At 35.8% G+C, this 72,089-nt stretch overlaps 4 protein-coding genes and 1 long non-coding RNA gene across 6 annotated transcripts; 3 read left to right on the forward strand and 2 right to left on the reverse strand.

Annotated features, from left to right (window-relative positions):
• The first annotated feature begins 16,864 nt into the window (after positions 1–16,864).
• On the forward strand, positions 16,865–21,332 carry LOC127811913 (uncharacterized). Its single transcript, XM_052352110.1, has 7 exons — positions 16,865–19,440; positions 19,694–19,854; positions 19,932–20,040; positions 20,169–20,352; positions 20,732–20,758; positions 20,842–20,934; positions 21,017–21,332. The coding sequence occupies exons 3-7, from the start codon at positions 20,003–20,005 to the stop codon at positions 21,179–21,181; spliced, it is 507 nt and encodes a 168-aa protein (XP_052208070.1). The 5' UTR covers positions 16,865–19,440; positions 19,694–19,854; positions 19,932–20,002; the 3' UTR covers positions 21,182–21,332.
• A 1,934-nt stretch (positions 21,333–23,266) lies between these two features.
• On the reverse strand, positions 23,267–25,330 carry LOC127811884 (uncharacterized). Its single transcript, XM_052352081.1, has 4 exons — positions 25,066–25,330; positions 24,846–24,950; positions 23,434–23,573; positions 23,267–23,351 (listed from the first exon to the last, which is right to left on the reverse strand). Exons 1-4 carry the CDS (start codon positions 25,148–25,150, stop codon positions 23,322–23,324), a joined length of 360 nt encoding a protein of 119 aa, XP_052208041.1. The 5' UTR covers positions 25,151–25,330; the 3' UTR covers positions 23,267–23,321.
• A 38-nt stretch (positions 25,331–25,368) lies between these two features.
• On the forward strand, positions 25,369–26,767 carry LOC127811885 (uncharacterized). The gene is made up of 3 exons (XR_008025796.1): positions 25,369–25,454; positions 26,363–26,428; positions 26,527–26,767. It is a non-coding gene; the product is annotated as an uncharacterized LOC127811885 (long non-coding RNA).
• Positions 26,768–31,812: 5,045 nt separating this feature from the next.
• On the forward strand, positions 31,813–34,250 carry LOC127811852 (probable transcription factor At1g11510). Of its 2 annotated transcripts, none has more exons than XM_052352038.1 (2): positions 31,813–32,113; positions 33,157–34,250. In XM_052352038.1, the coding sequence occupies exons 1-2, from the start codon at positions 31,924–31,926 to the stop codon at positions 34,002–34,004; spliced, it is 1,038 nt and encodes a 345-aa protein (XP_052207998.1). In that variant the 5' UTR covers positions 31,813–31,923; the 3' UTR covers positions 34,005–34,250. The 2 variants fall into 2 exon arrangements, with proteins under 2 accessions (XP_052207998.1, XP_052207999.1); XM_052352039.1 differs by having other exon boundaries at positions 31,999–32,113; positions 33,128–34,250.
• Positions 34,251–46,907: 12,657 nt separating this feature from the next.
• LOC127811120 (uncharacterized mitochondrial protein AtMg00810-like) lies at positions 46,908–47,456 on the reverse strand. The gene has a single exon (XM_052350831.1). It carries the CDS (start codon positions 47,454–47,456, stop codon positions 46,908–46,910), a length of 549 nt encoding a protein of 182 aa, XP_052206791.1.
• Between the last annotated feature and the right edge of the window lie 24,633 nt (positions 47,457–72,089).

Here is a 72,089-nt window from a genome sequence, read left to right on the forward strand (position 1 = left end):
TGTCGTAAGTTCAAACGGGGGTCGAATCAAACCTAAAACGAGGAAGTTATGGCCGAAATACCAAAAGGTGGAGAAGCTGTGCGTTTTTTAAGGGAGGTGCGTCAGCCACCTTCAGGAGGCACGTGAGGGCACGTGCGACCTCCTCTTGGCCTGCAATTTTTCATCATTGACCCAATTTTAATTACCTATAACCCTATGTAATCACACTTGGTGTTTGGTTTACTGAAATGCATGATTTTTGCAGAGAACCCATCCCCGCCCATTGTGAACAGTGCTTCCTAGGGTAAACCTTCAAGGTGAGTGGTTTTCGCATGCTTCTTCCTTCCTGTTGATTATTCCTTGGTCTCATTTGTGTGGGGTTGGTGGCTTACATCTCATGTTTCCTTGCTTTTGAGCATTTCTTTCTTATTTTACCTGCATTACGGAGTTTGTTGTTGTGGTTCGTTGATGGAGTTAAACATGATTACTCTCGCGCTTGGTTTGTGGTTTACACATCATATTTTCCTTGGTTTGTGCACATTGCCTACAGGTGGGGTTGTGCCTACTTGATATTACTTAGTTTGTACATATTCCTTCTACTTTGTCTTTAACATATTATTTAGTGATAGTGGCTATTGGTGGATCGAGAATTTGTATATGATGATTGGTCACTTGTTGGTGAATCATCATGATGATCTGGGGGGCAATCCCGTGCCTATAGGTGGGGCTATGCCTACAGGTGGGGTTGAGGGGTTGGACTTCGATCACGTGCCTACAGGTGGGGCTAAGGCGTTTCACACGAGGGTTGATCGGAATGATGGTGACTCGGGGAGACTTCTTGATATATTACATTTTGGCTCTTGCATGCACTATTTCCTTTCTTTCTTACCACTCACTTAGATGTTATTATCTAACTTCGAGTGTTTTATACCCTTAGAACATTCAACTTCCAGGTACATCAGAAGTGTTAGGTGTTCCAGGTTCCAGTTCGAGTAAGGGCAAAGAGGTGGTGCTACACTAGCTTTGGGTTTTGCAGCTACCTTTGTCTTTATTTCATTATGTAACCTTGTAAACCACAACGATGTATTGTAATAGCAGTTAGGGTACTCAAGGTTGTAAGGGGTTTGTGTATGTGAGTGTCCTATAGCTGTACCTTCAGTGATGTGTTGAGTTATTTTTGGAGTATTGGAAGTCATGAGCATTTCTAATACTTGTAAATGAAATCTAGTGGAAAGCCCTTTATTTAGCTTTGGTTAAGCTCGTAGGTCGATCCAATGCTTCCGTTGGTAAGGGTTTCCATAATGCTATAGGTGATGTCTTCTTATATTTCACATTGTTGTGTATTTGGAAAAGCGGGGAGTTACAGAATATGTTGGCAATGTGTTGGTACAAACACATAAGATAAGATTGGCCGCTAGCAAGGCGTTATGTAACTCCCCACTTTTCCAAATACGCATTAACTTGAAATATAATTAAGACATCACCTACGGGCATTATGGAAACCCTTACCAACAGAAGCATTGGATCGAACCTGCAAGCTTAATCAAAGCTAAATAAAGGGGTTTCCACTAGATTCCTTTATATGTACAGGAAACGCATAGAACCTTTAATAAACCCAAAAGATAACTCACTACTTATAGTTATAACTGCAACACATGCCTAAGCTAGCGAATAAACCCTCATCATGGTAACTTCCCCATACAACATTTGAAGTGCACCAATTAAGATATTACACCAACACATCCCATGCATTTAATACAAGCTCTGGCATCCTAACTGCTATTACAACACATCATTCGGGTTATATAATAACATAATGAAATAATGGCTAAAGCTGGCTACGAGACCAAATCGGAAAGAACCCAAAGCTGGCAAAGCTCCACCTCTTTTGCCACGTTTTGAACTAAAATCTGTAACACCTGATATTTCTAATAAAGTTGGGACGTTGAATGTCCTAGGCGTATGAAACACCCGAGTTAGATAATAACATCTAAGTGAGTGACTTAGAAAAGGAAAGTATATGCGTACAAATGCAATAATACTATTATGAAATCCACCCCTGTGGTAGCAATGCCAAGCTGTTGCAATCACCCCCGCGGTCATCATAGTCACCCCTTGGCTCACTGCAAGAGCATGAGTTCTTCCATGATGGCCCAACAACTAGCCACAGTCACCAACACAAACATGATATATGACAAAGTAGAAAGAATATGCATAACCAAGGAAAAAAATGACATGTAAGCCACAAAGGCATGATATGCGAGCCAACATACACACACAAGTGAAGCAAAAAATTCTCAAAGTGTCACAAACATGCAGGAATCACTCACCTTGATCGTTTCCTTTCGATAGCACTGTTTATTGCCCGGTTTCGAGCATTAGGGCTGTTTTTGCAGAAATCACGGATTTTAGTAAACCAAACATTAAATATTTTACATAATATTGTAGGTAATTAAAATAGAGAGCAACGGTGAAAATTTCAGACCAAATGGAGGCTGGACGCGCTCTCACACGCCCCCGGAAGGTTGTCCACGCGCCACCTCCTTCCTTGTTACGGATTTTACAACCTAAAATTAAAAATGCTATAACTTGCTCATTTTTGCTCCGATTCGCTCTCCGTTTGAACCTACGGACTCCTATTTTCATGCTCTACGACCCCATGGAATGAAAATTGGCTTACCTTTTCGGTTTCCTTTCTGTTTTGGAAGTTTTCCGACCAGGTCTCTCTATCTTTTCTTCTTTGCTTTTTCTTTGGTTTTTCTTGCACTTGCTTGCTTTCTTTCTTCTTAGCTTCACATGGCCTTTCCTCCTTCCCTTTATATAGCCTTTAAATTCCCAAATCTTTAAGATTTCACTTGGCCTCCAAGTTGTTCATTTTCTACCCTAGTAATTATTACAACTTTGAAATTTTCCTATCTTCTAATGCAAGCCTCCATGCCTTCCAATCCTAGGCTTCCAAATACACCTTCAAGATAAGCTTTATCATCTTATTCCCTTTCAAGAAAATCCTATCTAATCCTAATCTTCCAAGTTTAGACTTTTAGGATAAAAATCAATCATTACAACCATTCTTCCTTTCCAAGCTAACCTTACAACTTCCAAGCTAAGTTATTCCAAGACTTTTAGGTAACATTTATTATTACAACTTCCAAGCTAAGCCTCCTTAAGACTTTTGGTGTAAGATTAATCATTCTTCCATAAGACTTTAAGGTGAAGTTCCAAATCTAATGCTATCTCTCTAAGTCATGTCTTCTAGGGTAAGGAATCATCATTGCAATCATTTCCTTTATTACGTTAATGCCCTGAATCAAAATACCATTTATTTTGCTACTATAATTTCCATTACAACATCCAAGTTTTATATCAAGTTCCGGGGTATTACAAGTCATGCCTACCCAATTATTCAGAAAGATTCATAATCTCCAAATAACCTTTCACGAGCATGGTTACCGTGTAATTCAATCATCTCGTCAATGTATCTTATCTAATCTCAAGTCTGGTGATGTGTTGCTTGATTACGATCACATGAGTTTTCTTTGGTCCACCGGATATCCTCACTCAATAGAAAATGAATCAATAACTCTTTATTAATCTCTTTCACCATTGCCATTGATTTAAAGTGAATATCCACCGAAGGAGCCTTAGATACATCATCCTCTATCAAGGGATAAAAGAGTCCCATCTTGATTATGCACTCATCTCCATAAGTCTGACGATATGCTCAACGATCGCCCACGTGCAGCCTTTGTCTAGGCCTATCGAAATGATGTCAAAGCATACCAGTCTTCTTATGAGATGACCGTGACAACCTCATGTCCAAGAATTAGTTACACCCATCTCGTATGAGAATTCCATCAACTTATAACCAAAATGGATTCTCATGGAAAGTCATGTCCAGTGACACGTTCTCCAACATTTGTCACCTATGTACTTGTCTAGGCATCCCCATGCCTATGGGTGTGAGACCCCCATTTCTATCACATGGCAAAAACATAGCACATATAAGTCTTACCATAATTATCAATGTCTATTCTTGACATTGCTATGACTTGGGACATTTAATGATGTTGAGAAACTGTGATACATCATCTCACATCTTTATAGGTTAATCATAGTATACATCATATGGATTTCTATCTAGTTTCATTTGGTCATTACAATAATAACAAGAAACTAATAGAACTACTTTTGTAAAATTAAATAACTCTTTATTCAATAATAAATATGATTACGTCAGTGTACAATTTTCCCAATTTGGTTAGATCTAGAGCACCTACGCTAACACCTTCAAGCGCAGCCACTTCCCAACGCGTGTATCTCACGCATCACCCCTCTGTTTCGGATAGTTTCGCCTACTTTTGATTTTTCGGCCATAACTACCTCATTTTAACTCTGATTTGACCCTCGTTTGAACCTACGGATCCCTTTTTTCCCCCTCTACACAATTAATAAAAAAAATGGACTTACCTCGTTGTTTTTATGACTGTTTAGGATGAACTTTGGCAAAGACCCGAAACTCCGACGAGTCTCGTTCTCCCCCACTTCTCTTTCGATTTCTTCCCTTCTTCTTACAAAATTTCCTCCCCTCTCTCAAGAGTATGATCCTTACCTTAGAAGCCCTCAAACCTTAAACTCACTTGGAATGTTTTGAGAACAACCCATGGGCTTTATTTATAGATTTCTTGGACCAATCATGTGTTGCCACTTGTCTCAAGATAAGCTTTGGACTCTAAAGACTCAAAGCTATAATTGAATGTTGCTTGAAATCCAAAGCAATATTGGATTGAGTTTTAAAATCCAAAGAGATCCAAAATTATATTGGAATAAATCTTGAAATCCAAAGTGATTTATTTATGCAAATACCCCAAACTTCTTCCAAATGCGATTTTGGCCTTGATTAGTTCTCAAGTTTTGATATTTTACCACATGAACCCCTAAGTCCCATAATTCTCAATTGGCCCAACAAAATTTGGAAAAATGTCATGTTCAACTGAAAACAAAATCACACTTAGGCCCTAAATCCATGTTTCAGCCGCAAACCTTTTGTTTCATGCCGAAACCAATTAAAGGGTTGTTTTATTCACAAAATTAGAGCATTTTTAGGGTTTTGTGGATTTCTCGAAAGTGTCTTACCATTGCTGCATCACTTACCCTGCATTTATCACTTTTTATATTCTTTTTGGATTAACTCAACTTATTTAGCAGCTATTTATGTTCACAAAAAGGGTGAGGCATTTAGACTCGCCAGTACACGAGTGTGATTGTAGCAGAAAATTTATGTATGTTTCCGGGCAAGACTGGGTCGATTCATAGGGAGATTACTCATGGAAGGAGATAACCACACTAGTTCTCTTGATTAATAAGACAATAAGATGAGATCAAACTAAGTGCAATATAACTGTAATGTGGATATAGAGAGGTCTTGGGTCAAGACAAATCTGGTGCCAAACCCAATTGATTCACCATATAGCTTTCTTTGATGTAACTAAAAGTTCAAATAGCTTGGATCTTAACCATAAAATATACTACTGAGATGATGATAACTCTTTATTTAAGCAACCTCCATACATGGCATGGAGACTCTATGTTAAGCAGTTATCATAAATCAGTGTATAAATAAGGTTTTAACAAAATAGTCACTTGGGGCTTGGGTATGAGAACGTTTCCAAGTCAAACAATTCCCATACGTGTCATGGAAACTCTAAGTTAGGCATATGAACCAATCCAAGCCTGAGATTTTCATTAAGAACATTTCTCAAACTATTTTTTGCTTCTGTTACTTGAACATCTGAGGTTCTGCTATCTTGATTCATTAGTGGCTTTAGGCATCGTCCTTGCCTTAACCCAAGGATTGAATTAGCCACACATCTTCATGGGAAGTGCACAACTAAAACTAATCTCAACGGATGATTACAGAGAGAATAAACGGGAACAAACAACAAGCACTAAATAAACTACTGTTGTATTGATTACTGAAACGAACTACAACTTGAAAAGAAAATAAATGGACTTGTAATATATCTGGAGTAAAAGCTCAGAACTAGGAACTAAGAACAATAACTGAAGTACCACAAGTTTAAAATACAGACAAGAACTAAAACAAGCAAAACAGAAAAGAATACTTTTTAACTTTCCACTGATCCTCTTCTTTTTGTATTTTTCTGAGTACTCTGCTCTCTACCCACACTTGATTCCAAAGAATGTTGGTTCCTTTTTAATCTTGTTGCGCATGGAAGAGGGGACCACTTGGTGAAAAGTTGTTCAAAAAGTTCGTTGAATTTACCTTAGAGCGACCGTGTTCATTTGCACATGTCAGAGCATTTTCGGATTTTCATTCGAATGTGCGAGCAGGGATATTCGAATGTATGCTTAATTTTCTTGGCCGCTTGGATCATTCGAATGAATGCAAAGCTCATTCGAATGAATTTCATGCTTTACTGTTCATTGCACGGTGATTTCTTCTGTCATTCGAATGCAACAGTACTCTCATTCAAATGAATTTCTAATTTTCCTCTTGACTTCCTCTTAATATTCGAATGACTTGAGAAGCATTCTAATGCTATCGTTTTCATCTGAATGCTATTGGGTAAATACGAATCCCCTTGATGTCTTGAGTTTCTTCTACCTATTTGAATTAGTCAGCCTTCATTCGAATATCTCTTATATCTTCTTCAACTACAATCGAATGACTTAATCCTTATTCGAATATGTCTTCATTTCTACCATACAATTTGTTCATCTGAATATCTTTTCATACTCAATTACATTCGAATGACTTAGAGAACATTTGAATGAATCCGAATTACCTTGACTTCCTGATTTGCTGCTTCTTATTCGAATTTTGCCAACCTTATCCAAATGCGTTCTCGATGGTCTTCATATTTGAATGTTATGAATAATTCATTCGAATGATCTTAACTGGCTTCCATTCGAATTGCTCTATCTTTGAATATCTTCTAAAGACTCATTCGAATTACTCAGCCTTTATTCGAATGTGTTAGACTTCGTCAGAACATCTTCATTTCTTGGCTTCTTTTTCCTCTTTTTATCATGCCTTTGAAGAATTAATTCATCCTTTGATCTCTTTTCCTTCCCTTGGACTGGAACAAACATTCTTTAATATCTTTAGCTCATTACATGGATTAAGAGGCAATAAAAATATAACAAATTTTGGCATTTTTTAGCATCAATCACACCCCCTAACTTAAACATTGCTAGTCCCTTAGCAATTAAATTAAATGCAAGAATACTTCATCATCCACAAACTCGTTGATAAATTAAATCTCGTATGTGAAGCAAAAATGTATGATCAATAGCATAGGGACTTTGGACATTCAAAGAAATGTTTATTATTTGAACTTTTGTCCAGGGCATACTTTTTAAGTTAAATCAATCAGCATATTACATTCAATTCTCTAAGCTTTGATTGCAAACCTCACTGGATATGTCTCTCTTCAATAAGCTGATCACTCAAAGTTGCTCTCAAAGGATGTACCTCAATTTGGAGTAGATGTAATGCAAGTTCAAAAAGGTATCATCAATTATTAAAAATGTAATTAAGGATGGAGGGGACCTGACATAGCTTCATGATCAGAATAGTGTCTCAATGAACAACATTTAAAATTGACCAAGTCTCCTTGTTCTTGAGATTATATCCTGAAATTGCATGAATCATAGAACCAAGAGGGATCTTACTGGGAAGTAATGGGGCTAAATGGTGATGTGGGATAGCAAAGGGAATGATGGAAATCAAAAGGGTGCTTAGGTCTTAGGAATTTTCAACCTCAACTAAGAACAAATAAATAACTTTGAACTTTATTTTTTTTTTTTTTGTTTGATACTAGAAATAAATATACACATGTGATGCATTCATGCATCAATAGTTGAAATCATATCAGGATATCTAAATTCAGTTGGTCGTATCCAAACCTGAATTTAACTGCTATTCCAACTGATAATGACCAAGCCTCCATTGCTTCACCCTCAATGGCTACGGGGGTGTTTTTAATGTCCTAGACCTAGAGACAACCATTTTCCTTAAATGGCAAAGTGGTCTTTTAATGTCAGATTCCAGACGATTTTTTTTTTCTGTCTTTGTCATGGAAAAACAGACTAAGCCTACAGAATAATTCCCGGGACCTAACTAATGGATGAATTTTTTTTTTCATGGCTATGGTTTGGACAGAGGCAATAATGCAAATGGTCATATAAGGCTCAAGTGGGCTATAAATGGGAACTGATCCAAAAGAAATAGGTCAATTGGCTCAAGTGATAAGAAAATGATCCCTCTATGATGTTCCATAAAACAGTGTTATCCATTCAACTGGTTCCAAGCTTAGAGTCAGTTAAGTTTAGCTGTTATCATTAAAGACACTCAAAGCAAAGTGTTGTTTTGAAGCTATTGAAAAATGAGAGAATCAACAAAGCATTTTATTTTATGAGTTGGTGTTATTTCACTCAGAATAAACAGTTATGAGGCTTTAACACTTACTTGGGTAACAAGTCTCCATTTAATTTGAGAATTTGGGTAATTTGCTGACCATTTCACCATTTTTATATGCCATCCAAACAAATGAACAAAAATAAAGCATCCTATGTAGTCCTGGTCTTGGTTCTAAATCTCATACAGTTCTGTTTTCAAACAAAAGATTGTCATACAAATAATCAATTGTGAATCTAAAGCATAGAGTGAGCAAAGTCACTTTCATTGAAAAAGGAAAATGTAATTAATCTTTGTAGTTCATAGGTACAGAAGTTAAGCATGAAGAATCAAATCCTATGACTACTCAGTGCCATCAGTGGCATCATCAGAAGTGGTGTTCTCCTTAGTGGAGTCACCAGAAAGAGTCTTTGATAAGGGTTCAGCAGGAGGAACAGAGGAAGAAGATGGAATGGCAGGTTGAGGAGGAGCTACATGCTTAGGCTGTGGATGTGTCCTGATGTAGAAGGTGCACCCCCTTCATCTCTCCATATGTCAATGGTCCTCTGTATGCAAGTCTCAGCCTCGGCCAACTTGGTCTTTGAGGACTTCTGTAGTGGCTCCTCTATAGATGTGCTCAGAAGCTGACCTGCCTTCTGGTTCAATGCAGTGTAATGGTCATTCATGGTCATCTCTCCTGAATAGATGACTCTCTGCCTCACCTGTAGCTCCTCAAAAATAGCCTCATGTCTCTCCTATATCTTCTTCAATGATTGCTCCACTAGGGTTTCATGTCTCTCTTGCCTTTCTTGCATTTCTTTGACTAACTCATACAAATCTCTAAGTGAATGATCTCTCTCTTGTCTCTTTGTCTGGTCCTCTTGCAGTGGCGGTTCCTGAGATGGTTCTTCTTGTCCTCCAACCTACCTAGCTGATGCCTCTCCTTTCTTGGGTGTTGTTGCCTCAAGCCTCTTCAACTGCCCACTGCTTCTTCAAGTAGATGCTGGGCTGATCCTATCCATTGGCTTGATGACTTCAAAAGTTGTCTTCTCTTTTACCCTGTTTCTCAATACAAAGTAGGTAATCAGCCCTCCAAATGGTAGTCCTCCACCTCCATGTGCATGCTTGACCACTAGGTCTATGGTATCAAAAATGTGCTTGGCCAAGTCTATGTGTACTCCTAGGATCATCTTCCCCATAAATGTGGCTTGCTTAACCAAGACACTGCTAGTGAATGCATAGGGCATGAAATGGGAGCAAATAAGCCTATGTAATGTGATGCATTTAGGGGATAAATTCTTCTTTGGGAGGGTAGGACCTAACCAGACAACATCTTCTTTTTCTGTCAAAATCCTAGCCAGGTTCTCTTTACCCAAGTCCACACTTGCCTCCTCAAGGTCCCTCGGTGATGCCTCTCTTGGGATTTGGAAGGTTTCAGCAATGTCGGAGGGCTTTAACTCTATTTTTACCTTTCTCACTTCAGTAACTAAGCACCTATTTCCCGAGTCATCTCTGTCACTGGTTACATTTGAGTAAAACTCTTTGACTAGGGGAACGATGGCCTTGTGCTGAAACTTAACCCAAGACTGCCATCCTTTGGCAGTAATCAATGATAACAAATCACACGGGGGCTCTTCAAAATGTTCCAACATGATTCCCCTCTCACAAAGCACTGGTATTTTCGCATATCCCTCACTATAATTCTTTTCAGCAGTGGGGCTAATCAACCTAACATTGGAATGTGGAGGATTCAAATCAATGGTTGGGGTGGAAGCGGGTTCTTTTCCTTTCTGCCTCTTTGAGGCCCTAGAGTTTTCTCCTACAACCTTAGGGCGTTTTTGCTTCGGAGACATGGCTAATTGAGGGATGTTTGGGCTAGGGGGTTGACTTGGGAATTTTGCCGAACAGTTGGTAGGCACAATATGGGCTTTCCCTTCTCTTCTTCTTTCAATCGCCCAACCAATCCCCTTTTTCTCACACTAATCTCCTTTACTCCCTCTTGTCAACAACTCCTTTATCCAACAGAATGCCCTTTAAATTCAATCAATTTAAACAATCCTTACCTCTCGACTATTCTCCTTCTGGAGCATTCGAATGCAGCAACCCCCTATTCGAATGAAGGCGCACTTTTCTTCCCCGTGTTGTAATCGGCTCGATCTTTGGATGGATGAAATGGATGATGAATGAGGGTTTTTAGAAATGGGCATCAAGATATATAGGGAGAGTTCGGGTGGATGGATGAATGATCGCACCGATTGAGGAAAGGATTTGAATGAGGGAGAAGAGTGTGTCGATTCGTATTGATGGAAGGTTATGAAACTGACAGAAGCATCATTCGAATGATTTTAGGGTCATTCGAATGAAAGAGGCAGATTCGAATGATAATTGGGAGATTCGAATGAGAGATCGAGTGGATGAATAATGGGTAACAGGAGATTCGAATGAGAGAGAGAGAATATGAATGTTCGCTGAAAGCTTTTAAAAGACTAGACCCCTCATTCGAATGAGGAAAAATTCATTCGAATGAATTTTAAACAGTAATTTGATTATCGAAGGATTTGAGCTACTCATTCGAATGCAACAGTACTTTCATTCGAATGAATTTCTCGGTCATTCGAATGATTATGAGGGTCATTCGAATGAATCTGGAAATATGCTCGCAAAGGACTATTTGAATACAACAATCATTCGAATGCAAAAAGCTTCATTCAAATAATTTATCCGATCGACAAGATAAAATTTTTTTTTGATTTTTGATTTTTTATTTTTATAGATAAATCAAAGCCATATTCGAATGTTAGAGATGGATTCAGATGAAGGTAAGGTTATCCGAATGACCTTGCGGTTATTCGAATAGCCGCTGTAGCTTTTAAAGAAATAACAGACTCATTCAAATGAATTTTAAACAGTAATCTCATTTGTGAAGGAATTTGGCCGGCTATTCGAATGCAACAGTGCCCTCATTCGAATGAATTTTGGGCATATTCGAATACAACAGAGACTATTCAAATGCTTTCTCGATTTATACTTCAACAGGTCATGGGTCATTCGAATGGTTTACAACACATTCAAATGACTGAGTTCATTTGAATACGATATTCGAATAACAACAAAAGAATTTTTTTTTTATTTTTATTTTTTTTTACACACATACTTCTAAAGACCCAAACACCTATCACAAAATTTAAATTCTCATAGCAGATCATCAAGAGATATATATATACACAAATAAGCATGAATCATCCCAATAGTTCAAGCATACCTTTACCCCCCAACTTTTTCTACACAATACTAAAGAAAGAGAATGCAAGGATTACCTGGATGCCTTCAATTTTTTGTTTTTTTTTGTTTTTAGCACAGAGATCTAGTTACTTACTCGTATATTGCTGGTAGTCTTCATTGCACATGTGGATCCATGAGCTTGCTACAAGACTTAAATCAAAATGAAGAGTGAAAACAATTCATGAAAGAAAAACATTAAATTTATATTTTATTTTGTTTTTTTGTTTTTTTTATATAAGCAACCCCTACCCAGTGGGTGGATCTGTAAGATCCATGTTCTCTTCCTGTTCATTCAAATATTCATAGTAGGGTTTCAGACGCTGTCCATTTACCTTGAGAACATGACCAAATTGAGGATTTTCTATATCAAATACACCATGAGCTGAGATGGAATGAATTCTATAGGGCCCAGTCCACCTTGACTTGAGTTTTCTAGGAAACAAATGGAGTCTTGAATCGTAAAGAAGTACATGTTGACCTATACAAAAATTCTTCCTGTTAATGTGTTGGTCATGCAATTTCTTCATGTGCATCTTAGAGAACTTGGCATTCTCAAATGCCTCATTTCTAAGTTCCTCAAGCTCATTCAGTTGCAACTTCCTGTTGAGGCCCACTTCTTCTAAACTTTCATTCATCTTCCTGATGACCCAGTAAGCCTTGTGTTCAGCCTCTACTGGTAGATGACATGGTTTTCCATAAACCAATCGATAGGGAGACATGCCTAATATGGTTTTATGTGCAGTCCTATAAGCCCAAAGAGCATCAATTAACCTTAAGGACCAATCCTTTTGGTTGGAATTGACAGTTTTCTCTAAAATGCGCTTGATCTCCCTATTTGCCAATTTTGCCTAGCTATTGGTTTGAGGGTGGTATGGCATTGAGATTTTATGAACTACCCCATACTTTTTCATTAGATCTTCCATAGGTTTGTTACAAAAATGAGACCCCCCATCACTTATGATGGCTCGAGGCATACCAAACCTACTGAAAATGTTTTCCTTCAAGAATTTCACTACAATCCTGTGATCGTTTGTCCTTGTTAGGATTGCCTCAACCCACTTGGAGACATAGTCTACAGCCAGCAAGATAAATTCATGTCCAAATGAGTTAGCAAAAGGGCCCATAAAATCCATTCCCCAGCAATCAAAAATTTCAAGAATCAGAATGGGTTGCAAAGGCATCATGCTCTTTCTGGTCAGACTTCCTAACCTCTGACATCTATCACATGACAAACAAAATTGGTGTACATCCCTAAACATAGTAGGCCAGTAAAATCCACTTTGTAGGATTTTTGCTATAGTTTTCCAGGTGGAGAAATGACCTCCACAGGCAAGGGTGTGACAGAAGTTTATTACACTATGTTACTCATGTTCTGGAATGCACCTTCGCAAGATCTGATCAACACACACTACAAGAAATTTGATGTTTAGTTACAAAATTTGTTGTCACCTAATATCAGATTTTTATCACTAAAAATGTTTAGGGACGAAAAATATTTCGTCGATCTTTCGTCACTAAAGATATTGAGTGACGAATAATGATTTCGTCACCAAATATTAAGAAAAGGCAACGAAAATTATTTTCGTCATCAAATGTGAACCAATAGCGACAAAATATTTTGTCATAAAATAGTTGATATATCGTCAGTAAAAATCATATTTTGTCACTAAAGAACCAAATAAGAGACTTCAAGTGAGGCTATTTGGTGACGAAATTCTAATTAGCTACAATTTATTTTGTAACTATATGTATTTTACTTTTGTCACTAAAGTGAGGATTTTGTTTACTTTGGTGACAAATTTTTGTCACAAAATACTTTATATTTAATGACAAAATTAATTCGTTACTATTAATTTTTATGTTAAAGACGAAATCCTTTTGTCACTAACTACTTTTATTTTGTTACAAAAATTTTTGTCATAAAATTACCGTATATTTTACAACGAAATCCATCGTCACTATTTACATGATGTTTTTTGACAAAAAATTTTGTCCCTAATTACTTTATTTACTATGACACATCATTTTGTCACAATTTACATTATATCTTATTATAAAATTTATTTATTTTAAATATTTATGGCTATTTTCGTCACTATTATATTTTTTATTTTTATGATAATAATCTTTTTTATAATTATTATAATTATGATAATTTTGTAACTAATTCTTATAAATTAAAATAAAAATTTTATAACCACATAACTAAATCTATTTTTGAAAATATAATATTACTATCACTAAATTAAATTATAATTTTTCTTTTAAAAAACACTATAAGATAAAACAATAAAATTAACATCTTTTGCAATAATATAACTGAATTACAAAATTATCAATTAAACATAAAATATTATTACTACTTTGGTTCACATAAAAAGTTAAAAAAATATACCATTCATTAAATATAAAATTTAATACCAATCAAATACTCAAATGAATCCTCCTTAAAGTTACAAAAATACTAAAAACCCTAAAAAAAATAAACAAGTCAATTTCCACAAAAACTAATGCTTATCCATCCCTCTACCATCTTGATGCTTGTCGATCCCCCTACCATCTTGATGCTTGTCGATCCCTCTATCTCTTAGTGTCAATCATCTAATTAATCTGTAATAAAATATAAATGAATTAAATTATTTAAAATTAATAACTCAAGTATAGACACATAAAAAAATATATTAAATAGTAAAGGTAGAAATATATACCTACTAAAATCAAATTAACTCTTATTATTGCTACATCAAACAAAGTAATCACAAAATCAAGTTATATTTTAACTATTTTTTTCTTGTAATAACAATAAATTGAATTAAAGAAACAAAGTAAATCAAAATACCTTAAATCATTAGTAATTGATATAAATCCTAAAGCAGTTAAACTTTCAATCAATTGTTGCTGTGTCGCTAAAACAGATGCCAATTGAGAATTTAAATCTCCAATTTGTGCTTGTTGAGTATCCACTAATGTTTCAGCAATATTTAGTCGATCCAATAACTCACGTTGAGAATTAGCTACCTCATCACGTGTCCTTTTAAGAGCTTCTTCAAGCTCTATTGCTCTTCTATGTGCAGACTTTGAAGCATTTGCAATAGGTTTTGGACCATAACCTAAGCCTTTCACATAACCAGATTTTTTCCCCAGCATCTCATCCACAATCTCATCAATTGTCAATTGTCTTTCACCTTCTAAAATAACTTTATATTGTAACTCTTTCATTTTATCCTATAAACAAAAGAACACATATATTTAAGAAATAAATAATTTCTAAAAAAAATTACTACTAATAAAATAAAAACATTCTTACATAATTAGTCTCTGCATCCACTGATGATCATCCCTTTCCGTCACTGTAATGGGTGTGCTTATAGAATTCAATTCTATCAGGTTCCACACCATTATTCATTTTCTTAGCCTATCATATTTGCATGTCTTAACAATTAAACAAGATATAATATTCATACATAATAATAAAACAAAAAGTAACAAATTGAAATGACTTACAATTTCAGATCGAGCTACTACAAAAGCTTTTGAGCCCATTACATGGTTGTACTTCAACTTTGATCGATTGTTTTTGTTAATCTCACAACGTTCCTACAATACCAAAAAAAAAATCTTATGTATTATTATCAAGAGATACAAATATACTATTAAATTAATATAATATTATTAAACAAATTTTCAAATTTAATTATTCAACTCAACTTTTACCTAGCAAATTACACACCAATCATGAAATAATTGTATACAATAAAATAAATATAAATGTAATTAGACAAATTGAACAATGCATAAATTGATTTTACTTAATTTATACCTTATGCTTAGGATCCATCCACATTTCAGATAGGCGTTGATAATTTTGTGCATTCAAACCAGATTCTTGTAGAAGCTTTAGCCTTGCCTCACTACAAGAAAAGTAATTTTTAGTGGCCACTTTTAGTGACGGCCAAATAATATTTGTCACAAATACAACTATTAGTGGCAACCATAAATTGTTTGTCACTAAAAATGGATCATGGGAAACCAAAAATACATTATTAGTGACGGGCACAGGTGGCGGCCACTAAAGGTGAAGTATTTGTGATGGTCGAACATGGTAGTCACTAAAAGCTTGGAGCTGAAACAAGCTTATTTGTGACGGCCGCCAATAGCGGCCATTAAAGCTTCATTATTTGTGACGGCCATATGTGGCGGTTACTAAAAGTGAATTATGTGTAGCTGGTCGTATGCAAGCGAGCTTATTGTGAGGGTTGGTACTGGCGGCCACCAAAAGTATATTATTAGTGACGGCCACAGGTGGCTGCCACTAAAGGTGAACTATTTGTGACAGTTGAACATGGCGGCCACTAAAAGTTTGGGGATGGAACCTACTCAAACAAGCTTATTTGTGACGGGCGCCAATGGCGGCCACTAAAGGTTCATTATTTGTGACGGCCACAATCGGCGGTCACTAAAAGTATATTATCTATGATGACTAGATGTGGCCGCCACTAAAAGTTTGGGAAAAGTGTTTTGAGTCATTATGCTTATTTGTGAGGGCCGGGGTTTGTGGCCACTAAAAGATGACTATTTGTGATGGCATAATGTGGTAGCCACTAAAGGTGAATTATTTATGATAACCGAACACGGCGGCCACTAAAAGCTTTTGACCTAAGCACAATCAATCTAATTAGGGAAATATGGGGACTTAATTAATACATCATACGTTTCATTAAATAATTAGCAGAATCTAATATATATATATATATATATGCGTAACAAATGTAATTATTTTCTGCTCTTTTGTTATTAAGCGACGAGACGATGGCCAATTAATTTAATGGCTGCCTAAAAACGTTATGGGCAGTGACATTAATTAATTAATGACAGCCAACTATCTTTAACTATCTTAATTAATTAATTTAATGACTGCCTAAAAAAGTGAGAGACTGAACATGCACTTAAGATTCCGTTTTGAGAGACTGAACAGCCAATTATTTAAGATTTCATTAAATAATAATTATTTTTTTTTTTAATTTCTCTATTGATATTTTTCATTTTCACCTATTTGATATGAATAATGACTTTTGGTCTGAATTGGTTGAATGGGAAAAAAACCCCTTGCGTACACTTTATATGATTTTTGGTACAATTGACTTTTTTGAGTAAAATATAAATCTCTCCCTTATCTCTCCCGCCTCCATTTCCCTCCATCTCCATCTGTCTCCTTCTCTCCCGCCTCCATTTCCCTCCATCTCCATCTGTCTCCCTCTCTCCCGCCTCCATTTCCCTCCATCTCCATATCCCTCTATCTCCTTCTCTTTCGCCTCATTCATTCTCGATCGCCTCCGTCTCCTTCGCCACAACATCTTGCCTCCATCTCCTTCTCCGTCTCCTCCTTGTTGCCTCAACATTGTCGCTGCTGCCGCCGCATCCGCTACCTCAACACCGCCGTCACATCAGCTACCTCAACACCGTCTCCGTCTCCATCTCCATTGCAGCCTCTAGCTCCAGCAAGTCTATCTCTGATTTTGTTACAGTAGAGAACAGATTCTGTATTTGGTGCTTAGAGAACCAACAACTTATTAAATTAATCTATTCTCTTATCTTCTTCTTTTTTTCCCAAGAAGTTTGTACAGATTTTGTTTTTTATTATAAGTGTGTTTGTTGAACAAATTTTGTTTTTTATTTGTCCAGCATTATTTTACCTAATAGTTATTTGTTAACATTATTGGTATCGGATTGTTATATGAAAATGATTTGTGAATTAGAATTTATTTAGTGGGAGCAGTGAAGTGGATGCAGGATGGAGACCGAGGTTCCCTTCCCTTGGCGTCTCCTTCGTCTTTTCACTCTGACTAATGAGTAATAGGGCTTTTGATTTTTGTGGTTTTCTAATTTCTAGTGGATTAGCAGGAGTGTTTGATATTTTTCTGAATCTGATATCCTCAACATCCCCAATTCATGATGTTGATGTCGTTGGTTATGTTCAGTTTAGTTTGTAATTTGTAAATGATACATTTCAAAAGCTATGAGAACCTTTTAGAAAGGGATTTGGATGTTTTAGTTTATATTGATAAGCACATCTATCTTAACACATTTTAGTTATATCCAATGGTGGTGATTTTGTTGTAAGTTTAAAATTTATTAGATTATAATTCATGGATACCCTCTGGCTAAAGATACTTGTTCTCTTGAGAATTTCTGAAATTTGGGGCATGGAATGTGTTTGTTCTTTTAGATTTGATTTTTGAAGTCTTGTTACGATTTTAAAATTTCTGAAATTGAAATCTGTCATATTATTTTAGATTTGATTTTTGAAGTCTTGTTACGATTATAAAATTTCTGAAATTGAAATCTGTCATATTATTTTAGATTTTATTTCTGAAATTTGAGGCATGGTAAATGTAACACGAAAAGGAAACCCAAAATCAACCTTAAATGTACTACTTTCTTTTTTCATCAACCATAAAATCAACAAAAGAAAAAAATCAACACTAACACTATTAAACCCCTAACAAACTTATGCGTTCAACAGAAAACAACTCAATTCATTTGCTAGACCATGATTTTTGCATAAAGGTCTGTTCAGTAGTTGTTGATCTGCAGAGCCTCTAGTCTAAATTAGGACACAAGGATGTAACATTACAAATGAGGGAGGGAGCAAGTGGATTAACATATGTCTACTTCTGTGTATAACACTATATAATTCATTGTATTCTACTTCTGTGTATGACATTACAAATGAGGGAGGGAGCAGGTGGATTAGTTATTGTTGGATGCTTGTACATAATTGTTGACCTTCCATCAATCGAAAAGGAAAATTTATAGGTGGATTATGCTTGTACATAATTGTTGTACATATTATTTAACATCAGTAGTAAGCAAAGAAATGCCATTTCCTTGTACATAATTGTTGTGCTGCCATATCTTCATGGTTTCAGAGAGTTGGGATTTGGGTGGTTGTATTATTATATTAATATTATATATTATATATTATATATATATGCTTCAACTTCAACATTCAGTGCAATTAATTGAGTTAGCAGCAAACTCTCTTGTAAATTCTATCTGTGTCTCAAGTATATATGTCGACTATGCCTGGCTATGGAATTCGGATTTGGGTTATATCCGATCTCCCTGACACTCAAATTCATTGCCATTTTCAAGTTTAAAATGCAAACAATTTGCATTGGTATTTAGACTAAAATTTCGAAGATGATAAAACAAATAAACAAATAGATGATGGCCTATTATTCAAATGAAGTACAGCCCTAGAAATTGAATGGAAAAGGAATTCATCTATCTATCCCTAATTATTAGGGATTAAACGGACTCATTGTTGTATGCAAAACATAATGTGCAATTCATGCCTCTTTTGCTAAGAGGTAGAGATAAAGGGATGGCTTACCAAGAAACAACCCACGGGTCTTTCAGTTTATGATAGTAAACACATTCTGGTTATGGATATCTCCTAATTTTACCAGCCTGAAAAGGAGAAGGATTCTCGTGTTTTTTATGGAAGTGATAACTTCTATGTGCTTTTTAGGCTTCATCAAGTAAGCTTAGTTTGACTTGAAATATATTTTACTATGTGGTTGATCTTTTTAGGTGTTCTACAGATTGTTCCTCAAACTACTCTTTTCTTTCTTTCCTTTTCTCTGAACTTCACAGCCACTATATAAGAGAATGCAGTTAGCAAAGGTTAATTCTTCATCTGTTGAGAGGAAGTGGAGGCGTTCAAATGAGACAAGTACAACTGATCTGTATGCTAGGTTTGTTTGTCAATTCTATTCTCAAACAACAATTGAATGAGTTAGGGATACTAAATTGCCCCAAGTTTTCAGATAACAACCTTACTATAGAAACAGATTAACCAACACATGGGGCTAAGGCTTTTCTCATCTGACCCCCCCCCTAGGCTCTCAAACTGCAGGAGCTGCAGGAGCCTTCTAAGTCCCATCCTTTTGTTTTCTTTTTAGTTTTTAATCTGCCCTAATATACAAGCGGGTTTGATTTTCCTTGCAGTCCTCTGCACCCGCACGTTTGTCCTTGCAGCTTATGGACCATGCTCATGATAAGCCTAAAGTAGCTGCAGTTTTAATGGACCCTAATTTTTTGGCTTATCTGCATAATGACTTCTTGTCAATTGCTCCCAAGGAAAAGGAGAAAGGGATTTTCTTGAAAAGGTACATGCGGAGAAAGGTGTTAAATCTCTTATCATACTTGCTTTCTTATGTTATTGAATGCCTACTTGTTTTGCTAGAAACAAGCACAAGTATGGAGGAGACGAGTTGTCCGCTACACTCCGAGCCATGAAGGGGCTGGAAATTGTAAATGGTCTTCAGTGCAAGATATCTTGCATGTCTTCCAAGGTATGCTTCTGAAGTTCAACATCTGTCAAGTAGCTATAATAATGGAATGTACTTTCATTTTGATTTCATTCTCTATACATGAATAATCTATTCTTATGCTGAATATGGCTGGCTTGGTATGTATTCAGGTCTCTTATGTCTTGGACACTGAAGATTTCCTGCTCCGCGCTAAGAGCCAAAGGAGAACTCTGCATCACAAAACTCCAAGCAATGACCCAGGGAAGGTCTCAAAGATTCGCCAAACCAGAGTGGAACGGTTCCGTAAGTTGCTTTCTGGTTCATAAGAGTGGTGTTCTGCAACAAGTAGATATGGTATGTCCTTGGTACTTTGAAACTGAAATTGCTTGTTTTTTGATATTTTGACCCCCAATTACTCTTTTTTAACATTGGTTCTTAATCTTTTCGCTAAAATTTTGGAAATGGAAAATGATGTTTTCTCCTAATGGTCCTGTTTTTATTCTGTAGCAAGTAGATATGGTATGTGTTTACTATTATAAAATAATAGTAAACACATTCTGGTTGTGGATAGACAATAAAACATTTTCTTTATTGTCTTGTTATTATGGATGACTACAAGAAATTAGACTGACTTTATTATTGATGTTTGTTAATTTAAATAGAGGTTCAATATGAAATGTGAAATAATTTCTTTGTTAATCTAATATTGTCACCTTTCTCATTTCCCTTGTAGTGTTGGTTGAGCTCACATGAGTTTCAGGTATTCTATACCCTTTACTTTTTTTATGCACAAGTCACTTTAATTATTTAAAACATGATTATTGTATTTGGTCTTACATATAGGTTTCTTGTGCTCGTAATAAGTCTAATCGGTCAAAGCAAACAATGATTAAAACTACATGCACTAGAAGTTTTGCTCGAGTTAGAGCTGAACAGGTATAATTTAAATCATTTATACATCTTTCTCATTAACAATTTTTTTTTTTTTTTAGTTGATTAACTTGTCTATTTAATATAGGCTGAAATATTAGGACACGAACCGTTTGCATGGGAAATGTTCAAGGTGACATACAAGAAAAAAGACAGGTCAATGGTTGATTCCACATCAAAAGAAATAGTGGTAAATTTTATTTTAAACAGTTTATATTGTTATTGTGATATATATTTTAGTATTATGTTGTAACATATCTATTTTATTTATTATCAAATTTCAAGACAAAATTCAATCTTTAGTAACCCAAAGAGCTGATGAAGAACCTTCTCAAGCTATTGATGAAAATGAAATTTTTTCTGAAGTAATGGGAAGAGATTGTAAATTGCTAGATATCTTTAGTGTTCAAGGCACTAGATTTCTTTTTTGATAACAATATGATTGTAAATTGCTAGATATCTTTTTTTTATGACAATGTAAATGTAAAGTGCTAATCAATTATTAATTGACTAGAGTTGTTTTCTGAAGTTTCTTGATGATTAGAATTGTGCTTATTTTGGATACAATGTATTACATTAATAGGGTTTAAAATATAGAAAAACAAGCAGTGGGTTGTGAGAAAATTTTATAAAAATCACTTTTTGTGACGGCCAACAAAAAGTGGCTACTAAAAATGTCTTTTTTTGTGGTAGCCATGACTCTCATTAAAAGTATCTATTAAACACTTTTTGTGACAACCAATATAATGTGGTCACTAAAAAACATTCATTTTGTGGCGGCCAACACTGTCACTAAAATCTTACCATTTGTGACAACCAATAAAGCCGTCACAAAAAATTCATTACTTGTGACAACGGTGGTCGTCACTGAATAGTCATTATTTGTGACGGCCATGACCGTCACAAAAAATGACATTAATGACGGAGGACAGTGGTTGTCACTAAAAAAAATTTTGTGACCGTCATATCCGGCCGCCACTAAATGGTATTTTTAGTGACAACCAGCCAATAATTGTCACTAATACTATTTATGACAGACTTTTTAATAACAGCTTGTGACGACCAACTTAGCAGCCACTAAAACTTTTAGTGACGGTCTTGGTCTCCACTAAAAATCTTGTTTCTTGTAGTGCCTCCTCATTTTGTGCTTCAAAATACTTTCATTTGAGGTGGTAATGCCATTGCCTACTCTTATTTTTCAATAAATCCTCACAGCTATCTTTAACATAATCATCTTCCAAATTGATTTCAAATCTCTCCTTTAATTAATTAATTCAACACAAACAACAACAAAACAAAAAATATTCAAGTTAAAAGTCAAGATAATCAAAGAATAAAAAAAATAAGAATTTTTTTTTTTAAAAAAAGTATAATCTTACCGCACATTTAGTAAAAGCATCATGTTTTTCTTCTTCTGTAACTTCCTTCCATTTGATCGGACATGTCATAAAGTTCCTAGCAATTACACCCAACTCATTTGATAATTTGCATGACTGTTCAACAACAATTGGCCTTCCTTTACCTGTGGCAATATTAATAACCATCTTCCCCGATGATTTTACAATTTTTTGAAGACCAATTCCTCTTGTTTTTCCACGAACTTGTTTTTTTGAAATAGAATCTACAGAAACAAGACAAAAATAATTTAAAACTTAATAATAATAATTAGACATCAATAATGATAGTGTTAGACACTCCTCTAAGACACTCATAAAGTATATATTTGAATAAGAAAATTTTCTTCTATCATAAAACAAACAAAACAATTATAAATGCAAAAATAATAATAATAATAATAGATCTTTATATAAGATACGTACTCCTAGTCTCTTAAAACTTATTAATTGTATGAAGTTGAAAACATAGAAGAAATTTATCCAATGTATAGTTGTAAGTTTTATTGGTCACTTTCCATAATTGAAATCATCCATAACTAAATTTTCAACCAACTAGAATCATACAATCATTTTAACTAGATTTTCAACAAACCTAAAGTTGTATGTTTACCATAAATCAATTAAGTACATAAAACTAAGATATTGAAGTTGTTATACAAAAGTGGAATTTACCATTCTCACAAGATTTCTTAGTAGAAATGATGGACTCGTGTGCATTGGATCCCTCTACTCCATTAGAATTGGATTGCATTGTTGTCCCATGTATAGTTTCTTGGCAAAGAACATGTCCATCTAGTGGCAATAATATATTATAACAATTAAGTATAACATATAAATAACTTAATCATAAAACAATTAAATACACAAAAATAAAATAAATAAACTCATGTATAAAAGTAGAGTTTACCATTTTCTAAACAATTAGTAGTAGGAAGAGTGAATTCTTGTTCATTGGATCATCTATTCTATCATAATTGGATTGTATTGATGTTCTATTTATAGTCTTTTGGCGAAGAACACGCCCACCTAATGACAATAGAATATTTTAACAATAACATATAACATATAATAAATTAAAATGAGTAATTTAAGAATAACAATTGTTTACCTTTCTCAATATTTTGTACATTTGAAATAGATTCTTGTTGGCAATTTTTACTAGTTGTGATAGTTGGTAATTGGATATTTGTGCCTTGTATTTTTTTTTTGCCTTAGATTGCGTCCCCCTGGTGCCATTGTTGCTATAACCTGCAATCAATTTAAAAAGAATAAAACATTGAGCATTTAACATTTATACAATAATATGTGCTATACAAGTTATTATATTTTAATACATGTCACATAATTTATATAGTTTTTTAATTTTCCCTTTGCTGGCGCGATGCGCCTGCTGCAGCAGTCTATCCCCTCTTATACCTTCCAAAATTACAACTTCAAATTGAACACATGGAGGCTAAAATTACATTTTCAAAAAGAAGGCAGTGCTTTTACTACCTTCTCCTTATAATAATTATATTAATAATAATATAATAAAATATATATATATATTATACATCTGCAAGCGTTGCAACAAACATATAATATATATTATATATTTGCAGAAGCTTGGCAGAACACAATAAATATATAATATATTATATATAACAAATATATTTTATTTTATTTCTAAATAATATAATATTTAGGGAGAACAATTATCCCCAAATTTTAATTTGCAATTTGCTTCAAATTGAACTGGCAAGAAAGAAGAAGACATAAGGGCTAAAATTAGATCCATCTGTACTGCTTTTACTGTATTCTTCTTTTGACGATAATTATTATTATAAATTAAAAACCATCTGCAAGAACCAACGTTGCAAGAATCAACATAGCCTGTAGCTCTAAAATTGAAAAAATACACTGTTAAAAAAATTAAAGAATCATGAATAAGAAGAAAAGAAAAATAAAAAAAATATTTGCGATCAAATGATCTAGAACCCACCATATCTGAAATCTATCAAAGAAAGGATGAACACAAATAAGAAAATATCATCCAACCATCAACAAAGAAAAAAAAATGAAATTGATTTTTCAATCATCGATTAAAATAGTAAACAATATTTGAAATAGATAAACGTACCAAGAAGAAACTGAGAGGCGACGCTATAATAGAACCCTAGCAAACTCTGGGAGAGTAAAATCTTCAATGGAAGATAGATCGGATTGAGGCGCCGGTAATATATGATTACAAAATATATTTAAGCGGAAAAATTTTGAAGAATGCCGTCTATGTGAAAAAAGGGTTAAATACCAATTAATATAATTATTATCAAAAAAGGAAATAAGAGGAAAAAATTGAAAGCTCGTAAAAAATGTAAATCTCATATAAAAAAGCTATTAACTAGCATTTAGTAAACGAAAAAAAAAGAAGAAAATTAGTGAACTAGCCTATTTTTTTCTTTATTTTGCTAAATAGTGAACTAGCTAATTTATTTTGCAATACAAAAAAAATAAAAAATTATTTTTAGATAATTTACTCACAGTGAAAGTCGTAGAATTGACCCATTCCAGGAAGATCTTCATCAAGGGGCAAGGGCTTCCTCTCCTCGTCTGGCTTCTGAAGCTCCTCATACACATCATCGTCACGTGACCAACCCTAACCCATAGTCACGGAAATCACCAATGACAATCTCAAATAGAATTAACGTAAAATAAATAAAATGTTGAATAGAAAATGCAAGAAAGCAATAGAAAAGGATATCTTTGGTGAGAAACTTCGCGCGGTGAGAGGTTTTGTGAGAGTACCTCCTCTTCTTCATCTTCCTGTGCTGACACTTTCCCATCATTTTAGTGATGGTGGCTTAATGGGACGGACATACGGAAGGGAGGAATAAGAGGATGGAAGGGATCTTGGAAAGGAGGAAATGCACTTTATGCGCCCAGCTTCTGGAGTCTTCTTAGATAATAATTATATTAATAATTATTTATATATATTATATTTACAAAGGATCGGTAGAATGGGCCCCGCGTCGACCCATCCGCCACTGCCTCCGCCTCCGGTCGTCGCCACCGCCGCTGCCTCCGCCTCGGTCAGGCTCCTCCTCCGCGTACGCCGCTGCCAGATCTGCCTCCGCCTCCGCCGACTCAAAGGTATATGTATATATATATTCTGTGTGTATATATGTATTCTGTGTTTGTATATATATTCTGTATGTATATATATTCTCTGTGTGTATGTATATTCTTGTATGTATATTCTGTGTGTATATGTATATGTATATGCATATATATATTGTGTGTGTATATGTATTACAGAGTTACAAGAGAGAATATACATACACACACAGCCAATACTGCTTAGTTAACTTCAATGGATGCTTGCTGAGCCAATACGCTTGAATCGTAGTTAATTTTCAATCATGTTTCTTAAATAGTGCATGTGTATGTTATAGACTTGCAAACATTTTAATAAATCAAGAGGACTTGAAGCTCTGTAACTCTTTAATCAATTAAACAAGGTTAATAATTGATTAATCAAGTACAGATTCAGTTTTGATTTTTTCCAACTGAAAACAAAAACTAAACACAAAATTTGAAAACTTAAACTAAAAATGAATACGTGAAAATTAGGAACAAAATCAAACAGGCACTTGATCTTTGTCATGCCCCGCCCCCAAACTTTGTGATTTGTCAAAGCTGGCACCCCAACTTTATTGACACAGTCACTGCCACAAACGCCCAACTTCTTTTGCCTTGTACTAGTGCTAACCCATAACAAGCAGTACTTATTTTACATCTTAACAATCCATATAGTTAAGACCATCTCCAAGGACCATTCAGAATCACTGCCTATTTGGTATTTATCTCATCTATCACAACCTGATTGCCACTGCTGCCAGTACTAATTATTAGTTCATTGAATAAGAAACCAAACGCCACTAGCTTATTGAGCAATTTCTCAAGTTGCTCTTACACTCAGTTGTTTCCCATTGAGTACGACATTATTTTCTTGTATGTCTAGTTATTACAATTTTATCTTATTGTATTAGCTTGTTCAGAATCTAAGTTCCTTATTCATACATTATGGAGAGGATAAGAGTATCATTTCTAGAATTCTCACACAGGTATGTAAGTAATTTTTTCTTAGTTTTGATTAAATTTTTATTGTTTTTTATTTTTTAAACCCATATTACAAAAGAGGATCTCTATTTATTTTGTTTAGGAATCAAGGGTGTTGCTGGGAAGATGGAGTAAATTGTGATGATATCTATTTTGGCAGACTCGGTGATGCAACTCTGGTTCATAAGAGTTGGAAGATTTTGGTTTCACTTCTCTGTCTTTGTTGGTTTTCTTGATAATTGTTTGGTAGTTTGTATTTTTTTATATATTTTAAATTAAGGATCTTATGGATTTTGTTATGGAATGATGTTGAAATGAAAGTGGGTTAAGAAAAACTTTCGTATTTATTTGGGAGTTTGCCCACAGTTATTGAGATTAGTTATGATTGTATGATAGTCCTAGGAATTATATTTCATTGGGGCAATTTGGAAATTGTTGGAGTATTTAATAGTTTACTATTATAGTTTTGTTATGTTGTCAAGTGTACCATTTTATTGGGTTGTTTTATTTTTAATTCATAAAAGTTTAATTATTTTTCAAAAAATATTTTAAAACTTGAAATTGATTTTTTTTTTATAAAAATTTTGATGTGCAGTTTTAATTTGTGTTAATTTAATTTAAATTTTATTTGTGTTAATATATAAATCAATTATATCTGGTTTTTTGAACTATGATTTGATTGCTTCTCAAAACACACTAAAAAAGAATTAAAAAACATATTAGATAATTATATGACAATTTTTTTTTGGTAATGCCATTTCAATTTATATTTGTAAAGAAAATTAAAAATATTTTTTATAAAATTATTAATAATTTCTCAAAAATAATAAATACTTTTACTTTGTATAAGTGTTTAAAACTTTTTAAATCAGTTGATAATTTGTTGAGAAAGTGTTTATAATTTTTGTAGTAAATAAACTTTTCATACAAATATTGTGTTTAAATAACATAATTAGACAATTAAATTATATCATTTTTATTAAGTTGATATTTTCTAAATAACATTGATGCTAATTTATTTTTAGTAACAATTACATATGCCCATACATCAAGTAGGTATGTATCATGGGTTTCATTGTAATTTAATTTTAATTATTGTAAATAATGAGCACCCATAAAAATTTTAATTTTCAAAGGGATGTTTATTCATTATTAATAATTAGTTTATTATTTGTTGTCCGTTATGCATATTTTATCTCTAAGTTAGAGATGAAATTATTTGTTAATAGTTAAATACCATTATTAGTAAACGTTTTGTCACTATAAAATCATTAATTTTGCAACTAATTTGTTCACATTTTTTATTCTTAAAAAAGTGAGAAAAGATTTCGTTAGTAAATGTATTATCTATTGACTATAAATTATTTCGTCACTAATAAACTAGTATTTTCAGCATTGGTTTAAATTCTTAAAATGGTGACGAAAAAGTTAGTTGTTAATAGTTAACACCATTAGTGACAGAATTGTTTTGTCATCGATAAATTAATAATTTTGGCGTAACATATCCATATTTATGTTTTAGAATTAGTGACCAAACTATTTGTCATAATTTTTTAATACCATTAATAACAAAAACATTCGTCATTAATGCATCATGGATGTTGTAGCCAAAATAAATAATTTGATATCATCCTAATATTTTAGAGCATTAGTGATAAAAGTTTACCTTTCGTCACTAAACATCTAAATGATTATGTGCTTGGTGACGAAAGTAATTTTTCATCATTAATGATAGAGTATTAGTGACAAAATTTCACTCGTCACTTATAAATTCGTAGCTAATCATCACATTTCTTATAGTGAAATAGAATATTGATATTATTGAATAAATATAATGGTCAGGGTATGTTGAGAATATGATTTGAATACGTTAGAAACCTAGCACTAAAATCAAGATATTATGAGATGTGAATAAGGTAAGTGATACTTCCCAAATTGGATTTAATTTTATGAAAAGACTTGGTTTGTGAGTGGTCCTATCCCGTAAATGGTTTTTTCCAAAACCCGATTTTATGTGAACGATTTTACCATGTTGACATGACTTGATATGCTATGCTTCATGTAGATTGCATTTACATGTATTGATGATCAAATATGCATATATTGACGATGATGTTATTGATCATGCATTACATATGAGTTCAGGCTAGCACTGCTGCACCCATTGACCTCGGCATGGATAGGAAGCTGTAGTAATGAGGGATAACATTAAGGTGCAAACGAGACTGCGGATCGGCACCGTTGCACTCATTGACCTCGGCATGGAAAGAAAGCCGTAGCAATGGGGGGTAGCATAAAGTGCAGTCGATTCACGGAAGGAAATGAGGAATGATGATATTTTGCATTTTGCATACATGCACAAAAATATTTTTGTACCCTTACTTAGATGATTCATCATCTAACTCGGGTTTTATCCCTGGAATATTCAAACGTTCCAGATGGAGACTGTAGCAAAAACGAGGATGAATGAGGTATGAAACCACAATTGAATTGAAATAAAATGGCACTTAGCTAAGTGCATGATGAATTGAATGTGAATGGAATGTACGTTATGTAGCCTATGTGTTTAAATTCTACTACATTAAAATCTGAATGTTTTGAGAATGATAATGTTTAACCTTATGGTTAATGATGATGTAAAACCCTATTTAGGGTTGATGTTAATCGAGGACGTATGTTATATTAAGTTGAGAACGTATGTTATGTTTTAAGTCATGTTGAGGATTTTGTTCCATTGATGAATAGCCTAGTATTGAGGATTAAGTTCGAGAAACGATGATGTAAAGATTTTATTTATGATTTATGTTAAAGTAAGATATCAGGTTTGATTCTAGCTTCTGTAATAGATGTGTATGATGATTCTCTTTGAGATAAAATGATTGGAAATTCTAGGATGGATGAGAGGAATGATGTGATTTAGTATTAGTTTGAAAGAAAAAAAAAATTATTGTCCTAGAATTGTCCCAAGTTATGACGCACCCGAAAAGCGGGGCGTTACAGCGCGTCTCTCTCTCCGCAAGGGCACTTCCTTCTCTCCGCTGGAAATGGTGCTTTCTTTTCCCGCGAGGCCACTAGCTGAAGCCTCTCCGCAAGGAGTCTTCCCAAGAAGTCTCTCGGGAAGGTTTCCTCCGAGGTCTTCCGGGAAGCCCCGTTTCCAGCAGCTCTCCATCTCCTTTTCTCCCTCTATTTCTCTCCCTGTGTGAAAGATTATATATATATATGTGTATGTATATAAGCGACATATATCAACATTGTGGCTGGGCGGAGCATATACATGTATACATATCTATCTAGGGTATATAGGCTTATGTATGAATGTAGCAACCAAATGATTAAGCCTAGGATCTATGATATGGTGGAATGGCATGCATGTTATTACGATGCACCCTCAGACCCCTATGTCTCCTAATGTATATCGCGCTGGATGCTGTATATAATGTTTATATTATCTCGCATATGAAATGCCTATAAAATATAATATGACATGTTTGTGTTCATGGAATGTGATGTATCCCTTAAAGAAACATTGGTCAAGTAAGTATTACCTCCATCCACCTCTCACCAAGCTTGGAGCTGCGCTTGGGCAAGTCCCTTAGGGGTCAAAACCCTGCGTCGGCAGCCCACCGTGAGGCCCACATTCTCCTGGAAAGCCCCCTATGCTATCTAGCTCTCTGGGAGGGATTCCTCTTAAGCCCGTCCAGTTGCCATTAACGTGCAGGTTCACTCTCGACACCCCGTAATAGTATCATGATCCACCTTCTCTCATCAAGAAAGGTATAACTACTCTATATTCAATAATAGCATGCTTCACTTGTCTATTGAATTGTTTTCCTATCGATACTGACTTAAGCATCGGAGGGCATATGCGGGTGAGGAGTTCTCGCGTGCCTTCTAACTTGTGTCTATGAGCACAGATATGTCCCAAGCATATAGAAGGCCAATTCCGAGAGTTCCCGAAGGCGCCATCAGAGGTTCGCCTACGACCCCGATTAGTACATCGAGGACCCAAGCTACCCGACGCCTATCTCCACCAGTGGACTCCTGCCAGCTGTCAATCTCACTCTGCCTCGACTTCAGCTTTCCCTCTTTATAAATTCTATTGTCGTGATTTTTTTCTGGTCACTACAACACCTATGGCTGAGGCTCACTTGAGGGTGAAGATACCAAAAAGGCCTATGGATGAGGAGGCCCTCTCGGGGGGTGTCACAAGCACATGAGGACTTATACTATACACCTGTAGAAATCTTGAAAACTTTGAGAGAATTCTTATGGAAGAGTTGTTGGAGCAATGGCCAAATGAAGGGCCTAAGCCTCATTTTATAGTGACACTCGAGATAAAGTATACAAAAGAAAACTACAAGAGACGTGAAGATGGAGGAGATGGGTACAAAATAAAAATTCACTAAAGGAAAAAACAACCTCTTGAAAATAAAGTAGTGTTGCAGGCAAAATACTCTTCCTCTCGAGATAATCGACATAAATAGTAGGAAACAATTGTTATGCCTAACAAATATTGGAGTAATGCAAAAATAAAAAAGGAAATCAAAAAGATGAGAGTGGGCGACATGGCAACCTAGAGCAACCTTGGGTTCCCTTGGGTGGGGGTCACTTGGGGTGAAAAAAAGTTGCACCCTCGAGTGACACACTTGGGGGTGGCTATCCCTCTGCAGGGCTATGTGGCCACAAGGCAGGCCCTACCCTGTGCTCATGGCCGCGATTGACCATGCAAAGGGAAGGGCACGCATGTATCTCTAACTGATCTTTTTTCTAAGTAAGTTATCCATCAGTTAAAGAAGTCACCCAAGCTACCATTTCATTGTGGGAGATTCACCTATTTTTCAGATTTTCAAATAAACCACGCGTGAGTCATCTTTAAATCAATTTTTCATCTATAAGTTCATTGTTCTAGTTAGAGCCACAATAATTATATTAATAAATTTTATATTTTAAAATAATTGAAAACAAGGGTAAGAGTTAGAAGGATGGACTCTCTACTTTTTCAGGGATTCAAATATTGAAAATACGGTAATGTTATATTAAAAGAAGAAGAATTAATAATGTGAAGAAAAGTAACAATGTTGTTTGTTGGAAAGGTTTAAAAGTGGAGATTTTTTAAATTAAGAAGTTAAAATATTAAATGAGATGAGGATTATTATTTTGAATGAATTGTGAGTTCCGAGGGATGGGACGACTGGTAAGCTCTCCTCGCCTACCCTTACTGTTCCATCATTGTTACCATTTCCTAAAAAGCTTACTCATTTTAGCAACCTTTGTGATAAAATAAAATAAAATAAAATTTTTATAATATAATAATTAATTAATATAAATAGAAATAAAGGAGAGGGAAAAGAGAAATGTGTAGAAAATGGAATGGGGGCTAAGCGTGGCTGCGTGGACTTCGGGAAGAGCGCGCAGACGCAGTGAATAGTAATGGAAAGACGTTTTCCCCCCTTCTTCTAGAGTTTCGGTCTGCGAGCGAATAGAGAGCAACACACAGAGTATGAGAGAGAGAGAGAGAGAGAGAGAAGGGGTCAGAAATCAGGTCCTCTATTTTCCCCTCCCGTTTTCTCTTTCACAATCGGAAACCGTCTCCCATTCCATTCCAACAGCCGGAAATCAGGTCCTCTATTTTCCACTCCCGTTTTCTCTTTCACAATCGGAAACCGTCTCCCATTCCATTCCAACAGCCGGTGAAAATCTCTCTCTCTCTCTCTCTCTCTATATATATATATATATGTATATACATACATGTCTTTGCACAGAAGAACGTTTTTCTTGGTTTTGTGTATTTCTTGGTTGGTTGGCTGTTGCTTTCTAGTTTCTACTACGATTTTTAATGCGAAGACAGAGTGGGTTCTGGGACTATGTTGATGGCTCTGTGCTTTATCTTCTCCACCCTATCTAGTGACTCTTTCAATCATTCAACTGTGTTGCAACTGGCTTTGCGTTATCTTGAAATGTTCGAGACCAGTCCCCATATTTCCAAGTTATCCACGGATTTTACTTTTCATACATACAGCCAATGTGTAAAATATATACATATATATATATGTATGCCCTTTTATTGTTTGAGGGAATGCCTCTTTCTCTCTCTCTCTCTCTATATATATATATGTATATACATACATGTCTTTGCACAGAAGAACGTTTTTCTTGGTTTTGTGTATTTCTTGGTTGGTCGGCTGTTGCTTTCTAGTTTCTACTACGATTTTTAATGCGAAGGCAGAGTGAGTTCTGGGACTATGTTGATGGCTCTGTGCTTTATCATCTCCACCCTATCTAGTGACTCTTTCAATCATTCAACTGTGTTGCAACTGGCTTTGCGTTATCTTTTAATGTTCGAGACCAGTCCCCATATTTGTAAGTTATCCACTGATTTTACTTTTCATACATACAGCCAATGTATAAAATATATACATATATATATGTATGCCCTTTTATTGTTTGAGGGAATGCCTCTTTAATCTGAGAGCACTCCCTATACCCATAACTTCTTTGAGTTTTCAAGTTCTTCGTCTTTTGTTGGCTTGTTTATTACGTCTAGGATTGCTGATCCACTCATGCGCATACAAGCGCATTTTATTTCGATTTTTGCTTAACGCACAGACGTACGTTTCTTTTTTCCTTCTTTTTTTCTTGATTCTGACATGTATTTCCTTTTTCTTTTTCGCTCGGGGGCGCCTGCCCGCCCTTCCTTTCCATAGTTTTCTTTGAAAAATCTCTGTTTCTACAGGAATGTCAAAATATGGTATACCTCAAGTGGAAGCACATGGTGGGTCGTCCTTCGAGGACGAAGACGAAGACGAAGAATCATCATCAAAAGAAATTGGAGAACGGCAAGTATCTGAATCATCAAAGAAGCAAGAAGAATATGCAATCGAAGAAGACGACGACTTCTCAACCGAAGAGGAAGAAGGAGTGGCGAAATCTGTCACTAGGCCTTTAAAACGACAACTGAGTGGTGAAAATAGCATGCTTGGATTGAAGAGGGTGAAGCGGGGAATAGAGGACGAAGATAGTAATGTTGAGAAAGAAAAAGAAAAGGGGAAGTCCGGTGAATTAAAAAGGGTATTGTTTGAGAGATTATGGAGTGAAGATGATGAGATTGACCTTTTAAATGGCATGATCGAGTATAACAAGAAGACAGGGTTAGAAGAGTTGAATGATTTTTTTGATTTTATCAAAAACTCATTGCATGTTAATGTTAGAAAAGCTCAGTTGTCCGACAAAATTAGAAGGATGAAAAAGAAGTATCAGAACAATGCGAGAAAAGCTCAAGCAGGCAAGTTACCAATGTTTTGGAAGGCGCATGAGAAAAAATCGTATGAATTGTCAAAGAAGTTGTGGGGCTGGGAAGAAGGGGAGAAGGAGCTTGCAACATTGGATAGGGTGGTGGTGAAGGAAGAGAAAAAGAGTGATAAAGTGGGGTACTCACCACGTGGGTCCAACTCCAACTCCAACTTGAACATGGATGAAAAGCAGAAAAAACTTGAGGTGCGGCAACTTGAGCTTTTCTTAGAGGAATTGAACTTAAAGATCAAGCGGACGGAACTGGCTTTGGAGGTAATGAAATCGTCTTAATGGATGCCAGAGTGACTTAGTTCTTATTATTTTGATGATGATATGATGTTTTTTTTTTTTTAGCCTTTGACTGCTTAATTTTGTTGTGAGATCAATGGGTGATGATATTGGTCTCTCTTGTTTGTTTGGTGATGAATGTGGGATTGATTGTCTTTTGCATGGTAATCATGGTAATGTAATGTAATGTTTTGAACGGGACTCTACTGGAGATGTATGTCATTGCATGCTGCCTGCTTATAGGCTTCTTCTTGTCCTTCTCTATTTACATGCTTTTGTTCCTTATTTGGTTTTTAGTTGTTTAATAATTTCCCTTGTAATTAGTTTATATTCTTGTCCTTACACATACCGCTAATTACAAAATTTTAGATTTAAAAAAAAAAAAAAAGCAATCACTTAATAATTTACCTCCTCCTCCTCATATAATATAATCGAGTTGACGCCTCTCGGGACATAACCAAGTGGCAAAGGGGCAAGCTAAAAACTTGTTTGGAGGCTCTCAGTATGGTTTTGATTCTTGAGAGAAGTAGAATGCTTCTTTCTGGGGAATGATCTTAAGAGTGACATTGTGGTCTGAAGACCTACCACTTGGTCACTCGGGCAGATCTTTCTATTTATTTCATTAGTGTAGTTTTACGGACGGAGTAGTTGAGGACGTCAATAATGAGTTGTAATCCAAAAATGTAGTCGAGTTGATAAAGATTACATGAGTTATTATTTTACTATTTTAAAATAGCAAAGGCACATATACTCCTTTATATTCAAACATATTCAATCAATTTATTCAACTAATGCCACATTTCTTTACACCATCGAATTGAATATAAATTACGTCTTAATTATTTTCTTTTCTTTATTTCACCAAATCTGTAAAAGACTATTTGTAAACGTTCAAATGACTTAATATTTATAATAATAATTTTTAAATAACTAAAAACAAAATGGTGTTTGATCTGTGAAATACAAAATATTAAAATTTGGTATTCTAATTATTAAAAATTATTATTTTAAGTTTTTATTATAATTTAGGCAAAGGAGATGATGTCTACAAATGTCACGTTACATAAAAAAAAAAAAAAAATCACGTTAACGAGATAGTCAAATTAAGTTTAATATATAAATATGATATTTAATCTCTCAATAATTAAAAAAAATTGACATTTAATTCATGATATAAAAAAAATCAAATTTAATTAAAGAAAGACTAAAAAAATATTTAAAAAAGACCTAAATTTCATTAAAAAATCTAAAAATATTTAAAAAAATATCTAAATTTTATAAAAAGGTCAACAATTTCATAAAGAAAGAGCTAAAAATATTCCCAAAAAAACCTAAATTTCTTTAAAATGCCTAAAAAGTTTCATAAAAGAAGACCTAAAAATAATAAAAAAGAGGTAAATTTTATAAAAAGACCTAAAAATTTTATTTAAGAAACCAAAAAATTCTAGAAACACTTACATTGCATAAAAAGGCATAAAAATATTCAAAAAATATCTAAATTTCATTAAAAGATCTAAAAAATTCATAAAAAATACCTAAAAATATTCAAAAAAAGACCTACAAATTTTATTAAGAGACCTACAAATAATAAACAAAAAAACCTAAATTTCATTTTATATGTTTTATTTAGATACTTTTTTATTATTTTTAGGTCTTTTTATGTGTTGAAAAATTTGTATTTTGATCTATAGAGAAAATAATTTTGAAAAAATATATGTTTGATAAATATTAGTTTATTGATTATTTCCAATACATTTTATAAATCCTTTTAAATATTGAAAAACCTCATACTCATATAATTAAGTAAGTCTTTCAAAATAGTTTGAGTCTTAATCTTGGTTCTTCAAGTTTACAAATATAATTTTCTTTAAACTGAAAAACTTCATGTTCATATACTCCTATGTATTTCAAATGTGAAAAATATAGTATTACACAAATCGAGCTTGATGTAAAATGCTTTGAGAAAATTTGATCGAGTATAAATTTTTTTTGTTAAACTAAGTATATGTATTTTTGAAATTTTTGAAAACAAAATATTCAAACAATCTTTTAAATCTTCATCACCTGCCATCAATCAAAAATTAGCTTTTGAATCAATTAAAGTATTACTCAGTGTATCTTTCAAGTATTCAATCAAGTATCTCAAAAACCTACTCAAGTATGTGTTATACAAACTCTATATATTTCAAATAAGTATTTTTATAGAAATCAAAATTTGAGTATATCTTCTATCAAGTATTTCTCTATATAGTTTTTCAAAATAGTCAATTATATGCTTTAACAAAATCTTCTTTCAATCGACTATTAAGAATTCATACTCGAGTAAGTTCTATAAACTCTCTATTTTTCCAAAATCATTTGAGTAAAGAATGTTTTTCAATCCAATACTTTTCTGGTATTAAAAGTCCAAAAATCTTCGTAGTTGAGTGTTTATTTCTTTCAATCGATTAATGTATTTTTACAATCGATTATTTATATATATTAATCGAGTGAAGATTGGATGAAGCATGGCTAAGTTTCTGAGCTTATTTTTATTATCAATTATCTATACTCAAGTATATCATTCTGTTAGTCAAGTAAGCTTAATCACGTAGTCAAGTGCTTAATGTCTAGCCTCTATATCTTTTGAGTCAGTCGAGTAATGACTTTATCATACTCAAGTAAGACAATTGCAAGGTTTCCATATAATTGATTACTTGATTTATTCAATTGAGTGTGCGTTTCATTAGTCGAGTAAGTCTAGAACTTAGTTGAGTAACTGGCATCTAAATTCAAAACTTATACCGTTACTCAAAAAGCAAAAATGGGCCAGTTAGAACTTTATTTTCTTATTATAAGATGTTTAATTGTGTTCTCTTATAAATATATGATAAATATAAACTTGCATCGTGTGCTAAATGCTTTCTATATAATATGCATATATTTCTAACTAATTTGATCATTAATGGTCAAATCAAAAGAAGTTGTGAGTGTGCGCAGCTTTTTATGCCAATTATCAAATCTCAGGCTTTTATAAAAGGCCAAGAGCAGCAAGAGATGAAGCCTGCCAGTTAGAGATCCACCTAAGCTAATGCTAAGGCCGCTGAGGAATCAATCTAAGTTGCTGATGTTTCTTTAAACTCAGCTAGCTATATTCTTTCGAGCAAATGCTTGAAGTGGACGTTCTTCATTCATATTCTTCTTCACTTCTAAGCTAGTATCTAGTGAGATTAATTGTATATCTTTCTAAACCAAATTATAAAAGAGAGTTGAATACTTTATTCATTTATTCTTTCGAACTCTTTTTTATCCAAGAGAAAAGTGATATCATTGTACATCTTATATTTTTCTCTTGCGATATTCTTACACACATTTTGTGTAAACTTGTAAAAGGTTATGCTTGTGCCTTTGAAAAGTAATGTACTGGTTGTGGTTGAGCCTCTTATGAAAAAAGCCTCACGTAAGGGTTTCTACTTAGTCCAGGAAAAGTAGAGGTTATTGCTTAGGCTGTGAAAAACAGAGGTTACTATTTAGTCTGTGAAAAGCGGAGGTTCCTACTTAGCCTGTAAAAGTAGAGATTACTGCTTAATCTGTAAAAACGGGGTTTCTACTTAGCTTGTGAAAAGTGGAGGTTATAGTTGATCTTGTAAAAACTGTTGTGTGCATGATTATTTTCTATATTCTTTCCAGCAACATGTTTCTTGATCTGTTATGTATATATCTTTTATACATAAATTCAACAGATCACATTCTGTTTAAAACTGTCATTAAAACGTTTTTATGGTCTGAATTATTTTAAATATTATACTCTTCTACATTTTCAATATTGTTTCAAAATCTTCTCATTTTAAATATACTTCTTTATCTTTACATAAGAATTATATGTATAAAATCTATTTCACATTCAATTTTCATAAAACATCTCTTTCAATATCATCTATGCTCTTTCATGAAATTTCCATCAGTATTCTCTGTTGTTCTAGTTTTCATTAGTTACATAAAAAGCATTTTAATCATTAGTGGTTCTTCATACAAATATGTTTCCTAAACATCTTTCTAATTTGCATACATTTTCATATCAATATCTTCATATATAAATTGAATGTCAAAAGTATTTTCTTAAATTATATTCTATGAGAAATCATGTGTGTCGATTAAGCATTCTTATTTAATTTATCCGTTGCTACACTTGTTTGTAGTTTATGAAAAGTGTTTTCATCAAATAACTTTATTGCATCATAATTTTCAAGATATTTTCACTCTTTGTAAAAAAAGGTCCAAAACACCCAATTCACTCCCATTTTGGGTAATCTTTCATTATGAAATTTAGATTGATATTTTTAGATCTTTTTATGAAATTTAGATATGTTTTTTTTAATATGTTAAGCAATTTTTATTAAATTTGTAGGGTTTTTTAAATATAAAATTTAGGTATTTTTTTATTATTTTTAAGTTTTTATGAAATTTTTAGATTTTTTATAATGAAACTTAGGTCTTTTTTTTGAATATTTTTAGGTCTTGTATGAAATTTAGGTCTTATTTTTATTAAATTTGATCTTTTTTTCATATCAAGGATCAAATGCCAATTTTTTTTTAATTGTTGAGTGATTAAATGCCATAGTTATATATTAAATCTAATATGATGTATTTTGTCGACGTGGAATTTAGTCATGAAAATGGGAGTGTGTGTGCACACGTTAACGGACCATCATGGTAAGGATTTAAAACTACATTTTTTATTAGCTTAAATACCAATTGTTGATGTTTTGCACTTTAGTGACCAAACGCCATATTTTTTAATTGTTAAAAGGCTTCCATATGTATTAATAGAGATGGCAAATGGGCCGGGCCGGCCCGCCACCAAGTGGCCCGCGGGCTAAGCGGGCCGGGCCAAATCGGCCCGCTTAAAAACGGGCCAGCAGATTGCTGGCCCTAGCCCGGCCCTACACGGGCCTGCGGGCTAAGTGGGCCAAACGGGCGAGGGCGAGGGCGAGGGCGAGGGCGAGGGCGAGGGCGAGGGCGAGGGCGAGGGCGAGACAGAGGGTGAGCGAGGGGCGCGGGCGACGTCGACGACGAGCGAGGGGCGCGGGCGAGGGAGAGATGAGGGCGAGGCAGACGGTGAGGGCGAGGGCGAGGGCGAGAGGCGAGGCTGAGGGGAGGGGGTTTGTGGCCGATTAGCGGGCCAAGCGGGCTAGCCTGGCTCGCCGGGCTAAGCGGGCTGGGCCAAATCGGCCCGGCCTTAAATGGGCCAACAAAATGCTGGCCCTAGCCCGGTCCCGAGCCGGGCCCATTTTGCCATCTCTATGTATTAATTAAGCCTAATAAATTTATTAATTGAAAACGTCGTTGTTAACGCACTTGGACTCTGCAAAAAGGAGAATATTTAGAGGGCGCAATACAATTTTCGCGTAAATACTCTGATGCTTAATTTAGATATTGAAGACTTGAAGTTTGTATTGAAATCAGTATTAGAGCTATATTCACATGATATAAAGGAGTATGCCATTTTTGCTTATGGATGGGGGGATGTAATCATGTGTAGGGTATTTTCTCTAACCTTAACAAATCATGCTCGTATCTACTTTTTGGTCTTACTGAGAGATATGTCTCCTTTTTTGGCCAATTAAGAACATAATTCATCAAGACATTCATTATTAATAGCCACAAAATGAAAGACTACACGTATCTACTTATTATTTGATAAAGTGACAAAGAAACCCTCAGATAATATGTTGATCGTTTTAGGAAAGCAACATTGGAAATACTTACAAATGAGTATGGCAATAGTTGCGAAGCTCCAAGTGATGAAATTGGTATCGCTACAAGAATCCCTAGATTTGGATAAGCTTGCATCATTGGCGGACTTGTTTGCTCGAGCCAACAAGTATATTTTACATCCTAAAGTCATGTAAATAAACAAATGAAATGAAAATAGAAATAAGAAGGGAAAAGAAAAAGTGTCAGGGCCCTTTCTTGGAAGTCCTGCTAACATAGGAGTTCAGAAAGGTAGTCATGTTAAAATGGAGACAGATGCAAACTCAAGAGACACATTGTAATGACCTGCTCCCACCTACGGGCACTATCGGTGAATAATCGGCTGGATTACTCACACATAACACCAAACTAATGAAGAGATGGACCATGTTTCATCAGGAAACGTCCTAGGTGGGGACCAGACTTCGTCCTTCCCTTCGCTCCACTCAAGGAGTGGGTCCCAAAACATAAAAAGAAACACAGTGGATGGGACCCGAAACTCGAGTGAGCTTCACCTTTCTTCAGCTCATTTCACCACAAGCTAAAGGTGACCCAGGCACAAAACTAGCACATCAAATATCTATTGAGTATTGGGGATTTATGGGAAGTACCTCTTTGATTCTTACTCGATCCTAAATTTGGATCCACCAAACAAGCCACTATGAATATGAAGTCTACACAATCAATACTACATTATACCGATTATAACAAACTGGATACCATCCAGTGCCCAACAACATACACACTCACCCACAATGATATATATATATATATATACATACCACCACATGAATACATATAGGAGATAATACAATTTACAATGCGACAACAACGTTAGTCGCCACTTCAACCTCCCGATATAATCCCTGCTTGCATCTAGACTTGCAAAATCTACAACACGAGATAAAACCTCATGAGTCACAATGACTCAGTAAGGGTGAAAATGAATGTAAACAAGATAATATATGAAATGCAATGACAAATAAATATGCATGAATGACGAGGCATCACTGCTCTCCGAACCTACTTGTTCGAGGCACTTACCTCCCATATTATCCCTAACATGCATCTAGTCTCTCCCATGACCATAGGACTCCACTAGACTACCTATAGAACATGCACAACACACTATTGCACATAACATATATTTAACCATATTACAAAACATTCGCATGGTCGCCACCATTGGGGTCGTCTCTTACCTGGCTCGAAGCCTTATCTCTGTCACGGGCAAGAATGCTAACCTGAATTTCGAACTCTTCTAAGATCATCGCCTCCAATGTTTACCCTAGATGCAATCACAAAATCCATCAACTTCAGACATTAAACCAATGCCTTCATTTTCGCCATATGCCGCAAAATCACCTGACAACAACTTCCAATCAACCCTTACCGAGGGTTTAATTTAACCAATAATTATTCTATATTATATTATTCCATAACATCTCACATAATGCAATAACTCGAAAGAAATTTAATTATTTTACCTCATCAAATCTAGAGGAGAAAATTGGTCAAACGCTCACATCGGCATCGCCTCATGGGATGCCACCTAGCGCTTAAAATCCCATTTTCGAGCTTCCGGTACGCTCCTCGAGCCTCAAAATACTTTCTAGAATTTTTCCCAATTTTTTGGAATTTTCTAGCTATTTTTTCCTCATTTTTCAAGATTTTTCTTTATTTCTTTTTTTTTCTATTTTTTTTCTTTTTCCTTTTTCTTTTTTTTTTCTCTTATTTTTCTCTCTCCTCCCCTACTTCTTCTTCAACCTCACGCCTCATGCATGCGACCATCGGCCAACCGCTACCCGACCTCCGTTGCAGCCAGCACCGACGTCGCTGCTACTTACCTCCGGCCACCGTGCATAGCCGGTATCGGCCTCCTCTATCGCTGCCATCGCAGCCACCCACGCACGACAGCACCTGTGCAACCAGAAGCCATGGTCGACGCCTCTACCACGAGATGCTGTAGCTCGCACTTGAGCCATCGTCGGCCACCGACATCGCACCGCCACCAGTTGCCTCGCGCCATCTCATGTTGCTGCTGTTCCGTCACCTTCGACCACCTCGCTGCTGGGTGCTTCATCGTCGGCAACTTCCATGGCCGCTGCTTGAGTTCCTGGCTAGACTTCAATCGGCCTCTTCTCTCTCGATCTCGCATTGCTCTCTCTCTCTCTCTCAACTCTCGCGATCTATCCCTCTCGGCCTCTCATCTCTCTTGGCCAAAGTTCCCTGCCCAAGTGCTCTCTTTCTCTTCTCTGTTTCGAATCCAAGGAAAAAGGCTTGGAGCTTGGGCATCCAATGCCTATATATATATATATTACACATAATATATATTATTTACACTTAATTAAACATATTTAATTACACCATAAGACACATAATTATTTAATAATTACACATCAACCCCACTAATACTCCATAATCCCACTTAGGGAGTTTTAATAATCGCATTTAGACCCTCTAAGGTCTTAAATAATTGCCCTCAAGACACTAAAAATCTTGATTTTCCAAAATTAATAATCGGTCATTACTTGATAAAATCGATCTCGTCCCTGTGCCTTCACAGGTCCTTATCTCAACCTAAAAACACTTTAAGGTTGACTTATTCATAAAATCGGGCCACCCTTCGGGCCCCTCTGACTTACCGGTGATTTCCCGGCTAGCCCTCACGAACATTATTTCAGCTAATAATTTAAGCTTATACAGTAGCTGTATCGGAAACTATTCCCGATTTGACTTCTTTTCAACGTCATTAGTATCATCTCGAAACGTTCACCAATCCCTTGTCTCATTTCTTGGACATCCAAGTCCTAGGGCATTTCTTGCTGTCGATTTGGAAATTTGCTAATTCATTTCTCAAAACTGACATTTGGGCCTGTCGGACCACTTACTATCCAAATTACCAAAATGCCCCTCCTCTAGGGCACCATCATTTCATTTCCCACCTCTCTCTCGAAAGGTACTCTTGGAATTTTTATCTTATTTTCTAACACTGGTAACACAGGGTGTTACACACATTCTCAAATTCCCTTTTTTTCTTTACATAACAAAAGCAAGACACAACATAATCCCCAATTCTTTTATACAACATTTGGGTCCATTTGCCTAATAGGCACAATAGAGAAATACAATTTAACAAAATATGACAGTGTTCTCCTTGGATACATAACAAGTAAAATCACCCATGAATCTTTCGATTAGGGTATCTCTATACACATCATCTACCCACAAAGAATTAAGCTTTATTGGACCCACCATCAACTTTCTCTTTGCTCTTTCTTGGAATGATGTAAAGAAAGATTGAGTCACAAGACTCAACAAGCATAAAGAAACAAAAAGGAAGCAAGGCTAAAGATAAACTTCCCTATACACCACATACAAACCATGCCATGAACCAAAACTCGACCCATCAGTCACAAACACATCAATGCACATATAACGAACTGAGGGGCCCACATAAGACACACACTGGCACCCAGGATTTTGAATACAAACCTGCCTGCATCCATGAACTAGCTAACACATATCCTCATCTTGAGCCAAGGCTCCCACAACACCACCATAAGCCAAACCTCCCATAACATCATCTCAAGCCAACGCTCGTACAACATCATCTTGAGCTAACGCTCGTGTAACATCATCTCGAGTCGAAGCTCGAGAGTACCCCAAGGATAAATATGTCACGCGCATCAATAACCATGCAATCCAACACATAGAAAATACATGGCGGTGTTAGCATAAATGTGATACCATGGCCTCTATAAATCAGGCATCAAGCCACACTTCTCCCACATAGACATTCACACCCGGTGTAATGCTTATGTTCCTAATCACCTTACATTACCCTAAGTTCCTCTGGCAAAGATTATCAAACACTTATGTTGGATCGTTTCCTAAGCATCCATCCTTGAGGTTTTTCCACATTGCTTCGATCCTTTGAAAGTTGGATTCTAGCCTTAATGTAATATCCATAGTGCTACCCAAACTTCAGCACCTGACCATCTCTTACAGTACATTGTGTTGCTCTGATCCTTTGGGTCTCATACCCTTGTCGCGAGCCAGCTTACAGTCCTTCTATTATGGCTACTCTGGTCATCTTCTTTGTGAGCTAACCACCAGTCTTCTGCCTTAGTCCTTAGTCTCGGGCCCTTCATCATAGGTCATACACTTATGGTGTTATCGATATGCTAAAACTCCTTGTTCCATCTCCGAGAACTATAGTGGTTTTACAAATACTAGTCCAAATCCCTGATCTCATAGATCCTCAATTTTTCTTTTCTAGAGTAACATTCAATCGAATTGTGCATCATTGCCCTAACCATTAATAAGACTTTAGATTTCTTTCCCACAATCTAATCTCATTCAATTTCCAAACTTATCATGCATATGATGGAACCTCATGCTCTTATTGCTACCCTCACAAGTGCTATGATTTGTCAACCAAATCTTTTATCATTAATTAGAATTCCAATATCAACTGAAATTCATCTAGGATTATTAGAAGTCCATCCAGTTTCATTATCACATTTTGGATTTATACTAGGCTATGTAACCATATTCTCTTATAGACTTATGTCACAGCCATATGCTCAGTCCATCACAAACTAGTTTAAAGGTTTCGCAATCCTTACATGTTTCTTACATCTTATTTCACAATTGACTTTCAACTTGACACTTACTTTATGGGTTATTCTTCCTATCAATCCTATTTCTCTCCTTGGATCTATTAAGATCAACTCCAATGTGTTAAGATTTAATCATTATATCATGTCTCAAGATATCTCTTTACAAGCTTAACAAGTTAGCAAATCCTGCTTTATTGCTTGGTGCCTTTGAACTTGAGCCGAGACTTTTATGATCATCCCATCGTCCTTGACAATCATCGAGCTAATTCGTTTCCATTACATGGTTTATAAAAGACTTGCCACCCATACGGGCCTTTGTATGCATAACTTTGACTTGGCTTCCACACACCTTCTTAACTCTTTCTTTATGAGTTCAAACATTCCTTTTCATAAGGATTCATTTCTATGTTCCAATGTCCTATTATCTTTATTCGGTATTGACCTCAATTCGATCTTTTGCCCACCTAAGTTGTCTCATTATTTCTCAATTCGAAATCTCTAGGTTAGTTGACTGAGATGTCAAGTTGCTAGCTTGGATCATTATCCTCAGCCAGACGATTCTTAGTCTTTCGATCTTCTTGACCTTTATCCCAAGTCTACTTACATTTTTTCTTTTTGGTCCTCATCCATCATACTTTTTATAGTTATGGGTGCCTTGTGTTCTTGCCAATGCCACCACTAGTACTTTGATCGAATTCCTTGTATCCACCAAATTTATTCTTAAACACCAAATGTTTGATCATTTTAGTACTAGGGTTATCATCATATCACCTTACACCTTTGGCCTCCTCATTATGTGACATCATTATTACCCAACAAAAATATTGTGACCTTAGGCATCCTGCTCAACCCTAAGTATCATGTGTAACACCCCGTGTTGCTGGTGTTAAGAGAATGAGAAATGAAGTGAGAAACTTTCAAAAATTCCATTGAGAAGGTTATGGATCTTTGAAAATAATGGTGCCCTATGAGAGGGGCATTTTGGTAATTTGGATAGTGAAGTCCAATAAAGGGTAAATTGGTACATTGAAAATAATTCCTAGTTGGAATTAAGTATGGAACTGAATTAATTTTCCATTTTTGTATTTATGTGGAGATAAATGAGATTAATAATTCACAAAGAGCATTTTTAGTAATTTGGAGTGGAATTCTATAGAGGAATTAAATTATGAAAAATAGGGAAAATAGAGAATATTCAATTATGATAGAAAATAATTGATTTTTCTTAAATTGGTAAATTATGTTTATAATTAATGGATGGTTGAGATGGAAGCTTGGAGGCAAAGGCTTATGTCTAGTGGTGACACATGACAAATTCTCCTTTAAGGAGAAGGAGAAATTAAAGAAATGAGAAATTGGAGAAATGGTGGTTGGTGAGACATGGCATAATCTTGTGGAGCAAGAATAAGCATTTAAAGGAAATTCAAAATGGAGAGTTAATGGTCTTTCAAGCATTAAATGCAAGTCATGATGTTGTTGCCTAAAAAGAAAATGGAAAATAAAAGAAAATAGTCATCCGTTAATGGTGTAAAAATGGAGAGAATTTCTTAAATGGAAAATAAAGTGATTTATGTCTTTCGAGACTTGTCTTGAAAATGATCAAATTAAGTTAATTGAAAAATAAAATGGAAATCCCCAAGTGATCCAATGGTTGTGCCTGAGTCTTGGAAGAAGAATAGATCCAATGGCTAGAAGTGGATCTTGGAGAATGGCATGGATTGCTAACTCAATTAAGAAATCTTTTTAAATTGATTTTGGATGGTGGAGATCATGGGTTAAGAAGATGGAAGACTAGGATGTAGTCTTGAAAGAAGACTAAGAGTGTGTTTTCTCTTAAGGGTGGTGAAAATGTAATGAGAAAATCCACCACTATTTCTGGTGGTGATATTCATATTGAATTTATACAATATTCTCTATAAGGTAATAACAAAGTCAAACATTCCATCTACACCATAATCTACAATCAAGGGATTGCCTAAAATCATGTGATTATGATTTGAGGAGATTTTCTTAATTATTGGGGACATGATTCTTGGATCCTTCCATTACTGTAATACCCCCCCACAAGCCTAGCGACTGAGAATCTTGGACGCGTAGCTTGGATCGCAGAAAAATGAAGGCAGATTTATCGAGACTCTTTGTGAACACGTCTGCAACTTGGAGATGAGTAGGAACATAATGAATTTGTAGCTCTTTGGAAGCCCACTAGTTCTCTCACAAAATGATAATCCAAATCAATATGCTTAGAGCGTTTGTGACAAACTGGATTAATAGCAAGAAAAATTGAGCTTTGATTATCACAAAATAGTACTGGAGAGGAGGTAGAAGGCACATGAAGATCACGAAGGAGATGACGGAACCATTTAACTTCAGCAGTGGTAAGAGCCAATGCCCGATATTCCGATTCACAACTAGAGTGAGACACTGTCGGTTGCTTTTTAGAGCTCCAAGACACTAGATTATCACCAAGGTAAATTGCATAACCAGAGATTGATCGACATGTGTCGGGACACCTAGCCTAATCGGCGTCAGAGTAAGCAAGGATCTCTCAAGAAGTAGATGGAGTGAAAACTAGTCCAAACCGAAGAGTTCCTTTAACATAATGAAGAATTCGCTTAAGGGCTTGAAAATGAGAGACAGATGGCTTATGCATATATTGACTGATAGCAGTAACGGCATGAGCGATGTCGGGGCGAGTGATAGTGAGATATTGAAGAGCTCCAACAAGCGATCGGTAGAGAGAAGGATCATCAAAGTCAGGACCAGCAACCGATAAATGTTGAGCGACCACCATTGGAGTGCTGACTGGTTTAGGATCGAGGAGTTGGGCACGGTGTAGTAATTCATGAGCATACTTGGCTTGACTAAGAAAGAGACCAGCAGAGGTCCGATAGGCTTCCAAACCCAGAAAATAGTTCAAGGACCCGAGATCCTTAGTAGCAAATTCACGAGTCAATTTTCTAATGAAACCAATAAGAAGAGACGAGTTGTTGCTAGTGACCACAATGTCATCAACATAGAGTAATAAATAAATTAAATCAGCACCTTTGGAGAGAACAAATAACGAGGAGTCAGCACGACTACAAGTGAAACCCATGACCAAGAGAAAGGAGCTAAACCGATGAAACCAAGCACGTGGGGCTTGCTTGAGTCCATAGAGAGCCCGACGAAGCTGACAAACATGTGTAGGATGTTTGTGTTAGAACTAAAATGATGAGGCACACACCAAGAGGGGGTGAATTGGTTATTTTAAAAACTTGATTTAAAACTTTGAAATCCTTTTGATTGAAAATAAAAATTCAATGCAAGTGAGGATAATGAAATGCTAGCAATGATAAACAAATCAAAAAACATAAGCAAGAGAGAACACAAAGATTTATAGTGGTTCGGTTTAACCCAAGCGTAATCCACTACCTTAGCTCCTCACTAAGGATTTTTCAAACCATCCACTTGTAGGATCATGAACGAGGATCAAAAGCATGCAACGGAAGCGTTTTAAAATAAAAATGATCCTCGTATTGGTTAGAGTCTAGGAGACTTACTTTTACGGCGGATTACCGGACGGAATGGTGCGATGGGAGCTTCTTCGTGTGGAGGAGACGACGGCTGTCCTGCTAGCCTTCGGCTCCGTCGCATCAGAACTCAAACACCCCCTTTCGATCTTCCGGAGTATGACTCGAACTCGTGGCCTCTCTTCGGTGAAGAAGAATGAAAAACGACTTGGATGAAAAACAACTAAAGAGAGATATATATAGGGAGAACCCTAGGGTTAAAACCCTAGTGGGCCAAACCCTAATGGGCCAAGATCTTTTAATTAATTTTCTAATTGGGTTAGCCCAATTAATTAATTAAAACCCTAATGAACTATTATTTTATTTTATTTTAGCCCAATGGACCATTCTAAATAAAATAACTCTCTCTTAATGTAATTCATCCAACAAGCCAAATGTATTAAAAATACGTGAGTTACATCGAGCTACCCCGGGGACCAAAAGACAAATTATTCACGGCTGCTAAAATGACCAAAATATCCCTGCTACCTAGTAGCTATATTTTTGTCATTCTAAGTGTTCCAACTATCACCATATGGTAACACTGACCCCACGAATAATTTTGCATATGCCATGTCTTTGACCTACTAGTGTAATGACGAAAATACCCCTCTGCGTAACACCCATCATTTAGAAAGGAATAATGTACTAACACCTTTCTAAATGACTTCTACCATCCTTAGATCACTAGTCCAATAATCCGTGACTACTCGAATGTACTTGCTTATCACTGGGAGCTACCCAGAAGCACACACTCTTAAGTCACGTTCCCAGGGCCCTGGATTATTCGATTATTCTTGGACAATCACAAGGGGGTGAATCACAGAAACTATCTTGTAATAGTCTGTCTTAGCTAATTAGAAACCATACTCCCAACTCAAAAAGATATTGATCTTTGATAGACCTCACTTACAATGAATCCAAGAATATAGATCTAGGTTCACTAGACCACCAACTAATACTCAAGTATTAGAGTACTCGTCCACGTAGTAGCAGTGATAGACTAGCTCCATGATAATTAGTACTTTGTCATTAGCTTCTATCACAGGTCCACTCTACGCATTCCAAATGCGCTTGTACAATTAGAGTAAACGGACTGTTTACTGGCTAAGGCAAGCCATCCTCCATTAGGATCTATTGCACAATGATCTTATCATGATAGAATGCCCAGTTCTATCAAAAGATCAAGAGTTATATTTTCTTGCTTACTAAGTACCCATGATTCATGCCTAACTGTGAAGAACGACCCATCACATGAATCACTTACTTAATAGCATGGACACCTTTCCAACAATTAAATGCAAATAATATATGTGCCATAAACTGAATAAAAGAAACATCATTACCATAAATTAAACAAAACGTGTCTTTAGGGCATACATTTCCAACACCACTATCAACCCCCTACTCAACCCGAGTAGGTCCTCTAGTCCGAGACTAGGAATTACAACCTCCCACTCAAATGGGCCCTCTAGCTACACAAGCTAGGAAAATAACAACGATACAAATGAAAGAGAGAAGCTAAGAGTTAACACTCTTAATTACAAGTTCTCTCACAATGAAAACAAGGCTTAATAATAAATTTACAATAATAGAACAACGAAGCCTTGGAGAGAAAATAAAACAGTGAAAGCGCAAATATTATAAGCTCGAGTAAAAATGATTTGAAGTCTTTAGATCAACTCGTTCCCATCCATTAGCCTCTTCTTGATCATCCATGAGTTGTATATATAGGCATCCATAAAGATTGAAGAGGAAACTAGCCGTTTGTGACCGTTAGAGATTGAAAAACTAATCGTTGGAAGCTTTCTGCAAAAGATATAGTCGACAGAAGAAAATGCATAGTTGACTATTTTTACAAGTAAAACAAGACATAGTCGACAGACAAGAAGGCATAGTCGACTATCTTATAACATAAAATTTCCATAGTCGACAGACGCAAAAACATAGTCGACATATGTAAAAATATTAAGAGAATTTTGAAATTCATGAACAAAAATAGTCGACAGATGAAAAATCATAGTCGACTATCCTTACATGATAGTCGACATATCCAAAAATAGTCGACATATACAAGAAATAGTCGACAGACTGAACAAGCATAGTCGACTATTCTTATGCATAGTCGACAGATTGAAGCACACAGTCGATAGATGAGGAAGATTTTCAACAGAATGAAGCTTGAAAACATTACAACATATTTACATTTACTTAATACATGTCCTCATTTTGTTTAATTTATATTTTACCTTCCATTTACTTTAATACATAAATGTAAATAAGAAAGTACCCCCCATTTGGATTCAATAAAAATATCAAAAAAATCAAAATCCATAAGAATAAAAAAGTAGAATTTGGATTTTAGTAGGAACTTAGGATTTTACGATTTTACTACCTCCAAGATATACACTTTCTATTTCTTGAAAAAATCGTTAAAAATTATTTTATCACTAATGAATGTTAGCTATTGAATTACCAGGAGTTAGTTTTCTAAAAAGGAGACATTTTCATATATGTCTCCTTATAAGGTGCTAGTCTTCCAGACTTAGAAAAAATATTGAAACGTTATCAAAACGAGTTTCAAGACATGATGCATGAACTAAAGGATTTGTCATACGCTTAAGTTTTGAGCCAAAACCTTTCATGCATGCTTCAAAATATGAAAGCTTATTCTGAAGTATGAGATTAACATAAATGATTTTTCATACTTAAGATTGGATTTTCATCAAACACATTTATGTTCAAGTTGGTCTTTTGCCTTAGAACAATTTTAGCTCTATGTTAACCAACGACTTCAAAGCTAATTTGAAAATCATTTTAGGATAATCTTTTAAGACTAAATACTTGACTTTGCAAATCTCCAACTAATATAGAAAATCATAGATCTTTTTGGTTTTCATTTTTACAAAGCACTTGAAATTAATTTTTGTTGAAAACCACCACCTTGATTCATGACTTAGGATAATCTTTTGATGATTGATGATTGGCATGTGTGAATGTGAATTTATATTTTATGTTCTAACAAAGCATGAAGCCTTCATAAGGCTTACAAAGCTATTCTTTAGTGATTTCATGACACAGGTTATATATGGAAACTTCTTATACTTATATAGAGATTTCATTATATATGGAAACAAGTTTTTAGAGAGCTTTCTAGAAATTTGAGTATTTGAGTTATGAATGGAAAGTTCTTCTTAGAATGGAAAGTCTAGAAGATATATTGAATCCTTGTTCATATATGGGAAGTTCAAAAGATATATATGGAAGTTTTTGAGGAGATTGGAGTAGTCCACTATATGGAGTTGCCATATATGTAACTTGGCGACATGGCATTGTTAATGTGGCATTTTGATGACATGGCAGCCACGTGGAGCACACTCATCAAGGTTACATCATCTCGTTGGTCTAAATATGGTAAGAGAATCATGGAGTAAATTTAAAGGTTCTTAGAAGCTTCTTTACTCAGTTAAATATGGAAGAATTTTTGAATTGCATTCAAATGGAGAAGTTAAAGATTCAGCATTATTGTTCATCATTAATGGAGGAAATTAAGGTTTGAAAGTTAAACCTTGAATGATATTACTTTCCTTTATTGCTGATTCTATCTCATTAAAAGGATCATCTACTCAAATCATGGAATCAATTATCCTACTCATTATAACTAATTGATATCCTCATTATAGCTAATTGATATCTTCATTATGGGAGAATATTCTAAGGATATCTTGCATATATTCAGCTACACAAATTGATTCTCTTCTTGTTGTCAACATTTTTAGTATGGAAACTTGATCAATTCCTTGCCTTTGAAGTTATAATTGATATCTTCATTATTGGACAAATTTGCTTCATTATCTAAGAATATTTGGAAGGATTTTACACCATTTGGAGGTTTAAATTCAAATTTCAAATTAGCTATGCTTGTTATGGAAGCTAAGGAGCCAATTACACAATCAAAGGTGATTGAAGATTCAACTAGAAGTCAGAATTTATTATTTCTTATTTATGGTCGATTTTTCATGAATTATGAAGGATTTTGATGATATTTTAATTCTTAAAATCAGTCATGCATTATTGGAATTGATTTGCTCATTTAAGGCTGATTGGAGATCAACAAAAGTCAAAGATCTTGATGATCAATCAAGTTAGCTGTTTATGGAAGGTAAATCAAGAATTCAAATGAAGGGCTGAGATTGGCTTGAAGACTTGACACATGGAGGGCTGAGATTGATCAAGGAAAGCCTACTCTAGAACTATATAAAAGGGTCTCTTGAAGGCTTTGGTACAACTTTTTGAAGCGCTATTATTCTCTACATCATTGGCCAAGATTTTCATTCTCTCTAAGTCTTTCTTTTCCTCTATCTTCTTGAGAGAAAACTAAGAGAGTTCTCTACACTTCATTGTATTATTTTTGAGAGAACTCTATTTCTCAATCTCTACTATCTTGTAAAGAGCGTACAAAATCCAAACTAGTGAGTGTGAGACTCCAGAAATAGTTTGGTGGTGGTGAAGCCAAGTGAAGGCTTTGGTGGTTGTAAGAAAAGTTTCATATAGTGGATTTGATTGAAAATCCTAAGGAAGAGAATCCTTAGGTAGTGGATGTAAGCCATAAGGGCCGAACCACTATAAATCGCCGTGTCCTTCTTCTCTTCACTCTTTACTTATTCTTGCTTGATTATACTTGTTTGTTTTTGTTTTTGTGTGGCCAAATCCTAAGGCCTACATTCTTGTTGGCTATTATATTCTGATTTGCTTTAATTGATCATTCTTTGTACTCATTCAATATTCCATTTGGTTTATTTAAAGTCTTGTTATTGTGTGCATTCAAATCACATGTTTTTCACCAAGTTGTAATTTGAAGAGTATATTGGATCTAAGCACATACTAGCACAGCTGGCGGATATCATATTATCCATCTAGTATTTAAGTGCTCCCGTACTCTCAACTACAATTTTGATTTATATTAAATTTATTTTCTCATATATATACGTGCATAAGTTTTGCATTAAAGTTTTTAAAAGGTGTCAATTCACCCCCCCTCTTGACTAAGTTAGAACTCAACAAGGATAACCCAAACAGTAGAAGCCTTCACGACAGGACTGAAAGTGTCATGAAAATCAAGACCCGGTTGCTGAGTATACCCCTTTGCAACTAGACGGGCCTTGAGACAGTCCACAGTGCCATCTGATAAATATTTAATGCGAAAGACCCATTTAGAGCCGACAACATTTTTATTGGGCGGTCTTGGAACGAGATCCCGTGTATGATTCTTTTGAAGAGCCCTAATCTCTTCATCCATGGCAGCAATCCAACCTGGATGTTTTGCAGCAGACTTAAAGCATTTGGGTTCACGCATGGTGAGTAAAGAATGTAGCAATCCAGAATTGGGAACTTGACTTAAATAAGAGCTATGTTTGAGCTTAAAGATCCTTGACTTGGCTCGAGTTTGCACGGGATGAATGCCAAGAAACGGCCGGTGGCCCATGGCTTGTGTGGAGGGGACTTCTGCAATGGGAGAGATTAGCAGGTAAGAAAGTAGAGTCAGAAAAAGACCCATGCTCATGAGTGGGAGGCATCTCGGCAGAAGTATCCTGCAAAACAGAAGAGGGCACAAGACTAACAGAGTTGTCAGTTAAACAAGGTCCACACCGAAACGGTAGCGGACTGGGTGGTGACGATAATGGACCTGGGGAGCTAGTAGTGGGCTCAAGAAATGCACTAATGGGTGAATTAGACAAGGGCTGAGAGCATGGATTTCCCTTGAAGGGATAATTAAGTTCATAAAAAATAGCATGCCTGGATATAAAGACTTGATTAGTGGATCGATCAAGACAACAAAAGCCATGATGAGACATACTATAGCCTAGAAAAATACATGGGCGGTTGTGAGGGGCAAGTTTGTGAGGAGTATAATCACGTAAATAGGGAAACACAAGACAACCGCATGGATGAAAATTGGAGTAAGTTGGAGGCTTACCATACAAAATCTCATATGGAGATAGTCCATTAAGAGTAGGCGTGGGTAACCGGTTAATCGTGAAATTGGAAGTGCTGAAAGCATCAACCCAAAATTTTAGAGGAACATGTGAGTGAAAAAGCATAGCTAAACTAGTTTCAGTTATGTGACGATGTTTATGCTCGGCACGGCCATTTTGAGAAGGTGTGTGAGGACATGACATTTGATGACGAATCCCGGAAGTGATTAAGTGATCTCGAAAAGTGTGATTTGTTAACTCAGTGCCTCCATCACTTTGAAATATTTTGATTTTAATAGAAAATTGATTTTCTATAAGCTTCTGAAATTGAATAAAAGTTTTGAATAAATCAGATTTAAATTTCAAAGGATAGAGCCACGTAAAATGGGAATAATCATCAACTAATATCACATAATATTTAAAGCCTAAGGTGGAATTGACAGGGGATGGACTCCATAAATCACAATGAATAAGATCCAACACATGAGAGGCGCGTTTGTCATTCTGTTTAAAGGGAAGTCAGTGACTTTTTTCAAGTTGATAGCTAGAGCAAACAGAGGGGTTGGGAAGCAAAGAAGTCACACATAAGTGACGATTTTTATGTAGAAGAGAAATAATAGAATAGGGCACATGACCCAACCGAGCATGCCAAACATCAAAAGATGCTCGAGGGCAATTATTAGAGGAAACTGAAACTAAAGAGGAATGTCCACGCTCAAGCACATAGAGTCCATTCTCACGTCTTCCGGTTGTCACCACCTTTCTTGTGACTTGATTTTGTATGATAAAGTGATCGTTAGTAAAAGTAATGGAGAAAGGGAAATCTGATGTAAGTTTACTAATGGAGATCAGATTTTTGGTGAGTCCAGGCATAACTAAAACATCTTTTAAAGTAAGAGAACATATGGGAGAGGTGGTACCAGTGTGGGATATAGGGAGAGGCCCCATTACCGACAATAACACAGTCCTTACTAGAGTACCTGTCAGCCTGGTCTAAATTGGCAACGTCGTGAGTCATGTGCGCCGTGGCACCGGTGTCCGTATACCAGTCGGAGTCCTGAGTGTCATTCAAAGAGCAGGACGTGAAAGTTTCCACCAGATTGGCAGCATTGCAAGCGTTGGAAGAGCGGGAGTAGCGCTCGCGGTAAAAGGTAGCATAGTGTCCTTCCGCACGACAGATCTTACAACGGATAGGGCGGTTACGTTGAAAGCGACCGCCTCCTCGCCCACGTCTACCACGGGAGTTGCGGCCATTACCATGGCTAGATGGGGATTTGTCACTACGGGAGGCAGTAAACGCAACAGAAGTGGATCCTATGGTGGAGGATGAGTCCAATGATTTGACAAAAATTTCATAACTCTCTGCTTGGGGAACAACATTAGCAAATGAAGGAAGACGAGTAATAGATAACTGTGTAGTAGAAAAGGCAGTGAAAGCAGAACCAAGTCCACGTAAATACCAATGAATTTTGTTAAGATCATCAACCGGACGACCCATAGCAGCAAGCTGGTCACAAACAGACTTAAATTCACGAGAGTATTCAACAACACTTTTATCAGCTTTACTCAGGTGTTGTAGTTCATCTTTCAAGCGAAGCTCTCAGGATTTTGAATGATTGCTGAAAGTGTTTTCCAAGGTGGACCAGACAGCATGGGAGGAAGACAAACCAACAACAATAGACATAGCCTCTTCAGTCAACGAAGCAAAAAGAAGGCTCATGATCAATTGATCTGTTTGCTGCCATTTAGCAAATTTTGGATTGGCAGTAGCAGTGGAACTTGAGCCAATGGTAGTAGGTGGAGGTTGGAGAGAACCATCCACATATCCAAGAAGGTTTTGACATTGTAGCAATGGTAGAACTTGGCTATGCCAAAGAAGATAGTTGGAGGAGGATAATTTACTGGTCAAGAGATGGACCATAGTGTTGAAAGACAAAGTGGAGAAAGAGGTGTTGGAAGCCATTGGATCGAGGGAGGTAAATCCAAAATGCTCTGATATCATGAAAATGTAATGAGAAAATCCACCACTATTTCTGGTGGTGATATTCATATTGAATTTATACAATATTCTCTACAAGGTAATAACAAAGTCAAACATTCCATCTACACCATAATCTACAATCAAGGGATTGCCTAAAATCATGTGATTATGATTTGAGGAGATTTGCTTAATTGTTGGGGACATGATTCTTGGATCCTTCCATTACTGTAATAGGAGGAGATTAGTTCTTCCAAAATGGATGGATGAGATTGTGTCTTGCAAGGGCACATGGATTGTGCTTAATTGGAAGGCTAGGATGCATTCTTCCAACTTAAGTAAAATCCAAGGGCTAGGATTTATTCTTGCCGTGGAAATAAAATAAGTGAATAAAGGGAATTTTTGGCTATAAAAAGGGCGGTAGAGAAGAAGGCTAAGCTTTTTGGCCAAGTGCTTAGTTGAAGAAGAAGAAGAAGAAGAAGAAGAGAGGCAAAATCAAGAAGCCTAGAGGTAAGCTCTCTAGATTTGTAAAGATTAGGTGGATCTTCTTGTTCTTTTTTTTTTTTATCTTCAAGCTTTCAAATATTTTTCCTTGATCAAAGATCTATTTTTTTTTTTTTTAAAAAAAAGGGTTGAAGCAAGTATGTTCATGAAAGTTTAAGCTTGTTGGTGGAAGATCCATAAAGAATGGAAGAGGTAAGGTATAGCCCCATGGGATGGTGGCTTGCAAGTTGTAAGTATGTGCTTAAACTTTTAAATGTGTGCATTTGCATGTTTTTCTTTGTGTTCAAGGACCTATGGCCATGAGATTGTGTGGGGTAGGGTAGATTAAAGCCTCAAACTAAGGTGGTTGTGAAGATGTGGAAGCCCTAACCATGTTGCATGCATGCATTAGCATCACATATTATGTTTTTGTTCATACTTATGTTCATTGCACCCTTACTGAGCTTTATGGCTCATGAGGTATCACCCTCACCTTGTAGGTTGTTCATGTGCTAAGAGAAAAAGGGAGTGTTGCAAGCTTGAAGTTGGGAAGCTCATGGTGGATATTTGTTAGTTTTATGGCTTGTTGAAGCCTAAGCATGTGTTGTAATTTATTTGGTTGGTAATGACTTGTTAAAGCTTAAGATCATGGGTGTATTTCATTTTACATGTATGTTTGGTGTTTATTTTGGGTGTTGGAAAAATAATTTTTGTTGGAAATGTGAAGATTTTTGGTGATTGTTTATTTAAGTTAATTTCTAAAAATTTTGGGTTAGGAAGCCCAAGGAAAAAAAAAAGGGAAAAGAGTGAAAAAGGTAGCAGTAGCAGGTGGCTCGTAGGGGGCATAGTGGCAGCAGATGCGTGGGCGCTGGGACTTGCGGTCGTGCGCGTAGCATGCGTGCGGCCTGCGGCCAGCGCACCGCAGGGCCCCAGGCGCGCCAACAGGCCTTGCCGCCCAATTTTTTTTTAAATTTGAAAAATTCGGGGATTCTAGGGTATTTCTTAATGGATTTTGGGTCCCGGAGGAATTTAAAAATAAAGAGATTTTTCGGACATTTTTTGAGATAAATGCCGAATTTTTTGGAAAATGAAATATTGATTTTTTTCTTGAATTTTGGGAAAATCAATGGGTTGTTGGAATTTTGAAATATATGGACCCGGTGAAATTCTTGGAAAGAAGGAGAATTAAAATAATAAAATGATGATTGGGAAAATTTAATGGAAATTAATTATCCAAGTGTGGTATGGTTAAAACCCAAGTTTGTTAGTCGATCCTGGGATTGAGGGAAGGGAATGACGAAGCCTAGTTCCCACCTAGGGCGTTTCGTGTCGAAATATAGTCCGCCCTTCACAAATGGTCAGGCATGTGAGCAGTTTAGATGATTGTTCACAAGTGGCACCCGTAAGTGGGAACGGGACGTCACATCATGACAAGGATCTGATCTATCCATTACTTCATGAATGGTGGCTTACCCTATAGTCTTTTTGCTTATATCATTAACCCATTCATTCAAAATCCGGGCTCTTTTAGATCCCAACTCGACTAGCTAGGGATTTTTCCATTTCATACTCATGCCTGTTCTCTAGACCTTGTTTTATTCTTAAACCGACTAGGGTCACTTCAAGCCTTAGATATAATCATCTCCTCGGGCTTGGGTTTGACCTTTCCCCGGGGTCCCCGTGGAGCACCCGGGCCGACTCTTTGGTGGCCTAGTGCGTTCCGTACCCTCAGGTGGGGCCCGGCCAAATTGTTTGGCTATTTTTATTATTTTTATTCGATCCATCAGTGTATAACACCTATGGGCCGGGGCCATTAATTGGATTATTTATTAATTAATGGGCTATTAGTGTATGTTTGACATGCATTGGTTGATCCAAGGCCTGTTGAGCCTTGTTAGTTAAACTAATGGATGGAGCCCAAGCCCAACACAATTAAAACAATTTTGTTTTTTTCAAAATTATACAAATTTTCAATTTATTGAAAGTGTTTCATTAAGATTGAAATAGATGCGATAATTAATTAACATAATAATGAATGAATCAATTAGATTGATTGCATGGGTGTATGGTATGGATCGAGTCAACCATTTATTTTATGTTGGGAATGATTGCTTGTAAATTTGGTTTTTGAAATAAGGCCTGCGTGTCCTGCCTCTCTTATATTTTGATGTACATTCTCTTCTCATCTCACTCCCCCGAATGTAACTCGGGGTTTCTGATTCTATGTAATGTATGTAGAATAGAATAGAGTAGTGATAGTTATAGTTTGTATGAAGAGCAAGAGATGGAGCCAAATTGAAGACAAGATTCGAAGACCAGCAAAGGCTTGAAGAATGTGCTTGAGAAGCAAGATGTGATTCTTCACCTAGATTTGACTCGCTAGCTTCCCTTCTATGGCTCGAGGGGGCTAGCCATAGTTATCCATACCATACATCGGTTTGAGTCATTTATTATGCATGATTAATTTGATTAATTGCATGTGATGAGACCTAAATAAATAAATAAAAAATCCCTCATTAATATTAAACCAACTTGCCTTCCATCATTATGAAGCATTAGGTTTCTAGCTGGCACTTGATTTGTTGAGTCACTCAAGGTCATGTGTCACCTATGATACCTGTGTTTCATGGGCCATGAGATGTCCCTGAATGATGGGTCCGACTTAACTAGAAAGGTGGGGTTTGTTGAGTCACTCAAGGCCTTACTAAGTATAGAGGCAAAGATTAGGAGTCACATAAGCTGTGCTTGACAAGGAGTTGTCAACCCAATGAATCTAGGAGTTGCATGGAGATGCAATTGGCAGCAAGTACCTACCTAATCGATCCTAACACAATTTGTTGAGTCACTCAAGGTTGTGCGAGGGGAGATGGGATCCTAGCCTACTAGGAAATCTTCCAACGGGATTTCTTGAGTTATGTCTTGAGGGTGGCAAATTCGTAGAAAATAGTGGGAGCAATCATAAAATGTTACTTCTTGCAATTTATGATTTTGTAATTCAATATGATTATAATAATATCTTTATTCAGTTGTTGATCTAGAATGTCTCGAAACATGTCGATAAGATCGATACTCGAGGGTAATAATACCTTCAACGGACTAATTTCTATGACTGGGAGATCATCTTGAGGATAGTCCTCACGTATGATAAGATTCTCTATGCGATAAAGAGATATCTTTTTACGAAGCCACCAATTAAGGAAATAGTAGCACATTAGGCTTGGACGATGCACAAGGATGATATGATCATCGCTTGGTGTATTGTCTTGGCTGCCATGACCCCAAAACATAGGTCGCATCATAAGAGTTATGATGCCTATGAGATCATGGCTAGGCTCAAGGATCATCTATTGAGAAGTATGTCATGGAGATGATATGTTTTATCAATAGGTTGCTAGAGCTCAACTTGGGTATGGATGCCGAAACTTACCCTAGATTTGGTGCTACAGTCCCTCCCTAACGACTATTGAAAAGACTCTTGGAGAGTGGTTGTCCATACTTAGGGAGACCAAGCCTAAAATTGATTATAGGCCAAGGGAAGTGTTCTCTTAGTTGAAGGGCCCAAGGCGCACAGGGGCAAGCCCAAGAGTAAGAAAGCCAAAAGAAAGAAAAGTTCTTGTATGTGCTATGTTTTTGCTATGTGATAGCAATGGGAGTCTCACACCCATAGGCATGGGGATGCCTAGACAAGTACATAAGTGATCAATGTTTGAGAACATGTCACTGGACATGACTCGCCAAGAGAATTCATTTTGGTTATATGTTGATGGTATTCTCATACGAGATGGGTGTAACTAATCCTTGGACTTGAGGTTGTTACGGTCATCTCATAAGAAGACCGGTATGCTTTGACATCGTTTCGATGGGCCTAGACAAAGGCTGCACGTGGGCGATCGTTGGGTATATCGTGAGGCTTATGGAGATGGGTGCATAGCTAAGATGGGACTCGTCTATCCCTTGATAGAGGATGATGTATCTAAGGCGCTTTCGGTGGATATTCACTTTAAATCCATGGCTATGGTGAAAGAGATCAATAAGGAGTTATTGATTTACTTTCTAATTAAGTGAAGATATCCGGAAGACCGAAGAAAACTCATGTGATCGTTAACAAGCAACACATCACCATACTTGAGATCACATAAGATACATTGACGAGAGGATCGTATTACATGGTAACCATGGTTGTGAAAGGTTATTTGCAGATTATGAATCTTTCTGAATAATTGGGTAGGCATGATGCCTTGTCAGAGGCCAATCTTATCTTATGTGTTTGTACTGACACATTGCCAACATATTCGGAAGCCTAATGAGTCATACGCAATAGGCACAGTCCCTGGCTTAAACCAAGAGAGTGGACGTATGGTTAAGTGGGACACTTCGGCAAGAAGTTGTGCCGTCGTAGGTTCTCACGGAAAAATAACAAATAGACGTAATGACGTCGATATGACGATGAGTCGTCATAATGGAAAGAGTTTCCTAAAATGGCAATTGATTAAATTAGGAAGGAATTTCTAATTTAATAATTTTTTATTTGTTGGAGTGGCAAATAGGAAATCAAATATTTTTGGATTTAAGTTAATATTTGGACTAAATTAGATTTGGGCCAAATATTAAATTAAATATTATATTTGGACTAAATTGGATTTGGGCCAAATATTAAAATAAATATTATATTTAGACTAAATTAGATTTGGGTCAAATATTAAATATTATATTTGGACCAAATTAGATTTGGGCTAAATATTAAATATTATATTTGGGCTTGAATTAGATTTGGGCCAAAATATTTTATTTAAACCTATAAAAGGATTTGGGCCATTTAATTATATTTCTAGTTGGACTAAAATAAGCCCACTTAATATTCTAATTAAATTAGAATTAATGGGCTAGCCTAATCCATTAGGGTTTTAGAAACCCTAGGATATTTCACTATAAATATCCCTTTATAGGTTGTCCAAAATGGTAGTGGTTTTTGGTGTTGTTTTTCAAGAGTTGAAAAACGTATTGCAGCTCACTCTTCCCCGTTTCTTTTGGCATCAATACGAAACGAGGGCATTTTTTTTTCCGTCCATACACAAGCCGCGCAAAGGAGAAGGAGCTAGTACTCCTATTTCGTTCTCCTTGCCAACGGACGCGTGCCGCGTATTACGAGTTAGAGACCGGACGCTTGGACGGCTCGAATCCGCGAACGACTAGATAATCTAAAGGTTAGATTTATTTATTTGTATGTGAATGATTTGATTTCGATGTTAATCCAATCGCCGAGATCGGGTTAAGGTTCAAAAATTTTGAACTACGTTGCTTGCCCCGTAGCGATCTTGCTTTACTTTCATTCCAAACATGCTTAGCCAATCTCCTAATATAGAGATGTTCTACTAATCCCCCTTAGTTGTGTCTTAGGCTTATCACAACTTATGTTATAGCTCAGTTTAATGCCCTTAGCCTAAAGAAATCCTTATCTTTGAAATGCTTATTATCCTTAATTCCACAATCAAATGCCCATACGTGATTCCCTGGTTCTTCCTGGCCTCTACCCACATCCTCATAAGTACTTCCAAATTGCCCCTTTTAAGTTTGTCTCCAAAAACTCTATTTTCTTGAGATCATTTTCCAAACCTTAGAGAAATCCTCTGACTAGGGAGGTCTTTCATGAATTACTATGATTCTCAATCCTTTGAAAGCTCCATTTGACCATTGCTAAACCTTTAGGAGTTAACTTTGCCTTTACCCATACAAGCCTCAATCTCATTAATGGTTTGGGGTCCCATGCGGCTGTGCCAGGCGTAACTTACCCACATGCCCCCTTTCACTAATCATATCCAAACTTCGATATAGGCCTATTTTTTCGAGACATTTGTATGCCTTCTACTTTCATCTTTCTCGGCATTTCCATTTAACTCAACTTGAATTCTTTATGAGATTCAAATTTTTTTACCTGGGTCTCATCATCCTTTAGGTTGGCTTTAGATCCAATTGTTTGTTTTGACTAATCTCGTTATCTTATCTCAATACTCATAACATTCATTTTCAGAATCCTCAAGTTGAAATATCATTCCATCTCCAAGTATCCCAATGCGATTTTACTCTGATACCAACTGTAACAATCTTCCCTTCTAAGGTGTGTCACTATGCTGAGATTTTTTTTTCCTTAAGTCATTCCCTCTTCCCACAATACCGTCTCTTAATGCCACATGCACCGTATTTTAAAATCCCTAACATACATATATATTCAACACTCTAAACGATAATTTAAGGAGTGATAAACTAATCACTTGAGGAAGCTAGAATCAAAACCTAAAAGATATCGTAATTTCATACAAGCATAACCGCACACTACTGTTCTCAACAGCTAATAAATTACAATATCCAGTAAGTGAGATAATCATACAAACTACTATATCCGATATGGGAAACAACATATAACATTAGGCTTCAAACACGAATTGAAATTAAATCATGCTTCGACCATTCTTTTTCCTTTTCTACTGCTCTACTCACTTGAAACGTGGGATATCCCAGGGACAAAAGTTTAAATTAGAAGAGGAATTTTCTAAGTGAATGTTAAAATAAATTTCATGATTGAATGATGCAAAGACATGAATAAACCAACACCCTATCGTAACTTTCACCAGCATTCTAGCCTCGGCACGAAAACTAAGGCAATCATCATGGAAAACACTCACAGCATGGGATACCCCTTGGTTATTCGGCAATCACCCTTGGGGAAATGCAAATCAAACTACCAGGGCAACATCCCACCACATTGTGTCCAACATGAATGACACAAATAATGATATGCAATTAATATCATTTCCAATGAAATATCACATTTATCAAGGTAATATAAAACGAACATGTGTGGCAAGATGCACATAAAACACATAAACTTGGCAAACCCTTGCAATTTCATGCCCACTTAAGCAAATAATACCACATAAAACTTTCGGGTGAACCATTCACCTTAATTTAGTTTCTTAGACTTTCTCAGTAGGCTTGCCCTAACTTCGAATCTTGACCCTTGACAAATTTCCTGGCCAAAATATTCAAAAAAAAATTAATAAAACATAATTTCCTCATTTTCCAATTTTTTTCTAATTTTCCTCTATTTTTCCCTTTTCTCCTATTTTCCTTTTTTTTTTTTTTTCTTTCTTCTCCTTCTCCCTCACACGCACTGCCACACCAGCCGTCGCATGCAGCACCACTAGTTGCTGGCCACCTTCGTGCGCTCCACCATAAGGTTCGATTGTGCTCACTCAGCCTACCACGGCTTTCGATTGTGTAACATCCCATATCGAGCAATAAGAAGGATCAGAACAACTTACCTTGATGAGCCTACGCAAACTTCCCAAAATTCACCCATCCTTGAGCTTCACTCAAGCACGTTTAACCCGAGAGTTCTTTATCTACATTCAACTCAAAAGGTATCCAACTGATGTTATTTTCTTCTTTTACTTATTCTTGATATATACTACCCTCATCTAGGCTCTGGGGTATTACATTCTCCCCCCCTGAACACATGACGTCCTCGTCACGTGACCTTATAATTGGTCCTAGATCTTCTCCCATTTGGGGGCTACTATCCTAGAAGTCTGCTAGGAGCCGCTCCTTATTCAGGCCCTTGCGCCCCGGCGCCACTCCCCGCCTTCATCGAACTGCCTTCTCCAAGGGTCAGCTCTGATACCACCTGTAACATCCCGCATCGAGCGATATGAAGGACTGGAACAACTTACCCTGATGGGCTTACCCGAATTTTCCTAGGGTCACATATCCTTAAACTTCCCCAGCTCAAGCACGTTTAACCCGGGAGTTATTTGCTTACATTTAACTCAAAAGGTATCCACCCGATATTATTTTCTTCCTTCATTTATTCTTGATATATACTACCCTTATTTGGGCTCTTAGGCTATTATAGGCCACTTCCGTGCATTGCTCCTGCCATGGCCGCCACTGCAAGCAGTTCTTGGTTGCGAGTCCTCTCTCCCCTTCTTCCATCTTCTTCCAATTGCTTCTAATTTCCCATCCAATTTATAACAATCCTCCATTGCCTCACTATCTTAGCCATTACGCACACATATATATATATATATATTATAGCTTTTGTAGCACGCTTGGCCAAGAAATTCCACTATAACACCCTTGGCCATCACACATATACATATATATATTATATCTATATATTATATTATGTAATATAATATATTAATATGAAAAATTACATTAAACCCTAAATTTTTTCTTCATTTAGTTTGGGTATTTCTTTAATTACAATTACACCTTCAAACATTAAATTAATTTACATTACTACTTTTAAAATCAAAAACTAATTACTTACACTTACTAGATAAGTGTAATACCCCATATTTTAGTAAGGTTATCACGTATTTTAAGTGAGTTTAAAATATCAAAAAATATGCTTGAAATGGCAACAAGTGACCGAATCGGTCGCAGGGAGTGCCTTAGAGCTTAGATACCTAAGGTCAAAGGTATATTTTTTACGAGCGTCTCGAGGCGAGATTTATGACACTGAAAGAAATTAAATCAAAGATGATTTTTTGATTAAGTTAAGTTGTAGCCTAAAATAGCTGAATGATGGTAAGGGGCTTCGGGAGATCGTACATATCGAGTAATTTTGAGTTATTAATTTTGAGATTTTAAGTATCTCGATAAATTTGATGTTGAGGGTGTAATTGTAATTAGAGAATTATCCAAACGAAATAAGGATAAAATTAAGAGATTATGTGGTAAAATATTAAAGTTGAGGACTTGAAATAAGGGTCAAAGTGTTATTTGAAAGAAGTTTGGGGTTTTAACTTGGATTTCAAAAGTTAAATTCATTCTAACTTTGGATTTCAAAAGCCATTCAATTATAGGTTTGAGTCTTTGGAGTCCATGGCTAAGATTGTGACAAATGGTATAATGTGATTGGTTGGAGAAATCTATAAATAGGCACCATGGGTTGTTCTCAAATCATTCCAAGCAAGTTTGAGAGTTGAGGTACTCTAAGAGGAGGAGCTTGCTCTAGAGAAAGAGTGGAAAGCTCGGCAAGAAGGCGGGAAGAAATCGAAGGAGAAGCCGGGGAGAATGAGCCTCGTCGGAGTTACGAGTCTTCGCCGGAGTTCGTCAAAATCAGTTAGAAAAAAAGCAAGGTAAGTCCAATTGTTTTTGATAATCCTGTAAAGGGGAAAGAGAGGGTTGCGTAGGTTCAAACGGGGGTCGAATCGGAGTTAAAATGAGAGATATGGCCGAAATAAGAAAATGACGCAATGCTGTCCGAAATCTGGTAGCAGCGCGTGAGATACACGCGCCAGAAGTGGCTGCGCGTGAAGGCACGTGAACCACCTTTCGGGGGGGGCGTGAGGGCACGTGAAGGGCCCATTTTCCTTCAAATTTTCCAATTATACCCCTACTTTAATACCCTTCAACCTTATATAAAAATAATTGAGGTTAGGTTTACCAAAACATGTGTTTTCTATAGAAACCTAGGCCGTTTGCTGTGAAATTATACTATCCATGTAACGACCCATTAGAGGGCCCAGTATTTATTCAGGAATTATTTAATTAATTATTGAAGTATTGATTAAGAGATTTTTCCAATTAATTATTTAATGTGGCAATTTAGAGACTTTGAAGGAAAAGAATAGCATTTATTTCTTTTTAATGTTGGAGTTAAAGGAATTTGCCAAGGTGGCAATTTAGATTTTTAATTGAGAGAATAGTATTTAAATAGCATTTAAATGGCATTTATTTTGTGAAAACTAAATGCAAGGGCATGAAGGTAATTTTGGAGTTTTATTATTATTTGAGAGTTTTAATAATAATTTTTCTATTATTATTAATTAAGTGAGATTATGTATTTAAAGGAGAATGAGAATCCATGTATGAGATGGATTTGGATTGAGAGTCTTCTAGTTAGATTTGGAGAAGGAATCTAAATTGTAGAAGAAGTGTGATCTAGGGCTTTATGTCTATATATAGAGCCCATTAGTTTAGCTTTTCTTCACGCCGTGTGAAGAACAGAAAGTCCAAGAGATAGCAGAGGCTTGCTAGAGTCTTCAGGATTGCTCCAGGGTTCGATCTGAGAGTTCTATCAGGCAAGTATTTTTCCTGTAATCCCTTCCATTACAAGTTCATATCAGTTTTTCAGATTATTCCAGTTCTTCATTGAGTTCTTAGATTTTATATCGGTAAGCAGAGACGTATATATATATGCGTATAACAGTGAAGTTATGAGCAAGTTCTATTAATCCTTATCCATTTTGGATTACAAGTTCTATTAATCCTTATCCATTTTGGATTGCAAGTTCTATTAATCCTTATCCATTTTGAATTGCAAGTTCTATTAATTCTTATCCATTTTGGATTGCAAGTTCGATTAATCCTTATCCATTTTGAATTGCAAGTTCCATTAATCCTTATCCATTTTGGATTGCAAGTTCGATTAATCCTTATCCATTTTGGATTGCAAGTTCCATTAATCCTTATCCATTTTGGATTGCAAGTTCCAGTAATCCTTATCCATTTTGGATTGCAAGTTCCAGTAATCCTTATCCATTTTGGATTGCAAGTTCCATTAATCCTTATCCATTTTGGATTGTAAGTTCCAGTAATCCTTATCCATTTTGTATTGCAAGTTCCATTAATCTTTATCCATTTTGGATTGTAAGGTCCAGTAATCCTTATCCATTTTGGATTGCAAGTTCGATTAATCTTTATCCATTTTGGATTGCAAGTTCCAGTAATCCTTATCCATTTTGGATTGCAAGTTCTATTAATCCTTATCCATTTTGGATTGCAAGTTCCAGTAATCCTTATCCATTTTGGATTGTAAGTTCCAGTAATCCTAATCCTGGAGAAATTGTAACGACCCGTTAGAGGGCCTAGTATTTATTTAGAATTAGTTAATTAATTATTGAAGTAATTAATTAAGAGGATTTTCCATTTAATTATTTAATATGGCAATTTAGATTTTTATTGAGTAAATAGCATTTAATTATTTATTTATTTTTGAAATTAAATGCAAGGACTTGAAGGACATTTAAGAAGTTGTTATTTATTTAATTTAGTTAATATGAGTTATTAAGAGATTAGTGATTCCATCCGTGAGAGGATTGGGATTAGAGTCTCCTGGATATAGTAGGAGAAGGAGAAGGGCATTAGGTTTCCTATAGACATATGTATATATGAATAGCCTCATTAGCCTTAGTCTCTTCACGCCGCTGAAAGAGAGAAAAATCGTGAAGAACAGAGGAGCCAAGAAGCAGTAGCAGATTCAAAGTCTTGCATAAGAATCTCTTTTGGAGATCATTAGGGTTCGATCAGAAAGTCTAAGGCAAGTATCCCATCCCTGTAATCCATTCTTACGGGATTATAGTTCAGTGATACCCTCAGTTGATTCAAGATTCTTAGTGTAATTCAGATTAATTCAGCAGTATGTATGTATATATTTTTCATGCATGTACAGTGAGTTCAAGCTTTGCATAGAAGGCTTTCGGGAGATTATTGAGTCAATTAAGAAGATCATAAGGCAAGTATCCTTCCCCTGTAATCATTTCTTACAGGTCTTGATTTAGTTTGATATTAGATTTCCAGAATTGAATCAGTTCCAGTGCATGTATATATATATATGTGCGTTACAGTGAGTTATTTCAGTTCAGTGCATGTTTATATATGTATTTACATGCGTACAGTGAGTACCAGCCAGTTCATACATGTTCCTTGCAACGTTTACATTAGTTATGATCAGTAAATCATCCCTCAAGTTGTTAATATATCAATTGGGATTGTTCTCCCAAGATTTCTTTTGGAATGGTGTAGTGAAGCTAAGTTTTGATTCAAGTTATGATCTCTGTTATCGTAAGCTTTATATCTGATAAGATTCCAGTCATTCAAATAAGTCTTGTGTCATTCGAATAAGTTTCAAAGCATCCGAATAAGTTTCAGTGTTATCGTAATGTTTTTCCCTTATAATGTATCAGTCATTCGAATGAGTGCCTTGTCATTCGAATGAGTCCTGAGATATCGTATCATTCGTATGAATTTTTGAGGTTTTTAGACTGTCATTCGAATAAGTCTTGTTGTCATTCTAATGAGCCCTTGAAAATGTGAGTAAGTTGTTGCTTTGTATAGCTTAGCATTCGAATGAGCCTTCTTGTCATTCGAATGATCTTCAAATTGATTCGAATAAAGTTACTGTTGCATTCGAATGAGTCACTTTTTTCCAGTTCAAATGTTGGAAATTTTCAAAATTCATTCGAATGAATTTGAGAGTCATTCGAATGAGTCCCAGATCAGATCCGAATAGCCTTTGATTATCATCTATCATTCGAATGAGCCTTATGTCATTCGAATGAGTCTCTGTCATTCGAATGAGTTTTCTGCCATTCGAATGAGCTTGCTGAAATCCTTTTCTTTCATTCAAATGGCTGCCTTTTCATTCAAATTGCTTCCTTAGACTTTCTCAATCATCCAAATAGTATGAAATGGCATCCAAATAGCTTCCAATAAATTCTTGATTCAAGTTTTAAATTTAATATGAATATTCAATTATTCAAATATTGAATTTTTATGCCAAGATATCATAAAAATCCAATATGCCATGCCTATACTTAGAAATTTCAAAATATTTGAATCTCAATATTTCTAGTAAAAATCATATACCATGTTTAGCAGTTCATTATGACATGGTCAGCATTATTTTGTGAGATTATGTACATACACACTGTATGAGCATTGGGCATGACTTATGTGGAGCACTACATATCGTGTGTCAGCATTTATATGAGCATTGCATTATGCGCGCCAGGCGGCTTGTCCGCGGGGATCCCACTAGTATCAGTACAATTATATCTCAGTTATGAGTTGCTTGCCTGATGTCGACCAGGGAGCTAGGGGCATATTGCCCAAAGTATGTGCTTACAGTTTTTATGTTTGCAGGACTCAGATCAGTCAGGTATGTGTTACAGTTATGTGGGCCTACGTGCCAAAGTTGCATACCTGCATTTAGTTTACAGTTTATGTGTATTACATCTTATAATGCCATCTAGTGATTATTATATCTCTCAGTACAAGTTCAGTAAGTATTTTTATCAGTATCGATATTCTTCGATTCAGCTTCATTTATTCTTTCCAGTTTATTACTTGCTGAGCTTTGTAGCTCACCTTGTACTCTTCACCATTCCAGGTCTTAGTGGGGGAGTACCAGATGTGGGGCCTAGCAGCAGTGTCCAGTAGTGTGTGTACGTGGAGCCGCTCAAGACCAAAGATGTCTGGGAGTTGTTAGTTTATTAGTGAGTGCTTGATCAGTTTAGATTTATTTTATATTCCAGTTTAGGGATTTCCCTTAGATGCAATTATGATTTCAGTTTTTGTTGACTCAGAGTTTTATTACAGTTAATTGATATATACAGTATTAGTATCAAAATTCAGTTATCAGTCAGTTTATTTTATTATTCTCAGTAGCACCTCTTCTCGGGCAGTTCTAGGAGAGGGGGTGTTATAGTATTGTACTGTAACACCCCCTCTCCTAGAACTGCCCGAGAAGAGGTGCTACGGGGAAAATAAAATAAACTAACTGATAAATTGAAATCTGATTAATACATAGTCTCACCTGATTAATAATAATACAAAAATTATTATTAACACTCTCAATTAAAAATAAAACTCCAAAATTACCTTCATGCCCTTGCATTTAATTTCCACAAAATAAATGCTATTTAAATACTATTCTCTCAATTAAAAATCTAAATTGCCACCTTAGCAAATTCCTTTAACTCCAACATTAAAAAGAAATAAATTCTATTCTTTTCTTTCAAAATCTCTAAATTGCCACATTAAATAATTAATTGGCAAAATCTCTTAATCAATACTTCAATAATTAATTAAATAATTTCTAAATAAATATTGGACCCTCTAATGGGTCGTTACAATTTCTCCCCTCCTTAAAAGAATTTGGTCCTCCAAATTCGTACCTGGTTACTCAAACAACGAGGGGGAAAAGACTCCTCATCTCTTCTTCTTATTCTCACGTCGCCTCTTCTGACGAGTGACACTACTATTGCACTTTCATGAGAGGAATTGATCGGTTCCTCAAAATCTTTTCTTTACGCTCTAAAATACTGATAGGAATCTCTACATGGGACACATTTTCTCTAACTTCAAGAGTCTGAAAATCAATCACAAGCTGAGAATCTGGCACATACTTCCTCAACATTAAAACGTGAAACATGTAGGACAACTGAGATGGCAAAACTAACTCATATGCCAAAGTCCCTATCCGTCTCAAAATCTCAAACGGACCAATGTAACGGGGACTAAGCTTCCCTGTTACGCCAAATCTACGAACTCCTTTAATAGGCATGACCCTTGACCAGACATGGTCACCTACCTCAAACTTGAGGTCTCGTCGTCGCTTATCTGCATAGCTCTTATGTCTGTCTTGGGTTGTTTTCATTTTAGCTTTGATCACTTGGACCTTTTCTGTCGTTTGCTCAAACAATTTCAGGACCTAATAAAGCCTTATCTCCAATCTCTTCCCAACATATCGGCGATCGACATGGTCGCCCATACAAAGCCTCATACGGACATTCCAAGACTTGAATGGAACTATTATTGTAGACAAATTCTACCAAAGGTGGATACTCATCCCAACTACCTTGGAAATCTAGAACATAAGCTCTCAACATGTTCTCGAGAGTCCTAATAGTCCTCTCTGACTAGCTATTTGTCTGTGGATGAAATACTGTATAAACTTCAACTAAGATCCTAATGCATCATGCAAAACTCCCCAAAAATGAGAAGTAAAACGAGGATCTCGATCTGATACAATGCTGGATGGAACATCGTGTAACTTCATAATCTCCTCAATATAAATTCTGGCAAATCTATTCAATGGATAAGTCTTCTTAATAGACAGAAAATGGGCTGATTTAGTCAAATGATCAACAATCACCCATATAGCATCGTAGCCTCTAGTCATCCTGGGTAACCCATCACAAAATCCATAGCAACATTATCCCACTTTCACTCTGGAATAGGTAATGGAACTAATAAACCTACAGGTTTCTGATGTTCCGCTTTAACTTGTTGGCATACTGAACACTGCAAAACATAATTGGCTACATCTTTCTTCATACCACTCCACCAATACTGCCGCTTTAGGTCATGGTACATCTTCGCAACACCTGGATGAATAATGTAACGACTCTTGTGCGCTTCACTCAAAATCTCTTACTTAAGATTTCCATCATCGGGTATACAAATACATCCTTGAAATAAAAGTATACTATCACTCCATAGAGTATATCTCAAAGGAGAAAATTTTTCAATATCTGCTTAAATCTGAGCCAACTTCTTATCTTTTGATTGCTGGTCCTTGATTAAATCAAACAACTCGGGTTGCACCCTCATATAAGCGCAACTCATCACTGTACTATCATCTGGGATTGAAATAGATAGAGTACTCAATTGCTCCAATAACTTCCATTCTTGACCTATCCTCCTAACCATAGAAGCTCCTTACCGACTCAAAGCATCGGCTACTACGCTAGCCTTTTCTGGATGGTATAGAATTCTCACAGTCGAAATCTTTAAATAACTCGACCCAACATCTTTGCCTCATGCTCAATTCTTTCTATGATAGAAGATAATGTAACCTCTTATGATCTGTATAAATCTCAACCTTCTCACCATATAAATAGTGTCTCCATATCTTCAATGTAAATACTATTGCTGTCAACACTAAATCATGA

Source organism: Diospyros lotus, chromosome 10, assembly GCF_014633365.1.
Source record: "Diospyros lotus cultivar Yz01 chromosome 10, ASM1463336v1, whole genome shotgun sequence".
Lineage (NCBI taxonomy): Eukaryota > Viridiplantae > Streptophyta > Magnoliopsida > Ericales > Ebenaceae > Diospyros > Diospyros lotus.

Coding starts and splice junctions, on each gene's coding strand:
- LOC127811913 (XM_052352110.1), top strand. CDS start 20,003: ATGGTCTTCAGTGCAAGATATCTTGCATGTCTTCCAAG. Junction 20,041..20,168: donor TATCTTGCATGTCTTCCAAG/GTATGCTTCTGA, acceptor GTATGTATTCAG/GTCTCTTATGTCTTGGACAC. Junction 20,759..20,841: donor TGAGCTCACATGAGTTTCAG/GTATTCTATACC, acceptor TCTTACATATAG/GTTTCTTGTGCTCGTAATAA.
- LOC127811884 (XM_052352081.1), bottom strand. CDS start 25,150: ATGATGGGAAAGTGTCAGCACAGGAAGATGAAGAAGAGGAGGTACTCT. Junction 24,951..25,065: donor CGCGAAGTTTCTCACCAAAG/ATATCCTTTTCT, acceptor AGGGTTGGTCAC/GTGACGATGATGTGTATGAG. Junction 23,352..23,433: donor TGTACAAAATATTGAGAAAG/GTAAACAATTGT, acceptor TATTGTCATTAG/GTGGGCGTGTTCTTCGCCAA.
- LOC127811852 (XM_052352038.1), top strand. CDS start 31,924: ATGAGAGAGAGAGAGAGAGAGAGAGAAGGGGTCAGAAATCAGGTCCTC. Junction 32,114..33,156: donor CCATTCCATTCCAACAGCCG/GTGAAAATCTCT, acceptor CTGTTTCTACAG/GAATGTCAAAATATGGTATA.
- LOC127811120 (XM_052350831.1), bottom strand. CDS start 47,456: ATGGGTTTCACTTGTAGTCGTGCTGACTCCTCGTTATTTGTTCTCTCC.